Below are 72,089 nucleotides of genomic sequence, written 5' to 3'. Positions count from 1 at the left end.
CATATATATGAATATTTTCATTACCTCCATCAAATTGCTCAATCATTAAGTCGGATGTATATTTTAATGTCTTTCCCAGGTCAAGAGATTCCTTCTGTTGGACATGCTTTGAGAATCCACATATATTGAACAGAATGCCGAGAGCTCAACAATCTTTTCACAACTGTGCAAGGGATATTGCAAACACCGCCAATCTTCAGCGCTTCTATATATCAGACATGCTGACATGTAAGCATTGTAATGCTAAATTGTTTCCGTCTGAGACCGATGTTTTCTGCTGTATTCGCGGTAAAATTTGCCTTCCATTTGTGTAAGCACCCCCAGAGTTTATGTATCTGTATACCACGCAATCACTTGATGGTGTCCACTTTAGACAGAATATACGGTATTATAACCATGTTTTCTCCTTCACTTCCATGGGAGTCCACCTAGACGAAAATTTAGCAACTGGGAGACGTGGGATCTATACTTACCGTGCCCAAGGGGCCATCTACCACAGGATTGGCGGTCTTCTACCTCAATTAGGGCATCGACCACGGTTCCTCTGAGATGTATGTAATGACATCGAACATGAGATCGCCTACCGACGAGCTGAAAATGATTTACTGAATCCGAAGATTTTATCAATTATACAGAGTGTCCTTGACCGCCATAACCCTTATGTTCATACACTTCGTCGAATTGCTCAATCCTATAATCTACATGACATCCGCTTACATATAAAGGAACATCCCACTGACCGACATCACTACGCATTGCCAACGTCTTCTCAAGTAGCAGCTATTTTAGTTGGGGGTGAGGAGCCAACCGAAAGAAGTGAACGAGGTATTATTGTCGAGGCAACGACTGGTGAACTCCTCAATGTCCCTGACACTGCTGGCTTTTACGACCCGCTTCAATATCCATTATTGCATCCATATGGAAATTTTGGATGGGATCTTCATATATTCAGCGACGATGCACAACGAATCAGTTGTCGAGAATATTATTGTTACATGCTCCAGGTTATTTGATTCCAACAATACCATGATATGTCGTCCAATTTTTTATTTTTTGTTTTTTGTTTTATATATATATATATATATGTGTGTGTGTGTGTGTGTGTGTGTGTGTGTGCGCGTGTGTTTGGATTCTATATTTTTTACATATGCATTATTTATTTATTTTTTTAAGATCCGGATAATCAATTAACTTCGATATTACTTAGAGGTGGGTGACTTTTACAAGAATATGTTGTTGATATGTATGTGAAAATCTCAATTCAGCAAACTAAGATATTTTTCGTGACAAATCAAAGATACTATACGAAATGAAGTTATACCAAGGTCTACAGGATCTGTATGCATGCAGGAGAAACGAATGCAAAAACAGTTAAACATCTTTATTTTATTTCGTTTTATTATTTATTTATTTATTTTACTCAACTTCTTATTCATTCTATATATTATATCCTAGCTGTTAATCATTGTAATTGTTTTTATTTTCATTTTCTCATTTAGCAAACATCGGGCGAAAAACAATATTACCGTCATCTTACATTGGAAGTCCACGATATGCATGAAAGGTATCATGATGCTATGGCTCTGGTTCAGAAATTTGGGAAGCCTGACATATTCTTAACCATGACTTGCAATCCTAATTGGGAGGAGATTAAAAGAGGAGTTCGTGCTGGCCAACTAGCACAAGATAGACCTGATGTCACCACAAGAGTTTTTCATGAAAAATGTGAGGAGTTGAAAAAGATTTATTCAAAAAGGGGATTTTGGGAAAAGTTGCTGCATACGTACATGTTATTGAATTTCAGAAACGTGGTCTACCACACGCTCATATGCTCATAATATTCGACGACGCCGACAATCTTATAAATCCTGATGATTATGACAAAATTGTTCGTGCTGAAATTCCTGATCCCGTCACCGAACCAGTGTTATACGGCATAGTAATGAAGCACATGATCCATGGTCCTTGCGGATTATTAAATCCTGACTGTGTTTGTATGAAAAATGGGTGTGTGTAAAAAGAGGTTTCCAAAAGAGTTTGCACCAGTTACTCTACGGGGGACTGATACATATCCTATATACCAAAGACGTGATGATGGTCGAGTTGTTTATCTAGACAACGAAATACCTGTTGGCAATAGATGGGTTGTCCCATATAACCCCTGGCTGCTGATAAAGTATGACTGGTCACATCAATGTGGAGGTGTGTGCTACAGTCAAATCAGTAAAATATTCGTACAAATATGTGTACAAAGGATCTGATCGTGTGTCTTTGGAAGTCAACTCTCATTCCCCACATGACCATGATGAAATCCGTAAGTTTCTAGATGCACGGTGGGTGTGTCTGCAAGAATCTCTTTGGAGAATCTTCAGATTCCCTCTTAATAGATTGTACCCCGCTGTTTATGCTCTACAAGTCCACCTTGAGAATATGCACCATGTCCTCTTCTCTGAAGATCAAGATGTTCGAGAACTTCTAGCTGATGAAAAAAACTCCCGCACCATGTTAACTGAGTTTTTCCGAATTAATCGCATTGATGCAGATGCAAGGCAGTACCTCTACAGAGAATTTCCTGAGCATTATACATGGAACAAGTCGTTAAACCAATGGCGCCCAAGAAAAAGCCACCTAAAAGTCATTGGTAGATTGCGCACTGCACACCCGTCTGACACTGAGAAATATTATCTCAGGCTTCTTCTGAATCATGTGAGAGGACCTACCTCATTTGATGATCTGAAAACCGTTGGCTCTACACAATACCTGACTTTCAAGGAAGCCGCTGAACAACGAGGCCTACTTGAACATGATGAAGCGATACGGGAGTCCTTACTGGAAGCTACTGCTATACATATGCCTTCAGCTTTAAGAAAAATGTTTAGTTCCATATTGATATATTGCAATCCCGTGGGTGTTCGCCGGTTATGGGATGAGTTATATTCATTCATGATTGAGGACTATCCTTCTTCAAGCAACTGAAATCACCTACTCAATCATTTGCTTAAAGAGATTGATTCCTATTTGGCTGATAATGGAAAAAGGATCTCTGAATATGACTTGCCATCTTTTACAGATAACAACGATGACCATTCCAAATTAACGAGATTAATTGAGGAAGAAATGTCAGTGCACATACCGTCAGAGGACCTTTCATCTGTCGATAAGCTGAACACTTCTCAATTACATGCATTCCAGACCATTGTCAATTCAGTTGTGCGTAATGAGAGCTCGGTCTACTTCATTGATGGTCCTGGCGGAACAGGGAAGACATTTTTATATCGTTCAGTTTTAGCATACTTAAGAAATCATGGGTACATTGCCATTGCAACGTCAACTTCGGGTCTTGCAGCAACCATGTTACCTGGGGGTCGTACAGCTCACTCAAGGTTTAAGATCCCAGTACCGACGTTTGCAGAATCAACATGTAGGGTGCGTAAAGAATCTCCTCTTGCTAAACTGCTATGTCAAACAAGTCTCTTTATTTGGGATGAAGCAACAATGACACATCGTCATGCTTTTGAGGCTCTGGACAGAACACTAAAAGATATTAATGACTCTGATCTACCTTTTGGTGGAAATTTTTTGTACTAGGTGGAGACTTCCGGCAAGTACTCCCTGTCGTGCCTCATGGTACTATTGCACAAAAGATTGATGCATGCATAACAAATTCTAAACTCTGGTCAAGTGTTAAAGTGATTCATCTTACTGAAAATATGCGAGCTAGGACGGATCCATCCTTCTCAGAGTTGCTGTTACACATAGGTGATGGTACTGAACCTTGCATTGTCGATGATATTATTAAAGTTTCAGATGACATTCTCATTCCATGGGAGGACGAGCATTCACTGTCCAGTTTAATATCTGAGATCTTCCCTTCTTTGTGTGATTACGCTCATCAGTCGGATTACATCGCTCAAAGGGCACTACTTACACTAACCAATGAGTATGTTGATAAGCTTAATGAGGACGTCATTCATGTGTTCCCAGGAGAAGAACAAACGTACTACTCATTTGATTCTGTTGCCAATGACCCGAGGAATTTATATCAACAAGAATTTCTGAATTCTATATCTACAGGCAGTCTGCCACCACACAAGCTGACTCTAAAACTAGGAGCTCCAGTAATTCTCCTCCGAAATATCAATCCCGCTAATGGATTGTGCAATGGAACCAGACTACTCTGCCGTGCTTTCCTACCAAATGTAATCTATGCTGATATTCTAACTGTAACTCACCGTGGTAAACCAACCTTCATACATCGAATTCCTATGAAAGCATCAGACGATCTCAAGCTAGCGTTCGATTTCACTCGGAAACAGTTTCCAATTCATCTTGGATTTGCTTTAACAATACACAAATCACAGGGACAGACCATTCCTCATGTAGGAACTTATTTACCAGACCATGTTTTCGACCATGGGCAGCTCTATGTTGCTCTCTCCCAAGGCGTGTCTAAGAGCACAACTAAAATAATGGTTAAAAAAGGAAGCATAAGAGGCTACTCTGGAACTTTCACAAGGAATGTCGTCTACAAAGACGTCCTCCGATCGTGTAACATGCTAACAAACTCCAGATCATGATCTTCTATCACATTGCTCTCTTACTGGTAAGTACTTGGTATATACATTTAAAATTGTCCATTTAACAGTCTCAAGGTTTCATCCTACTAAACTTATATGTGCCTATTGTTTTTGCTGCAGGACACAATATAAATTGACGTGACTGAACTCTGTACAGACTGTATTCTTTTTCTGCTGTTTTGTTGTTGTGTTATGTATAGGTTTCATCCTACTAAACTTATATGTGCCTATTGTTTTTTGCTGCAGGACACAATATAAATTGACGTGACTGAACTCTGTACAGAGTGTATTCTTTTTCTGCTGTTTTGTTGTTGTGTTATGTATATAGTGTTATTGTTAGTGTGTTTTTTTTTTTATACAGGGACAACTGATGGATAGTATCCACGGATATTGCATTGTTCTGGCACCATCAGTATGCACTTCTGGATTTTGGGTCCTAACAGGCCATCAAATAATTAAATCATTTGGAAAATGTAATTGCAAATGAACTCTGTACAGACTGTATTCTTTTTCTGCTATTTTGTTGTTGTGTTATGTATATAGTGTGTTATTGTTAGTGTGTTTTTAATAGTATCCATGGATATTGCATTGTTATGGCACCATCAGTATGCACTTCTGGATTTTGGGTCCTAACAGGCCATCAAGTAATTAAATCATTTGGAAAATGTAATTGCAAATGAACATTTGGAAAATAATAGTCTAAGCCGGTAACTACTGAACGCAGCAGCACTCTGCATAGCACGCTCATCGAGCGTGCATGTTTGCTAGTATATATAATCTTCTAACTATTCTAAACATCATTACAAATAATCAAAACAATTAAAAATTTTCAAAATTGCCAAATGTAGTTAATAATTTCCAAAATTTGGCTAATTGTAGACTATTCATTTTCACCATTTTTTATACTATATTTGGCAAGTTTAGAAATTTTTTATTTTTTTCATTATTTGTGACAATATTTAGAATAGTTAGGAGACTATATCTACAAAATATTAGCTTAATCCAAAACTTATAAATACCCTAACGATTTTGAATTTGTTTACGTGTCAAGATAAAATGTCTATAGAACCCCTCCCTATATATATATACTAGCAAAAAGCACATGTTATACATGTGAGCAAAGACTTTGAAATGTGTGGACACAATTAGAGAGAGGGGAAAAAAAAGAAGAGCAAGAGTATGGTCTCTTTTTTTTTTTTTTTTGACAGACTATTTTTACCGCTCATCTTGACAGCTCACCACATCCATTAAATTTTAACCTATCTAACGTCTAGATCTTGGAAAATCAAGGGTAATTTTGTCATTTTACCTTCTTTGTTAAAATTCAACCCAAAACTACCGGACTCGATCTCCTCCTTCCCTCTTTCGTCACTCCATCTCTCCCAACATGACCCACCCAGACGAGAACTTGAAGAACTCTCTCGAAATCAACACTAAAACATCACTCTTCTCTCCTAACAAAAAAAAAGTTAAACGAGGCAAAGAAATTTTTGAAAATATAAACCCATTTCTGATTTCGAAGAAGAAGCTCAAGCTCTCGACAGTGGAAACCATTTTTTTTTTATTAAATGTCTTTAGCTCTTTGTTACTATGTGTACCACACCTTGATTTTCACATTTAATTGGTTGTTGATTAAATTGGGCGGTCATTAAATTTTAGGAAATTGGCCAATTGGGAATTGAGAAGTGAAGCTATCTATTTGTTGTTTAGTGTGTTTCTGTTATGCAATTCAAACTACAACTCTGTTACTTACAAATTGTTTTTTGACAATACGGCTAGGAAGCTTGAATTTAATAAGGATAAATTTGATAAATCCCAAAAACTCATACTAGCCATTACATGAACATTACTTTAAACCCCCAATTATCTACAAAATTGTTCTTGTGAGCTAATGGACTTAACCCCCAATTAATCAATAGGTCTCAACTTTGCGTGTTCGGACCTATTTGTCTTTCAAATTTCTCTTACAAGGTTATTACAAAAATCTTAGCGATAAGAAGACTGGCATTATTGCCGCAAGGGTTATCTCGAAGGAACAAGATAATATGGCTTTATCACTAATAGGAGTTCCCATCAAGCTATCGGATTAGCATAAAAATGATCAATGAACTCAAGATTAAAAGGCATGGAGGCGTATAGCTATGAAGCTTGATATCTCTCAAGCCTTTGATACACTGGATGAGAGCTTCTTATAATGGTGCTTGCTAGATTTGGCTTCTCACGACGCGTGGATATCATGGATTTAAGGGCAATCACTAACAATTGTATCTCAATCATGATCAAGGGAGGGCCACAAGGTTATTTCAAAGCAACTAGGGTCTCAAGAAAGGTGACCCCCTCTCACCACTTCTCTTTGCATTTGGCGGAAGACTGCCTTAGCAAGGGGATAAATTGGCTCATCGAAAATAACAAAGTAAAGAGAATGACAACTCATGAAAGCTATGTAAGCCCATCTCACCTAATGTTTGCCGATGACATATTTCTTTTTTGTAATGCTAACAAGAGGTACCTTAAGAATCTGCTAGATCTTTTAGACAAGCATCAACATTCCGCAGGGCAATACATCAATAAAGAAAAATGTAAGATCTTTCTCAGCCCAATGACAACTATAAGGAGGGAAGCAACTACGAAACTACTAGACATTCAAGAAGGATGCTTACCTGAGAAGTATCTTAGAGTTCCTATTCTCACAGGTAGAATCACAAAGGCGGCACTTGCTCCACTGGTTGATAAAATCAGATTGAAGGCATCAAGCTGGGCTGGGCAAATGCTATCTTTTCAAAGAAGGGTGATACTAGTCAAGCACGTACTAAATAGCATCCGAGTGCACAACATGGCTATATACAAATGGCCTGTGACCTCCTTAAAAGAATGTGAAAAGATAATAAGAAACTTCATTTGGTCAGGGAATCCCTCAGAAAGGAAGCTCATGACTTTGAGATGGGATAAAACATGCAAGCCTAAAGAGGAGGGTGGATTGGGTTTGAGAAAGCTTAAGGAAATCAATCTCTCGATGCTTCTTAAAATGGCTTGGAGCCTATTGAATGATGAAAATGATTGGGCATGCTATATGAGAGGGAAGTACACTAACATATTAGGTGAGTGGACTACTTATAAGCAGTCCACTATATGGTCAGGAATGAGGTGGGCGCTAGAAGAAGCCAAACCATACATCGATTGGATCATAGGGAATGGAGCCAGAATAAATTTGTGGAAGGACAACTGGACAGGAAACAATGCTCTTTCTGATGTCATAGACATGAATGCATCCTTTTGGAGGCAATGCAGGTCCAAGTTGAGTGCATGTATTGAGGACAATCAATGACAATTCTCTCCTGAGCTGAGTGAGATCCTTATCAGTGTTGGAGTGAATATAAGTCATTTGCAAGCACCCAACTCTAATCAGGCCAATTCCCGAGTCAGGTTGCCTGTAACAAGTGGTAAATTCAGTGTGAAATCTGCTTTCAAAGCTATTAGAAACAAGAAAATTAAGACTTGGAATACTTTTCTATAGGTACACCCTAGCATCAAAGGCATTGGCTGGAAGATTTTACAGGGGGTGATGCATACAGATGACAAGCTCAAAGGAAAAGGCTTTAAAATTGTGTCAAGGTGTTGCATGTGCCAAAATCATGAAGAAACTCAAAAGCACCTATTCTTTGGTTGCACGGTCGAACAAAAACAATGGTAGAAAATACAGGATTGGTTTCAAATTCGGGAGCCCGTCAGAACTATGAACGATATGTTGATTGCATGCAAGGCTAGAAGCCCTCTCATTAAGGACATCTGATCTGCTGCATCTATTGCATGCTTGGTTGCTATTTGGAAAACTTGTGGTACAGTACTTTTAGGTTCATACGTTTTCTAGTCTGATTTGTGGTACAATCCATGCTATCACGACTAATCGACTGACTACCGATTAATCGCATATCTCTTGTAAAACGATTATTTTTTTACTGATTTTTTAATTTTTCTAACTAACTCGATTTAATCACTAAATTGACTGATTAATACTGAAAATATCAATTCCTCACTAAAAAAATACTTAAATTAACAAAAACTAACAAATTAGACTTTTATACCAGATTAATAATAAAAAAACGTAATCAACATACTAAGCTAAGAATTTATTCATTTTCTCTTCTTTAACAAAAGTTAAATATACAAATTCTTGTATTATCTCTCTAATATATATTACTAGGTAATGCCCGTGTCTTCGGCACGAAATGTCTTTGAAAAATCTCAACTGAAAAAATCAATAGAAAAACACTCTGTTCTTTTCGTTTTTTCTTTTGTAGGTAAAACACTATGTTCTTGAGTATCAAATAGTTGTATTTGGCCAATATTGCAACGAACGATTACTCCATGTTGTGGGAGATTTGGAACCCATTTATTAAATCGAGTTGCACTTACTAAAATTGGGGTGGGTTCATTTGGATGGAATGATAAACTGAAAACTTCCATACCACACAAAATCACAAATGAGAGTGAACCTGTACAAAAAATTAAACTATACAAAGAAAAAAGAAAAAAAAAAGTAGGCTCACAAACCATCCGAGGTATTAGTTATTTGTTTGGTTCAATCAAAGCCTAGCCTCCTCCCCGAGACTTTACCCTCTACTTACTTGTTTGTCCGTTGGAGAAAAAAAAAAAAAAAAAAAAAAAAACATATATGGCCCTAACATCCAGTTGTCATTGTTGTGCATAAATGCCAAGATATGTGCATTGGGTATTCTTTCATGAAAATCACCACGAACTACGCAAAGTACACGTGCATAAAATAATCACACATGAGAAACTAATGATAAAACACTCGAAACCTCCAAATTATGTATAAAAGAAAATTTTTCTTTGTGTCATACTCATAGCTAAATTAAGAAGGTAACGTTGTTCCTTGCACTGCATATCACACTATGGTAACACAATGATAGACATAATACCAATGTCATGGAATACATGTGTAGTGTCTATATTTGACCCATCAATCTCATATATGATCATCTCTTTCTAATAACTTCAAATGGTTTAACAACGGTTTTTGATATACACCAAACTTGTTTTCAGTTGAAATCTAGCTACGAATTAAAATTTGTATAATTTGAATTCTAGCACAAATATGATAGTAGACATCTATGATAGCACAAATATTGAAACCACATAGTACATTCACTGTTGTCAACTTTGTTTAACCAAACCACTTCTTGGTCATACATAAAGATGGTCTTTTGACATAGCATAACAAAATAAAAAAGGATAATGTTACCACGGCAACAGGTTGCATCAAAAAGAACTCCACCTGAACCCAACCTCATAAATAATGACTCAGAAGCACTAACAAAGATAGGGAGAATCAAAACTTAAGTTAAATCCCAACCTATATACCATAAAAATTCATATCCATGCATTACAATGAACTTCACAACAATCTGCTGGTATAATCAATGACCTTATAATGTTCCCTTAAAGGCTGCTAACCAATCTACTCTTCCTAGTGGACAGAGCAGTGATATGGTCTCTGCATATCAGTGCATTGGAGTAATATATGTAAAACCTTTTTTTTTTTTGGAACCCTTGCTTTCAGCACACACACAAAAGAAAAACAAATACAAACTCCAGAGAATTATTGTGAGCTTTTAGTAGACAAATTAATCTAAAACAACTCAATTTCACGTACACGCTGACACTTAGGCCTCAATACCTTGAGTACTTGGATTTTCGAAAACATGGCCTCGGACACTTCGAGTATATCACTCTTTGAAAGGGAAATTCTATCAGATTGCGAACAACCTCATTATGTTACTAACTCAAATGTTTTGACACAATGGGTGTTGGATCTTATTAGGTTGTGCTTAATTCATTAACTTTAACCATGCCCATGCATATAAAGTAGATAGGTTTAAAACTGAACAATCTTAGATATTAAAATGTTATATGTTGCCATAACAAATCTAAGTACTACAAACAATATGATTATATGAAGCGCAATGGGAAAACAAATGTATATATTAGGGGAAAAAATACCTCGACTTCCTCAGCTCTTTGTGTGTGAAGCGACGACTCTCGTAACCTCTCTTGGTGCAATTCCACCGCAGTCTGTTTTTCCAAAGTAACTATACATTCAAAACCAAATCATTAAAAATGGTAAACACATCTATAAATGATAGTCCAATACAACCTACTCCATTAATTCACTAAAACAATAGAAAAAAATTTAAGAACGCTAAATGGCAACATTCAGAGAATAACAATAACCATATACAACCAAGGAAGTCGATTGAGTCCATGAAGGTAGTGTATGTTCTCTACTGCAATGGACCTCTATGCATGACAAACTGCAGAGATATACATTTAATCTCTCAGACATAGTCTACGCAAAATCATCAGCTCCCAAACATCTAAGTGCAGTATCAATCACTTTAATAGCAATGGTCATTAGTGGCCAGCATTCTAAGCAAACATCAGCTCCAGAACAACAATATCTTACATCATCATAATCTGACATATCCTGTGGAGGCATTTAGAAAAAGTTCAATGTATTTTACACGGAAATTCTGTCCACTTGTGCAAAAAGTCGGAGGAGAAGAGGAGCCATTGAAGTTTGACATTTGGATTGGGTCCTCACATCTGGACTGTACACAAATAGTATGTTGGTATTCTCCAAAAATTATTACCAGAAATTAAAAAGTAACAGAAGCAAAAAGTAAAAATCCACATCACCACTATATTCGCTCGCAAGCAAGCCTTGCAAATTGCAATTTCCACAGCACACAGGACATATATTCTCAATGTGCTCCTTCATTTTTTTAGGGTACCTATTATATTCCATACAGAAACCAGAATTTTCAAATAAGCTCATTATATAATTCTACACAAAATTATCATTTAGATAGTGTAAATTCCCATTTTGAAACTCTTGGTCTTCTAAGTCCTAACAAATTACATTTAGGGAGTTACAACTGTAAAGAGTAGTGTGAACACAATTTTTCACCAATTCATCAAAACAACACATTCTGCAGTTATGACCAAACATGTTTTGGGAGTTCAAAACAACCATCCTCCATCTCTCTGATGGAGATAGATACCTCAATCCTGCCTGCCAACCAATCAAAAATCAACGATGAAACAAAGAAATCTAATTAGTAATTAATAAATTATATCTCGGGCAAACCCCACCATTATTTATAGGATAGAGAATCGAGAGAGCCTGTACTTGACGTAGTTTTCCTTTTTTAGATCCCACGGATACTAATTCTTATACCACTCTAAATTCTAGGAGATTAAGTCTTGCTAATTACTGGAATCCTATATTACTAAAAATTTGCCCGAGAACAGAAACTACTATCTAAATGCATAAATACAAAGTATTCAAGGCTTTCTAAATAGAGAAATCTATACTAATTACCATGATTTATGTATTTCACTCCATGGATAATAATTATTAGTAAGTGGAAGAAGATTGGTGTAAAACCCAGAGAGGAGTAGAAGTAGCGGTGGGAAAAAAAACATAGACTCTTGTTATTTGGAATAAGAAGAAGACATATGATTTAATACCTATAAAATTAGATCGAACCCAAAGCTGGATAGATAAGAAATTTTCACATTTCTTCACTAAGGGGTGGGGGAGACCGGGAGAGATAGCGAATGGGTCTTCACAATTATGACTCCCAATTAAATTGAGAGGTGGAGGTGGAGGGAGAGAGAACCCAAGAGGTTTTCACATTAAGTCCCAATTAATTTTTTTATTTTCGAAAGGTCAATTTGGAGAGAGAGAGAGAACGATGGTTTTTTTTTTTTTTTTTTTTTGAGATGTAAAGTGGAGAATTGAGAGGGCTTAATTAGGTTTTTTTTTTTTTTTGTTTAATTTCATAATTAATACTCGGGCGATTTATTTCTCAAATTAATTCCCCCTCGCTAATTATTTTTTTTAATTTTACACATGTCTTCGGTTTTGACCCTCGATTTATACCCTCTCATATTGAATCCCAGCCGTTGGTCTTAAAACTTCCCTCCCTTGTTATATTAAATATGTTGAATTGATCGGAATCACAAACCTTAAAATAAATAAAACTGACAAAAACAAAAGGTTTTTTTTTTTTTTTTGCCAGTCGTACTGTTCATTATTATTGCCAGTCGTACTGTCGTGAACATAACTTTTAAAAGCAAGAAGGTTGTGAGTTCTTTTTGCACACAAACAAATAAAGGTTTGAAACTGCACTACATTACCTCAAAATGATAGGATGAACAAATATTAACAACATGAACAGGTAAAATGGTCTAATCACTATAAGGAATAAAGCCAGTGATCACAAAAAAAAAATCCAAAAGTAAATTTGATTACTTTGAAGAGCAATCAAACATGCGCCTAAAGGAAAGAGACTTACCTCGAGAGAATAAGCATCTTTGTTTTTCTTCTGCTTGACAGAATTACGAATATCCTTGGTGATTGAATCCACTTCATCCGCAGAGTAAGCTAAGAATGCAAACAATGTGATAAGTCAAAAATAAAAAACAATGGAAGTTTGATAATTCAATAAATAAGAAGAAGAAGACAAATTTATGTGTTAGAGTTTAAGTAGCCATATTCTAAGATATTCTAAGATGACGAAAATCATATATTTTCCAAGACCTAACAGTGAATAACATATCGGCCCTCAGTGGAACAATTGACAAAAAGAACTTTATATCAATAGCATTAGTAAACAATTGGCTGATTCCACTCCCAATGTAGCAGCCTCGTAAGATCATCTCAATCCGGGCAAGTGATAGTTCTGAAAAAGGATGTTCTCGCCCAATTGGGCACTCTGCCCGATCGCGATATCAGCAGGTTCAATTCGCGGACTTGGATGTGCTCACTGCGTCGTCTTTGCGATTCCCAAATCAGTGTAGATCTTTGTGCATCTCACTTCCGAAGATAGGTGGTGCGATGAGGGGCAATCGATATGATATATCATGCAAAAATCGGGTTAAAGGTGGTGAATGAACAAAGAGATGGAGGTGCCATATCTATTGTAAAGTGATCTAATCCAGTTACTAAATCTTATTCCTTCAAGTAGTGAGATGGAGAAGGAAAGGCTTTCGCTCCTAGGACAATGCCAAATGAATAGACCCAAGAAGAGAAAGTTCACTCATTTGATCGGTGGTAATTGGTTCTGGCCTAGTCCCTCTTGCTTGGAGGTGTTGTCAACCAATCTACCCTTGTTTATTATATGATGTATTCAAACGAATCAGTGGAGGGGTCCCGTCCGCTTTGTATGGAGAAGCAAGACTTTCATTTAAGCAACGTCAATAAATGCTCCACGAAAGCTTTGTCAGATCTATCGAAGGGAGAAAAGCCTCATCCATAACTCTTTTAAACCTTTTCTTCTGGCCAGATAATTCTCAAATCCTTAAAAATGTGAATATGGAATAATAATAATAATTTGCTAAATAATATGATTGAATTTGCAAACACACACAAACACACAAAAGAACAATAAAAATAAAAATAAACAGAATAAGATGATTAAGCAAGATGATTTCGAAGAGATATGGAGAAGGTACCTGGTTTGGTGCACGAAAATGAAGAGTTGAGAATCGAGAACACCCACAGATAAGAGGTGGAGGAAGAAATAACGAAGGAAAACCAAAATGTTTTCGCTGTTTTGAAAAACCTTTGGGTTTCTTTTCTTAAGTGAGAACCAAGGGACGAAGGGTTTTCACAATTAAGCTTTATTATTAATTCCTAATCCACGTGGAGGCATGGCAACCCTAGATTTATCCTCCCTCAAACTGAATCCCAACCGTTGGTCATAAAACTTCCCTCCCTTGTTATATTAGATTTCTTCTCTCTTCTCTTATTCTTTTAAAATTTTAACATAATTAACATCTTTGTAGTACTCAAAATTGAGTTGGTTGGATGCGATTATGAGAATTTGATATTTTGTGTTGCATTTCGATCAGTTAACTCTTTTGAAATGTTTGATATGATTATCCGATTATATATTTTGAAAATGCTAGATGTGCATCCGATTAAAATCCGATAAAATCACCGATTAATCACCCTTAATCGCTCAAAAAACCAAACCAATTTTAACTGCTCAGGGTACAAAGTTGTTTTTAATTGGCGAGTTACATAAGTTGTGTTTTTTGTTGATTTGTTTTACGTTTTTTAAGACTACCTTCTCTACACTGCACTATTAGATTGCCGACCTTTCAGAACCCCCTTTAATTTCGAGGCAATGTATTTTTAATCTCTCCATTTGAATTATATAGCACCACCTCCCTACATTAATTAGTTATAATATATTAACAAACCAAAAGGTTTTACAACTATCTCCCTAAAATTAAATTAACATAATCGAATTCGAAATTAGAAATTGCAAACACCCACTTTTCTTCTAATTGAATCGAAATTCGAAATTGCAAACGCCTATATTTCCTTCTCTAAAATAAATTTCTAAATCCACACCAACTTATATATCAGTAATGATACACAGACCCACTAATGCAAATCGTTGATTTACATAGAGATACATGTTCGTATGTATTGCAATGCAAATCAACGTTATCTAAATATTGAGTCGCAATAGTAGGTCTAAAAAGTAGGTCGGTCTAACACTACTCCTTTTATATATGGGAAGGTTTATAGGAACATATATTAGAAAAATACGTAAACAAACTCATGATTTTTAAGACATTTCTAAGTTATAGATTTGGCTATTTTTTAGTACATATGATCTTCCAACTATTTAAAACATTATCATAAAAAATTATTCAAATCTAAAACTTATAATTCCATCCAATGTCGTCAACAAATTAAAAAAGTTGGCTAATTGTAGACCATTCATTTTCACCATTTTTAATACTATATTTGACAAGTTTAGAAAATTTTAATTATTTTGATTATTTATGATAATGTTTAGAATAGTTAGGAGATCATATCTACAAAAAAATTAGCCTAATCTAAAACCTATAAATGTCCTAACGATTTTGAGTTTGTTTACATGTTTTTCGCATTAATTGCGGTTATATATATATATATATCTTAATATTAAAGCTCCCACAAAGGATATTTTTCTAGCTCTATTAAAATTCCACATCATCAACTCCTATTAAAACGAGAATTCTTCTCATATTGAAAAAAAAAATAAATAAATAAATAACACTTTTAATTAAAACGGGAATCTTTCTCCTATTATAATGAAAATTCCTCCTCTATAGAAAAAGAAAAATCTAACACTTCTAATTAAAACGAAAATTCTTCTCCTATTAAAAATAAGAATCACACTTCTAAATTAAAAACGGGATCCATCCCTTAATTAAAAAATGGGTTTTAAAAACTTAATTAAAATAATTTATTGAGAAATTAAAATGGGATTTTAAGACTTGATTAAAATAATTTGTTGAGAAATTAAAACGGGTTTTTAAGACTTGATTAAAATAATTTGTTAAGAAATTAAAATGGGTTAACGACGAAAACATGAATCACGATTTGTTAGAAAATTTATATATGTATAGTTATGATTGTTGAACAAGTTTTTAAAAGAGTCAGTACGTATGCATGGGTTAAAGCTCCCACGGAAGTATTTTTCAAGTTCTATTAAAATTCCACATCATCAAAACCGAAATTTCTCTCCTATTTAAAAAACGGAAATCTTTTTTTATAACGGGAATTCATCTTTTACTATAACGAGAATTATTCGCCTATTAAAATGAGAATTCTAACATTTCTAATTAAAGAAGGAATCATTCTCCTATTAAAATTGGAATTCCTCTCTATTGAAAATTAAGGGAAAAATCTAGGATATCTAATTAAAACGAGAATCGTTCTCCTATTAAAATAGAATCTCTCTCCCAATTGAAAAAATGGGTTTTTAAAACTTAATTTAAAACAATTTGCTAGAAAAATTAAAACGTGTTAGCGACTAAAACGATAGCCTCAATTTTCTAAAAAAAAATCTAAATGTTTTCAAAATAGCCGGTGCGTATGCACGAGCCTACAAACTAGTCTTAATATTAAAGCTCCCACATGGGGTCTTTTTCCGAGCTCTATTAAAATTCCACATCATCATCTCCTATTAAAACGAGAATTCCTCTCCTATTGAATTTTATTTTAGACACTTCTAATTAAAACATGAATCATTCTCCTATTAAAATGGAAATTCTTCATCTATTAGAAAAAAAAAATTCTAGCACTTCTGATTAAAATATGAATCATTCTCTTATTAAAACGGTATCTCTCCCCCAATTAAAAAATGGGTTTTTAAAACTTAATTAAAATAATTTGTTGAGAAATTAAAACGAGTTAGTTAGCGGCGAAAACATGAATCAATTTATTTATTAAAACTATATATATATATATATATATATATATATATATATATATATATATATATATATTGAGTAAGTTTTTAAAAGAGCCGGTGCGTATGCACGGGTCTACTTTATAGTCTATATCTTAATATTAAAGCTCCCACAAGGGGTATTTTTCGAGCTCTATTAAATTTCAACGTCATCTCCTATTAAAATAAGAATTTCTCTCCTATTTGAAAAATGAAAATTTCTCTTCTATTTTCTTCTCTTATTAAAACAAATTCTAACACTTTTAATTAAAGCAGAAATCTTTCTCCTATTAAAATGAGAATTTCTCTCCTATTGAAAATTAAGCGAAAATCTAGTGTATCTAATTAAAACGGAAATAATTCTCCTATTAAAACAGAATCTCTCTCCCAATTGAAAAAACAGGTTTTTAAAATTTAATTTAAAACAATTTGTTAGAAAATTAAAACGGGTTAGCAACTAAACGGTAGTCCCAATTTTCTAAAAAAAATATAATTTTGAGCTCTATTAAAATTCCACATCATCTCCTATTAAAACAAATTATAGCACTTCTAATTAAAGCGGGAATCATTCTCCTATTAAAATGGGAATTTCTCCCCTATTGAAAAGGGAAAATCTAGCATATCTAAATAAAACGGGAATTATTCTCCTATTAAAATATGATCTCTCTCCCAATTGAAAAAAACAGGTTTTTAAAAACTTAATTAAAACAATTTGTTAGAAAATTAAAACGCATTAGCGACTAAAATGGTAGTCCTAATTTTCTAAAAAAATTAAAATATTTTCAAAAGAGCCGATGCGTATGCACGGGCCTACAAGCTAGTCTTAATATTAAAGTTCCCATAAAGGTATTTTTCGAGCTCTATTAAAATTCCATGTCATCTCCTATTAAAACATAAATTTCTCTCATATTTGAAAAGTGATTTTTTTTTACAAAGGGAATTCTTCTCCTATTATAATGGGAATTATTCTCCTATTAAAACAAATTCTAGCACTTCTATTTAAAACGGGAATCCTTTTCCTATTAAAACAGAATTTCTCTCTCAATTGAAAAAACGGGTTTTTAAAACTTAATTAAAATTTAATTAAAAATAATTTGTTGACTAAGACAATGGTTCCATTTTTCTAAAAAAATCTAAATGTTTTCAAAAGTGTCAGTGCATATGCACGGGCCTACAAGCTAGTATCTTAATATTAAAGCTCCCATATGGGGTATTTTTCGAGCTTTATTAAAATTCAACATCATCATTTCCTATTAAAATTGGAATTCCTCTCTTATTGATTTTTTTTTAGGCACTTCTAATTAAAACATGAATCATTCTCCTATTAAAACGGAAATTTTTCATCTATTAGAAAAAAGAAATTCTAGTATTTCTGATTAAAACATGAATAATTCTCTTATTAAAACGGTATCTCTCTCAGTTAAAAAACGAGTTTTTAAAACTTAATTAAATTAATTTGTTGAGAAATTAAAACAAGTTAGCAATATATAAAACATGAATCATATATATTTGTTATATATATATAGTTACGATTGTTGAACAAGTTTTTTAAAAGAGCGGTCTCGATTATGCTTTCTTTAGTCTACTTTCTAGTCTTAATATTAAAGCTCCCACAAGGGGTATTTTTCGAGCTTTATTAAAATTCCACGTCATCTCCTATTAAAACGAGAATTTCTCTCATATTTGAAAAATAGGAATTTCTCTTATATTATAACGTGAATTCTTCTCCTATTAAAAGAAATTTTAGCACTTTTAATTAAAGCGGAAATCCTTCTCCTATTAAAATGAGAATTTCTCTCCTATTGAAAATTAAGCGAAAATCTAACGTATCTAATTAAAACGGAAATCGTTCTCCTATTAAAACAGAATCTCTCTCCCAATTGAAAAAAATGGGTTTTTAAAACTTAATTTAAAACAATTTGTTAAAAAATTAAAACGGGTTAGCGATTAAAACGGTAGTCCCAATTTTCTAAAAAAAATATAAATATTTACAAAAGAGTTAGAATTGTGCACGGGCTTACAAGCTAGTATATATATATATCTTAATATTAAAGCTCCCACAATGGGTATTTTTCTAGCTCTCTTAAAATTCCACATCATCAATTCCTATTAAAACGAGAATTCTTCCTATTGAAAGATAAATTTTAGTACTTCTAATTAAAACGGAAATCTTTCTCCTATTATAATGGAAATTTCTCTCCTATAGAAAAAGAAAAATCTAACACTTCTAATTAAAACTAGAATCATTCTCCTATTAGAAACGGAAATCACACTTTTAAATTAAAACGGGATCTCTCTCCCAATTAAAAAATGGGTTTTTAAAACTTAATTAAACCAATTTGTTAGGAAATTAAAACAGGTTAGCGACAAAAATAGGAATCACGATTTGTTAGAAAATTTATATATGTATAGTTATGATTGTTAAGTAAAATTTTAAAATAGCTGGTGCATATGCACGGGTATACTTTCTAGTATATATATATATACACGCCATTAATATGAAGTATAATAAACATTTTTAACTTGGCAAATGATTAGGAGAGATCGTTCTTTACTATTGTAACCATCCAAATAGACAGCTTAGCTCAAAGATTGGGTGGGTTGTACACGAAAAAACAAATCTGATGTGGCCAACCTAATAAGAGAGAAAACTTTTATGATCAAGCCAAAATAACAAACGAGTGCGGCATTTTTTGGCAAATGAACAATTTGATATTTATTTAGTAACTATCCAATTCAAAATCCTCTTCTTACAAATACCCACACAAATTTTAATCAACATTCTTTTATTCTTACAAAAGATTGCACTGATTAGATTGATGCAATATTAGTTTGAATCTCAAATTTAATCTCAAATTTGGTATAACAAGAGTATTATACATTGAGTCTAAACCGATGATAAGAAACTGAGATTTGTCAATCTGACAACAACGGTTTACAATTGGCCATCACATAATATGAAGAGAAGACAGGAAAGTTCATAGTTACCAGAAAAAAAAGACGTGTTCCGGAGAAAAGAGGGAGAATCTTTAGGTGTTTTTTATGGTTTTTTGTGTGCCTCTTTACTTCTTTAACTCCCTTTAATTGTAAAAATATCACGCTTGAAGCTCGAGATAAGAGCAATCCTACTTTGGACGGTAATTACTTTGGACTCTTTTAAACGTTGCCACCAGCTTGAATGCTTAGTTTGTTATTTGTGGGCTCCACTAGTTTGAATTGTGCTCAGATTTTACGGCATAACCCATAATGTTATGGCTGGTCCCATTCATTTTTGCTATTTACTTTGGATAGAACTAAAACGCAGATCCAAAGTTTGAATTAAAAAAAATCCAAGTCCCATTCATTTGCTATTTACTGATTGGTTGATAAAAATAAAATAACAACTCAAACTCTCTTTCTATCTCCTCTCTCTTGTTTTTTCTCTCTAAACCAGGCAATCACAATCGACTTCGGATGGTTTTTTTGTGCTGGACCATGTGGTGTAGTCGCCCCCATTTACTTTCGGCCATTGGGCATTTGGGCCCATGGCAGTCAGCTGACAACTGAGTCAACCTAATTTAAGCCTATGGTTTAAAATGATAAAAGATAATAATGACAAACTGTCCCCCTTATAAAAATCTAATACGGTATGGATATAGGTTTTAATTGTGGTCTGTGACGAAATCTATTCTACCTTATCTCTACTACTTATAAGTGGTGTGGACGAGTGAGCCGATGGAGCTATCTATCGATTTTGTGGTTTTGCCCTTAATGATTTCATAACACGTGGTCATTTCAGTTGGTTTTGTTTACTGTTTTTTATTTATACTGATAACGAATTTTACAAATAATTAGGACAAGCGTGTAACAAGCTGCGCCGCAAATTCTTTCATGAATAACAAATCATTTCCTTATAAATACAAACTCATTAGAACCAGCTCTCATAACATTACCGTCCATAACTTTCTTAAATCTCTTAAGGAGCTCAACAGACTGTTGTTTCAAGAAATCAAAAGTGTCGAAACTAAACAGAATGAAACAATGCTGGTTAGCCCTGCAAGCTTCCTCATGTTTCTCCATCTTTCTTGTCGCTGCTCTTTTAGCTGCTTCTCCCACTTCAAAGTCACCATTCCCCAACCCTACTAACGGAGAGACTCCAGTCACATCAACACATGCATATTTTGCCTCATACCAACTGTAAATCAAGACATCCGTATGCCGAAGTGTCGATCTGCCCTTATTTGGATTAGTGAGAAAGTTAACAGGAGCTTCTTTCTTCACTTATATTCTAGCCCTCCAAAATGCATTACACAAAATGTCTCTAACATGATCATTCGGTATTTAAAACCCAAAAAATATTTGCAATGTGCTGCATGGTCCCCATAAGCATCTAATATACTATTTTTGCATGCAGGGCAAAGACCACCATCAGGGTACAGAAGAATCATAATACGGTATCGGAGAATCGCACAATACTCCACCTGTGGCATACGCTATCTAAGTCCCTCAATCAGAATAGCAAGCAGAAAATCTTTTGCATGTTCCGACTGCAAGCATCCCATGACTGCTTTTTGACGAGCAGATAACTCAAACACCCTCTCAAGACTAACTTTTTGAGGGGACAGTAACATTCACAACCAAAGAATCAAGGTCAAAATCAGGAAGACAGAGACGCAATGCACTGGTAGCATCATCAAGGATCTCACCTATAGGCACTGAACCACAATCCCTAAGAATGTGGTTTTGAAGCTCTAAAGTTTGAAAATAGGAGGCCACAAAAGCAAAAGCAGATTTATCAAATGCACAATAGATACCTAACCCGCCAAGGCGTAATGGAAGTGTCGTTAAACGCCACTACAAATCTCCGAAGCCAGGACCATTAGAAACTATAATACCCTGCAGAACTATGCGAAGGTGCTGATCAAAAGTCTTAGCTGCATCCCTAAAAAATGATGGTGGACAAGTGTGAATTGCAAAGACTAACTTGGAGAGCCCAACACAAACTCGTAAGAGTGCTAAACTCACACTGTGGATCCTCCAATGCAGCTAAACGGTCAATCGAAGTCATAACCTTTTCAACACACTTGCGAGCAAGACTCATGACAAAAGAAGAATCAGTGCTGACTTCCTTTTCAAGCAACCTGACCCACATCTGAGAACGAGATAAATCTGAAGGAAAGAGACCGGGAGTGGAACGACATGGATCTAGTGATGGCCAAAATATCTCAGTCTTAGCCACATTAAGAACCAACCCATAAGAGGGTCCTTCTTCCTGAATCATACGCAGAGCTGTTGCCACATATTCTATATCCTCAATCAGAGTCCCGTCATCTAAGTACCAAGCCTGGAGCAATAACTGACAACTGGATTGGATTTGTAGGATCAGAGGGTGCAACACAAGTGCAAAGAGAAAGGGACCTAAAGGATCACCTTGCTGAACCCCAGAAGCAGACCATATGTAATCATCCCCCAAGTATAATCTCACAGGCTGACAATATAAATACTCGACTCAAGGAGCAATGGCGGGGTAACAAATGCGAACCTCTCTTAACATAGTAGTTCGATTAACCATGTTAAAGGCATTCTGAAAATCTATTAGCAACATAGAAAGAGATGCACTATCACCGTTAGCATATACCATACGATTGACGAAGATGCAAAATCGCCTCTCTGCTCCACCGGGGACACCCGACCCCATATTGAAAATCATGCAAGTACCCCCACCGCGTCTTTGGAAATTCCTTTCATTACAATCTTGGAACACAAGACGTCGCCAAACCATACCCACAGCTATCGGACGAATGCTATTATCCGGCTTAAGGAGTGGGGTAATAAGTGGAGTACTCGCTATGAATTCCGCTTAACGGGTGGGACATCGTCCCTGTAACAAAAAATTCACTACATGAGTCAAGGCATCTAACAAGTCGACGATATAGGCGTAGCTGCAGCACCACTCATGACATCTAACAAGTGCTGAGCCCAGGGACCATCACGACCACAAGAAGTGCCTTTCGAAAACGACTTAATGCATGACAATAATGTGTCTCTTTCTACCAATAAAGGGGGCTCATCAAGAGGAACAATTGGTCTCACGGTGGTTTAATCGATCGGTGTTTCTCCTTTAATGCATGTACAGTCTCCGCAGTATTGGATACAACCCCTGATGATGACAACACTTTTACCGCTGCAGCAAAATGTCCATCATCAATTTTCTGTAAGCATCGACGCACATTCTAAGTGGGGATAAATTTCCTGGTTGACTGGATTGAAGAAGGCTCTATTATAGATTCTAAAAGACGAAACATCCCACCAGGCTCATTCAATGTCGTCAAAGCATGGATAATCTATTTCTGCTGAAGGTTTTTTCTAGTACCAGAATGATGTTCCTGACGATTCTGTGATTGAAAAACTTGCAGAGTGCAGCACGGTAGAAGAAGGAGACGAACCCAAGGCATAACTGAACCAGGGTCAGCCGTAATACCCTAGAGAGCAGATTTCTGTGCACCAGAAAAAGCCAAACGACAAGCACGTGGTATACTTTTCACAGTACGAAAAAGTATACAAAATGCACTATAAAATAACGTCTCATCAAGATGTGAAGCAACACCAAGCGGATTAGGGGTATCACCGTTACTCCTGTGTGTCATGAGTGTAAGATCCATAGTGTTGGGCTTATATTAGGAGGCGGCTGTGGTATGCCCACAATGACACATGTGAGTTCTCCACTCTCCATCAAAGCAGGTGGTTCTATGGTATCATCTAGATGACGACACGGTATACCAAGAGCATGGATGCAAAGACAAATGCCACATATCCATTTGTCTAATGACTTTAAAGAGTTCTCCAGTGACAAATACAGTTCACGGTCATCCTTAATTTCATCTCATACCCTTTCGATACTCAACTGGCAATCCAAGTGTTGTTGTTGTTTTTTTTTCCCTTCAGATAGACCATAAAACTGATAAAAAAAAGAGAGAGAGACGTTAGAACCACGTGAGAGAGAGCGACGTGGGAACCACGTGCCTAAGACTAGTAATGCGAATACGACGTAGGCAAGTGAGTCATTTGGGCATGGCAAATTCGTTTGCTACCCTTTTGATAGTTTTGTCTCCAATTTCTATCTCAAATTACAAGATAGTTGGCTAAATACAATTGTAATAGTTATTATGTTTTAGGGGTAAAAAGGTAATATACATTATATATAAAACTTGCTTTATTATTGACGTGGAAGATATTTGATGGTTTAATTGGAGCATTTGACTCTTTTAATTTTTATAAGTTTATGTTACGTATGTATTTGCCAACGAACTTTTGATTTACAAGCCAACTCGGTTTAATTGGAGCAGGGCAATTTGCCTATTTGCCAACTCCAGGGCAATTGATTTGGCTAACTGGGCGGTTCTTCATGGACCCACGAGCTTTTGTTTGTACGTTTGTATCGAGCAGAACACATTATACATGCACTGTCATCATCAACATGGCCCACTATTTTTCTGTTTAAGACTTTAAGTAAATAATTACCATTATGCCATTGGCTGTTTTTAGGACTTTGAAAATTACATAATTACTGTTATACCATCCACTTTTTCCAAACATGCAGAACTAACTACTTTTAAAAATAATTTAACAAACAATGAAAATATAATTCTACCCTTACAAAAGACTAAAAAATAATAAAAAAATTACAAAAGTGTAAAATGACAAAATTGGGACGAACACCATATATATATAATATTCTAACTATTCTAAACATCATTACAAATAATCAAAACAATTAAAAATTTTCAAAATTGCCAAATGTAGTTAATAATTTTCAAAATTTGGTTAATTGTGGACCATTCATTTTCACCATTTTTTATACTATATTTGGCAAGTTTAGAAATTTTTTATTTTTTTCATTATTTGTGACAATATTTAGAATAGTTAGGAGACTATATCTACAAAATATTAGTTTAATCCAAAACTTATAAATGCCCTAACGATTTTGAATTTGTTTACGTGTCAAGATAAAATGTCTATAGAACCCCTCCATATATATATATATACTAGCAAAAAGCACATGTTATACATGTGAGCAAAGACTTTGAAATGTGTGGACACAATTAGAGAGAGGGGAAAAAAAAGAAGAGCAAGAGTATGGTCTCTTTTTTTTTTTTTTTGACAGACTATTTTTACCGCTCATCTTGACAGCTCACCACATCCATTAAATTTTAACCTATCTAACGTCTAGATCTTGGAAAATCAAGGGTAATTTTGTCATTTTACCTTCTTTTGTTAAAATTCAACCCAAAAACTACCGGACTCGATCTCCTCCTTCCCTCTTTCGTCACTCCATCTCTCCCAACATGACCCACCCAGACAAGAACTTGAAGAACTCTCTCGAAATCAACACTAAAACATCACTCTTCTCTCCTAACAAAAAAAAAGTTAAACGAGGCAAAGAAATTTTTGAAAATATAAACCCATTTCTGATTTCGAAGAAGAAGCTCAAGCTCTCGACAGTGGAAACCATTTTTTTTTTATTAAATGTCTTTAGCTCTTTGTTACTATGTGTACCACACCTTGATTTTCACATTTAATTGGTTGTTGATTAAATTGGGCGGTCATTAAATTTTAGGAAATTGGCCAATTGGGAATTGAGAAGTGAAGCTATCTATTTGTTGTTTATTGTGTTTCTGTTATGCAATTCAAACTACAACTCTGTTACTTACAAATTGTTTTTTGACAATACGGCTAGGAAGCTTGAATTTAATAAGGATAAATTTGATAAATCCCAAAAACTCATACTAGCCATTACATGAACATTACTTTAAACCCCCAATTATCTACAAAATTGTTCTTGTGAGCTAATGGACTTAACCCCCAATTAATCAATAGGTCTCAACTTTGCAGGTTCAGACCTATTTGTCTTTCAAATTTCTCTTACAAGGTTATTACAAAAATCTTAGCAGTAAGACTGGCACCTATTGCTGCAAGGGTTATCTCGAAGGAACAAGATAATATGGCTTTATCACTAATAGGAGTTCCCATCAAGCTATCGGATTAGCATAAAAAATGATCAATGAACTCAAGATTAAAAGGCATGGAGGCAGTATAGCTATGAAGCTTGATATCTCTCAAGCCTTTGATACACTGGATGAGAGCTTCTTATGGTCAGTGCTTGCTAGATTTGGCTTCTCACAGACATGGATATCATGGATTTAAGGGGCAATCACTAACAATTGTATCTCAATCATGATCAAGGGAGGGCCACAAGGTTATTTCAAAGCAACTAGGGGTCTCAGTAAAGGTGACCCCCTCTCACCACTTCTCTTTGCATTTGCGGAAGACTGTCTTAGCAAGGGGATAAATTGGCTCATCAGAAATAACAAAGTAAAGAGAATGACAACTCATGAAAGCTATGTAAGCCCATCTCACCTAATTTTTGCCGATGACATATTTCTTTTTTGTAATGCTAACAAGAGGTACCTTAAGAATCTGCTAGATCTTTTAGACAAGCATCAACATTCCGCAGGGCAATACATCAATAAAGAAAAATGTAAGATCTTTCTCAGCCCAATGACAACTATAAGGAGGGAAGCAACTACGAAACTACTAGACATTCAAGCAGAAGGATGCTTACCTGAGAAGTATCTTAGAGTTCCTATTCTCACAGGTAGAATCACAAAGGCGGCACTTGCTCCACTGGTTGATAAAATCAGATTGAAGGCATCAAGCTAGGGGCTGGCAAATGCTATCTTTTCAAAGAAGGGTGATACTAGTCAAGCACGTACTAAATAGCATCCGAGTGCACAACATGGCTATATACAAATGGCCTATGACCTCCTTAAAAGAATGTGAAAAGATAATAAGAAACTTCATTTGGTCAGGGAATCCCTCAGAAAGGAAGCTCATGACTTTGAGATGGGATAAAACATGCAAGTCCTAAAGAGGAGGGTGGATTGGGTTTGAGAAAGCTTAAGGAAATCAATCTCTCGATGCTTCTTAAAATGGCTTGGAGCCTATTGAATGATGAAAATGATTGGGCATGCTATATGAGAGGGAAGTACACTAACATATTAGGTGAGTGGACTACTTATAAGCGATCCACTATATGGTCGAAATGAGGTGGGCTAAGAAGCCAAACCACACATCGATTGGATCATAGGGAATGGAGCCAGAATAAATTTGTGGAAGGACAACTGGACAGGAAACAATGCTCTTTCTAATGTCATAAACATGAATGCATCCTTTTGGAGGCAATGCAGGTCCAAGTTGAGTGCATGTATTGAGGACAATCAATGACAATTCTCTCCTGAGCTGAGTGAGATCCTTATCAGTGTTGGAGTGAATACAAGTCATTTGCAAGCACCCAACTCTAATCAGGCCAATTCCCGAGTCAGGTTGCCTGTAACAAGTGGTAAATTCAGTGTGAAATCTGCCTTCAAAGCTATTAGAAACAAGAAAATTAAGACTTGGAATACTTTTCTATAGGTACACCCTAGCATCAAAGGCATTGGCTGGAAGATTTTACAGGGGGTGATGCATACAGATGACAAGCTCAAAGGAAAAGGCTTTAAAATTGTGTCAAGGTGTTGCATGTGCCAAAATCATGAAGAAACTCAAAAGCACCTATTCTTTGGTTGCACGGTCGAACAAAAACAATGGTAGAAAATACAGGATTGGTTTCAAATTCGGGAGCCCGTCAGAACTATGAACGATATGTTGATTGCATGCAAGGCTAGAAGCCCTCTCATTAAGGACATCTGATCTGCTGCATCTATTGCATGCTTGGTTGCTATTTGGAAAACAAGAAACAAAATTTTGTATGAAGATGGCAGAATCAATGAAGCCCATATACAGATTCAGGTAAAGAAATCAATTAAGAGAGCTCATGAGCTAGCTTTTCACTCTATGGATAACACAACTCAGAACCTAGCAACTCTGCATGCTCTATGTCTATCTAACAAGCTCAGGAGAGCACCAAGGTGCTTGGAATGTTACTGTATTGCTCCATCTCTTAATGTGCTCAAACTCAACACCGATAGCTATGCAAGAGGAAACCCAGGCCCTACTGGCTAGGGGGTAGTCCTAAGGACACACACATGTGAAGTTATTGGAACATACATTAGAGGGCTTGGCAGCACTACAAGCTATGTTGCTGAGTCGAAAGCTATAGTGCATGGAATTGAAAAGGCCATAAACATGGGTGCAAGTTGCATATGGGTTGAGTCAGATTCCACCGCTACAGTTAAAGCCTTCCAAAGAGATAACATTCATTTAAAGTCAACATTCGGTCTCTTCAATCAAATAAATTTATGTTTTTATCAAAGCAAAAGGAAAGTTCGATCACAATGGAACCGAGTGAAGCATAAAGCTAACATCATTCTCACAAGCACTTGGAGGGAAGTAAACTTTGCTTCCAACCAGTGTGCTAAGAGAGGAGTAATGTTGCTTGAAGGAGTGAATCAATGGTGGTCGAACAGGCCTACTTTTGTGCATAGGGTGGAAAGCCCTCATTCGACATATTTTCGATTTCTGTTTTAACTCTTGTAATGTTGGAGAGCCTACTTAAGGTTCTCACTAACATATAATGTAACATTATTTCATTTTTACTATCAATACAACCAATTACCATTAGCAAAAAAAATTAAGCCTACATGGACGTAACCTTGTTCATCCAATGATCTTTGTTATTTGTTATAGAAATTCTTACACTTTTACAAGTGAAACAAGTCTCTTTACTGTATGCGTGATATGGTCTTCTCATCTTCAAGATTTGAAAAAAGACAAACTTTTTAATGATGGTAAAAAAGGTTTTCTTTGCTCGTCCGTGCTTTTTTCTTCTCAATGGTGGGGTGAACCAGTTCATGGAAGAAGAGAGAGAGGGAGAGAATTGTTCCCACAACATGGTCTTCTTGAAGTTCCTAGTAGGATTTCTATTAGATTCTTCCCTTGTTCTTTCTTCTTAACCATGTTTGCTTCTAGTTATATGTTTGGTTTGGTCAAACTCTCGCCTGGTTGGGTTTTGTTAGGAGGAATGAAGAAGAGGGGTCGTGGGTTTTTATTTTCCTAATCAAATTTGATAATAGAAAGTCAAATGATTAAGTTACCCCCCTCTCTAGTTCATTTGTTAAATTAGATCAAGATCTGGGCGTTGGATTATCTACAATCTAATGGATGCGGCGGGCTGTCAAGATAATATGTCAATTTAAGCTGTCAAGGTAGCCTATATATATATATAGCCCGACTCTCTGAAGGACGTCCTTAAATGGACTTGGCAAAAAAAACAAAATTATATATGAGAATGGGTATAACAAATGACATATATATATGTAACAAAATTATATATAAGATGGTTTAAAACCAAAATCATTATGACATAGTATTTTTAAGAATATTCTATCATACATAATTTTGTTTTTTTAGCCAAGTCCGTTTAAGGACGTCCTTTAGAGAGCTGGACTGTATATATATAGGCTGGCTACCTTGACAGCTTAAATGGACATATTATCTTGACAGCCCACTATATCCAGTAGATTGTATCATATATATATACAGCCCGACTCTTAAAAGGACCTTAAATAAGGACCAAATCTAAAACACCCACAACTTCACCTACAAAATGATTTAAAACCTAATCTTTTGTGTTATGATCTACTAACCATAAAGAACATCTCTACAAAAATTCAACTCGTTTGATATCCTCTAACTTAGATAAAAATTGTTGTTCACTTTTGAAAAAATATCTAATAGTCCTGAGATGTCAAACGAGTTGAATTTTTGTAGATATGTTCTTTATAGTTAGTAGATCATATATACAAAAGATTAGGTTTTAAATCATTTTGTAGGTGAAGTTATGGGTGTTTTAGATTTAGTACTTATTTAAGGTCATAAGGATAAAAAGCGTGCGGACACTATTACGGCTTTGCCCTACCACTGTTTTTTTTTAAACTTTAACAACCACATAATTACCGTTATGTCATCACTTTTGGTTTTTTTAAGACTTTAAAAATCATGTAATTATTGTTTTTCCATCTACTTTTTCCAAACATGTAGGACCCATTAATTTTTAAAATAATTTAATAGACGTCAAAAGTACCATTTTACCCTTACTAAAGACAAAAAATTAAAAAAACATGAAATGACAAAACTGTCTTGGGACATACACCAAAATACTGTTCATCAGACCCCCTCATTTTTATATATAGTGCTCCATGAGTGTGGATTGGATTCAATTTTTTTTTCCCATAATTTCAAATTTATTTTACTTTTTAACCTTTTTAGAAAAATTCAATTTTGAATTTGTTAATCGTACGAAAAAAATTAAAAGGTAAACATTTTCAACTCGAATATTAAGTTACCATTTAAAATTAACACTATATCGATTTCCAATCCCAAAACTATTTTTGTTAAAGTTCGTATTTAGAATATATTGAAATTTATTCCAAAATTTTGATTTGAAAATGTTCAACTTGAATATTAAGTTGCCATGTTAAAATAAACATCTATATTGATTTCCAATAATCACAATTTTTAAAAAAAAAAATGCAAATATTCATAAATTTCGATTTTAGAATATATTGAAATCTAATCGAAAATTTCAATTTGAAAATGTTGAAATTTCGTTTTATAAAAGAAAAATAGTAGATAGGAATGAAGTAAATATAAATTTAAAATAGTAGATAGGAATCATGTTTTATTTTAAAAAAAAAAAAAAAAAAAACTTTTGATGTCCTATGGACAGGGTTTTTAGTTTATGTCCACAAATTCATTCTCTTTAGGAAGGTGTTGAGAAAAATGGAGATTTTGTAAGATATATCTATTATAATAAAACAAAATGGATAGACAAAGAGTGGTGAAGATTTTGTGGGGATCTATGTTGGATGGAGACACGTGTACGGTCTAGAGCATTTTGAAACCTCTTTGAAGATAATTCTCAATGAAACTTAAAAGGTTTATTTAGTGAAGTAAATGCTCTATAAATGAATTAAGAGTTATCATGAACCAATAGATATCTTTCAAATACACTTTCGCCCTCTAATTAATTCTCTTTGGTTTAAGACCTTAATGAGCTTTCAAGGTTGTTATTAAAAAGAATCTAATCCTTATAAACCAAACCAACCGTTCTCCCCCTTCTAAAAAAAAAAAAAAAACGTCTCCACCTCTTTAGAATAAACGGCTACATTCATCTCCTTCACTTAATTTTTGTGTAACTCCTCCATTAAAAAAATACATTGAAAGTAGTGGGCCTCTTCACCTCCTCCCTGGTTTTATGTTTTCTCCACCTCTATAAATTGTTACTATTTTTTTGTTTGTTTTACTTCTCAAATGAAAGGAAGGTTGTGTCATCACATCAATCTGGTTTTTAATGTCGTCCCTGATCAATTTACTTTTACTTGCTATATCTTTCTCATTATTTCTACTTCATTTTGTTTGGGGTTCTCTTCATTTTCTCAGTATTAATTATAATCCTTTGTCTATTGTTTTTAGTCGAAGTGCAAATTTTTGTGTATTTTCTTAATTGCCTTGATAGCAAATTTAGTTTGTGTGCTTTACTAACGTCTGTTATTGGTGTTTGTTCAAAAGTTTTGAGAAAATGCTCTTCAATCGTCGGTGATAGCAATCATGCATCTATTCTCCCTCTCAAATCTAGCAACGTCTCAGGTAATCTAGCAACGCCATTTTGTCCATGTTTTTTTATGTCCGTTCAGTGCTACCAGTGAACTTTCTAATACCATAATAACCTCTTATTATATTATTAAAGCCTTGGTAAAAAATATATATATAAAAAAACGAGCCCAATTAAAAATATTTTCTCTTCCAAGCAGACATAGAAACAACTTCAAACACTCCCATATTCCTTCCTTCTTTGTCTCTCTCTTTTAAAGACTTTAAAACATTATTGTTGCAATACAAAATTACCCCAATGAGCGTTTTTTTTAATGAAAACTAAGCAATGGGTCGTTTATATATTATGATTTGGTTGTGAATTGGTGGAAATGGATTCTTTGAAGATGCGGATACGGGCAGGCAAAGTATCGGCGCCCAGTTAGAAGGAGGTTTTCTAATTGGATCTGGGGTTTATTTATATTGTTTTCAATTGCTGCTTTACTTCTCTTTGTTGTTCATCATAATCATCAAGAGAAGATTGAACATCCCATTACAGTAAGTTTTTATTTTTTGGGTTAGTTAGACTTACCCCCAATTGCAAGATCCAACGGAGATGATTTTTTTTATTTTTTTTCAGATGAAATGGGGGGGTAATCACTAATATTTTTGAAAATGGGGTAACACTAATTGGTAACTAGTAATGGGGGGGTAAGTCTATCTAACCCTTATTTTTTTTAAATCCATTTTGTTGTTTGTTTTTATCTTAGTTAAAATTTATATTACTTATCACTATATATTGGAATTTGGTCAACTAAATTATTTAATTTTAGCTCATGGAAGTTTGAATCTATTTTCTATGATGATTCAGAAATCTGAGTTTCTATTTAGGTTTGTTAAAGTTCAATAGCGATGACATGAGATGAATCGTGGGGGACTAAAACTCTTATTATATTCAATACGGTCTGCCTAATGAGTAACGAAAGACAAATTTACAAATTTATTCTATCGCTAGAAATTCTCTGAGAGTCAGAGGGACAAAGGGTGAGGGATAATTAGTTTATAAGGGAATCCAGTTAGACCGTTATGGTGGGCTTATGGGTTCCATTGGTTCTTAAGCAAGGAGTGTGTTCATTTTGAGTTGTTCTATATGAACAAACAACTTTGAACAAGCTATTGTGAACAAATTGACGTGGCAGTGCAACATTCATGTTGTAGTGTCAATTTATCTCTGCAACATGGATGTTGCACTAACAAATATCACTGTAACATGGATGTTGCACTATCAAATCACACTATTTACCTTTGCAACATGGGTGTTGCACTATCAAATCTCACTGCAACATGTCGAATCCCATCAAAGCACCTCTTCCAACATGGGTGTTGCATTATCAAATCTAACTCTGCAACATATGTTGCACTATCAAATTAAATCCCACTATTTACTTCTCCACCATGGGTGTTGCACTATCATGTTGCCCTATCATATCCATATTCACATACATACATACATACTTAATTGCAAGGCCAATACCATTGTACAAGTCTTTATATCTTCGTCAATTTCTTGAAATTTTTTACAGTCATTGTTTATTAGGCAAATCTTGATTCCAATTTAAGTATTTAATTAAATTTGGTACTTGCAATAGTCTTTCATTTTTTAATTTTAATTTTAATTTTTATTAATGATACAATTATACAATTCCAATTCATGATCACGTTTGGTAAGTTTAATTTTCATTTTCATTTCATATTTTAATTTCAAATTCAACTATTTCAGTTTGAATGAAACGGTGCAAGCCTTATTTCTGGTTGCAAAATGGTTTTAGATTGCATCGTTTAACTTGGATAACTAATAAAACTAATGCAGATTGTTGTGTGTTTTCTGCTTACGTACATTTCGTAAATACCATTATAGGAATCAAAGGTTTTCATAGATTTTTTGTTTTCGTGGTGTTCTCGACTATTAGTACTACAATATTATTGAGAACTTATGATGTAGTATGTGTGCTCAATCTTACTTTTATAAACCACGGGTCACCAAGGTGTTAAATACACTAGGTGTGCGAGTATATTAGAAGAAATGACAACTAAGTTTAGCTTTTTTGCTGCTTCTAATTCAATGGAGGTTGTACTAACACTAACCGACATGGATAGCTTTTTGAGTTTATATGTGATGCGGGATGCTTCAGTGAAAAACAAGAAAGATTGGTGTTCTAGACACCCAACCCACCCCCTATCTCGAGTTGATATGCATTCAATTGATTTTTCTTTATTCTGACATAGTTGCATGTCGTTTTGTATATTTCTAGACTCCAATGGTAAGTGACGCTTACAAAGACAGTTGTGAAGGATTGTGCAGACTTGGTGTGTCAAGACCTCATTAGACTTCCTAATTGACTTTTGAAATTAACAACTAGAAATGAAAAAGGTAAGTATGTTGGAAAGTGTTCCCAGGTCACGCACTTTCACATATTATCTGTTACTGATGCTTAATTTTTAACTTTTCTTGGGTGAAAATGTTCCATTTATCAAAGAGAGGGTGTAACAGCCAAGACCTGTGCTCCAGTTGTATGTGAGCCAATGGACATCATCCCAGATCTGCAGTGGTGCTGAAGAAATATACCAACTTCACATAATATTTTAGTTATGCCTTTATGTAAAAGAAGAGTTATTTTAGTGGGGATAATTAACCCGTTAATAATGGTGGAATGACTTTGTAATGTTATTAATTTTGGGGTTGAATTTTCAGGGTTTCGGTTAAAGCTTCAGTAATTTGTTTTGCATGATAACTGACTTGAGAAGTAAACTCATGTGCTCGATGTCGTAGTCTATTTTTGTTGAAGCACTTGCTTGGTGAAGAGGGTTTGTTATCTCAGTTACCAAAGAAAGTTAAGGCACGATGAATTTTCATAATTATTTTTATCCAGTCAATTTAGGAATGTTTTGTATTTTGCATGTTTGCAACATTCTTATGGCATGTAGTCTTTTACTTTGAGTAATTAAACACATTTGAAAAACATGCAAAGAAAAGAACTGGTTCCGCTAATTCAATATTTCAATGAGGTTCAGGCTACGAAGAGAAAACTGTAATTACTAGATTTTATCTCATGAAAAGTAACTCTATGGGTGTGTTTGGCAACTAGGATTATAATATATTTTCGAAAATTAAGAATCGCCCTATTTGGTAACTTTTTCTACACTAGAATAGAAATCTCAAATCCCCAAAGTTAAGGAATTGTAAGTTTCTATAAGGGGGCAGAAACTTGAGATTTACATATATTTAGAGCATCTCTTGGTGGTGGTGGTATCACCTGCAAGTTTGAGGGTGAAATTTGAATAAAGTATCCTCAAATTTTGACCAACTCTAGGTGGTCGCAAATATCAGACGCAAATATGTATGTAGAGTCTACCACGTGTGCCATTAGTAATGTTGCATGCCATTACCACTATCGCCCCAAGTTAAAAAAAAATTAAAAAAGAAAACCCACGCGACATTCCCACTGTCGCACCAAATTAAAAAAAAAACACTTAACATTGGCAATAGCGCGAGACATTAGTAATGGCGTGGTGTGTTGATCAAAGTAAAAAAAAAAAAGTTTGGGCGACATTAGGAGTGCCACTGTCGCGCCGCATCCGCATATGAAATCCCAAATTTGCTTCCACGGATGCGGCTAGACAGGTGATACAATCGGATTTTGCTTCCACCTAGAGTTGGTTTTCTACGAAATTCCGAGATTTGGAAGCAAATTTGAAGAAATTTGGAGGTGATACTACCACCTAAAGATGCTCTTAGGAATTTTAACTACTTGAAATTGTAAGTATTGGAATTATATTTTCAAATCCAATTCCATAGGAAACGATAGCCTTGAAAACAACTAAACAAACTTTCTTTTATATTCCTAATAAGGTTTTGCCTTAATCAAGTAGTTTATTCATATCTATCATTTGGTTATGTGAGTGTGTCATTTTACTTGATAATATGGCTCACAATGTGCTCAGACTACTCAATGTAATTTTATTTTGAAGATTAGAAGGTTGTCTTGAAAATCAATATTTATTATGTGCCCATCACTCGAGAAAGCGGTGATTGTTTAACATTTTTCCACGATTGATGTACTAGACAATGCTTTGTATGGTTGTCTATCAAGTTATGAACAAGCTCATCAAAAAGTGTTGAAGGCATAGTAGAGGCATAGTTAGTGATTTTAGCTGAATTCTCGGAATGTACTCGGAAATTCGGAATTCCGGTTCAAGGGGAAAAATATGGAATTTCGGAATGTACTCAGAATATGGTGGAATTAGGGGTGGAATTCCGGTTTATGGATTTGTTGGACTTCAAAATATTCCGAAATCGTGAACTATGGGTAGAGGACAACGTCCATGTCAATTTTTTTTTTCCTTAATAGACTTTCAATTGTTTTTGTTCATTTCCTTCCCAAAAATTTATGTATAGACTCTATAATAATGATTAGGTACAATTTACATACCCCAACTATCATTCATGTCAGACTAATCAAATTATTTTGCACATATCAAATGTTCAGTTCATTACAATTTAGCTTTCAGCTTTGTAACCAGAAATAAAATAGTATATGCATTTAGAAAAAAGTGAAATTGCATAACCGTACCAAATCAACGTTTTATTGTAAGATAGATGGCGAAGGCTCTAACTATCAAAAGGCACAATTTTTTTTGGTATGAGACACCACCACATACAGACATCCACATAATAAACAACCACTAGGTTCAAAATAAAATGTCTACAAATTCCCATATAGGCCACACATTTGAAAATATTTGGGTGTACTAAGATTAATGACACAAACAACATAATAAGCATCTCATAACAAATCGTGCCATAGGCACGGGTGATACCTAGTCTATTATAATAAAAAAAAAAAATGGGAGGACAAAGGGTGGTAGGGATCGTCTTGGGATATGAGTTAGATGTGCGTGGGGATTTGCATTGATATCTTCTCAACCTTTAATGCAAAATTAAATCAATAATCTATAATGCAAAAATTAATCAATAAAACGTTTCCATTTAGGTTAATGCAAATTTAATCATCTTTAGACATTTCTATTTGGGTTAGTGCAAAATTAAATTAATTATCTTTACTGCAAAAATTAATCAATAAAACGTTTCCATTTGGATTAATGCAAATTTAATCATCTTTAAACGTTTCCATTTGGGTTAGTACAAAATTAAATCAATAATCTATAATGCAAAAATTAATCAATAAAATGTTTTCATTTGGGTTAATGCAAATTTAATCATCTTTAAACGTTTCAATTTGGGTTAGTGTAAAATTAAATCAATTATCTTTACTGCACAAATTAATCAATAAAACATTTCCATTTGGGTTAATGCAAATTTAATCATCTTTAAACGTTTCCATTTGGGTTACTGCAAAATTAAATCAATAATCTATAATGCAAAAATTAATCAATAAAACGTTTCCATTTGGGTTAATGCAAATTTAATCATCTTTAAACGTTTCTATTTGGGTTAGTGCAAAATTAATCAATAAAATATTTCCATTTGGGTTAATGCAAATTTAATCATCTTTAAACGTTTTTATTTGGGTTAGTGCAAAATTAAATCAATTATCTTTAATGCAAAAATGAATCAATAAAACATTTCCATTTGGGTTAAGGCAATATTAATCATTTTTAATGCAAAAATGAATTAAGGTAAATTGGCATCAAAGGTTACTCTCTTCCATTAGTTAGGCTTCAAAAGTGGAGTTAAATAAATAAATGTCATTTAGTTCAATAGTGATTAAGCATTTAAGCTAATAACGGTTGTTTTAATTTATAATAATTGGTTTGTATTAATGAGTTAGGCTTAAGACGTGGGCGTCTAATGGTAATGTCCGTACGTTTTCTCATCTAGCTTCTTCTTCAAAAATCAGTTGTAGTGCAAATTATCTATCTCCATCAATAAATTTCCTAGTAACTCCTTGACTCAACTTTAATAAATCTCATGAGATTCTTCTCACATTATTCCTCATATGGTGGTGTTTATTTCCCATCAATTGGTGTATTACCAACTTGCTCCTATTCATCACCAGAGCATTGCAAAATGTTTATTTACTTCCTTTCAATCGTTGTTTCACCTTTTCTTCTTATTAACCTCCTCCTTTCTCCCTGGTTTCAATTTCCGATTTATTAGCAAAGTTTCAGCTACAAGCACAACATGGTTTTCTTAGAACAATCTTACCAAGTATTGAACACATTTTACTTCATTTATCTCCATTTCTTTTCTTGTGAATGTATGGATGATAGTAACATTGGGGACTGGGAATTTTTAATGGTATTACAGAGTTAAACATGGTAAAACTTAGAACATGAGATAACTAGACTGATTGATAATATATTGTTTCATAAAAAAATGGTAATTTTATTGAGAATTTAACTATTATATTTGGACTCATATATGATCGTTTTTTGTCTCGACAGTTCCTACATTTTTTTTTTCTTTTTTCCCGGTTGCACCTACCATCTCTGCATCAAATCAGGGTATGCTCCTTGCAACTCTACAGTTCCAATTTTGTTTATGAGATACTTGAATGTGATCTACTATGTATTTGAGAATTGTTATAGTTACTCTATTTTGATGTATTGCTATTTATTATGCTATAATTTATGCTTAACTAAACATTGACATATTTCAGTTTGATGTCTCTATCATACCTAAGTGACGGCATGAATTGATTGCTCTTTGGTTGTATTTAATTTGTGAAAGATAGGGCTGATCTTAGAAGGCATCTGCTCATGTACTCCTTAGGTGCCACCTTCTGACAGGTCAGATGAAAGCTGTAATTGATGTTAGGCATGAATAATTGTTTACAGTGGCTGAATTTCTATGTATATGGATTTCATTTTGAAGGGAACTTGCTTTTATGTAGACTACTTCTTACAAATAATGTTAAAATGTGTCTTTATTCTTTATAAGTTACAACACTTTTATTTATTTATTTATTTTCCCCGGTAGCATCACCCCAATTACTTAGACACAACAATGTCATGTTGAATGGCAAACAAGATAATAATAATATATAGTAGCAACCTATATAGAACAACCTATATAGTAGCCAATTGTGGCAACAAATGATTGTCCAACCTATATAGTAGCAAGAAACAAAATAGGTGAAATAGCATAGGTTTAGAAGAGTTGTTGGTCATGCCATTTGGAAAACTTCTTTTGGGCTAAAGGTATAAAAATTGTAGTAATCAACACACCGTGCCGAAGGAAGTATGTCAACACCAAGGAAGTATGCCATCCAACATGGTAGTTCCAATTCAAAATAAAATGTCAACAAATTCCCACATGACCACACATATGAAAATACTAGGGTGTGCCTCCTTTCATTCATTGCACATTTTTTTTTTTTTTTTTGAAATTTTGAACGAATTTGAATATAGGCATTTTCATTTCCCTTAGATTGTTAGTTTCAAGCATAATATGACATTACCTTTGTTGGTTTATTTTAGGACAAAGTTATTTGCCAAATTCTAATGGCCTTTCACAATCTGAAACGGAAATAAGGTACGAGTCCTTATTAAAATGGTGTTGGGGTTGTATATCATTTTCAAACGAAGCGTTGTATATTGTCGTTAACAGATTGATTTTTGTTTTTATTTATTTATTTATTTTTATTTTTTAAATTTTGATGACCTAATTCAAATGCGTTCCAGGGTAATTAAACTTTTTGTAAAACTCTCTCTCTCTCTCTCTCCTCTTCATATTTACTGCTTGAAGCCTTGAAACACCTCTACTGGAGTTTTTTCAATTTGCATCGCCAGACTATAAACCACACTTCTCCGGACTCTCTCACAAGTTTGGTGAGATTCAATTCCATTTGTTCTCTCTAGCTGCATATCAATGAAGTAAGAATCTTACTTCTTTGACTTTTTGCATAATAGTCGTAATGGGTTCGAAATTTTCATTCATTTATAGGGGTGGCAATAGCTTTTTAATGGTTTACCATATTGGCATTTTGTGTTTAAATTGTTTCTTGAACTGATCTTTCACTATAATATGTATGGTTGCATAGGCCTAATTGCCGAGTTTTTTAGATTTGCTGGCATGTGCTCAATATCGTACTGAATACTAAGTTACTAACTAAACAAACAACTGAAGTAAGGCATGTGCCTAGCGTGCCTTGCGCCTCACCTAAAAGTGCACAAAAGCATGAAAAGTGCATGCCTCATGTTAGTATTCACTCGACTGAGGCGAGGCACAAAGATGTGCCTTAGGCGTGCGCCTCTGTGCGCCTTGATTGCACTGATATCGTCAATGAGGTTTACTTCATGTAAGTATCTGTTACATGTTAATAAACGATTTGTTTATCATTTTGTTATTGAATTTAGATAATTTTTAGTTGGGAGTAAGCTGATACCATTTTTTGAATAGTATAACAATTTTCTTTGTGTTTAGCATTTCTCCATTGGAAACTATCTTTCAAGTGTGTATTTTTTCATACTATATATTTGTGGTAGTGGGGGTTTTGAAATCCTGATGGCATCTCCACATATATGTATTGGGAGTTATAACGTCCCTTTCTTATTGAAAGCAATTTAAGATCTGATGAACACATTTTATCTTTGGTTGTGGGCTATGCATGTCCAACCTTCTCAAATCCTTCAAACATATGTTTCACATGTGATTTGAAAGCTAAGGATTAATTTTGATTATTAATCTTGAATAACATGTACAACCTTCAGAGCCTTCAATCACTCTCATTAATCCTTAGTTATTGGTTGTTTTGTTCATGCAATTTTAGAATCTCCAATAACTTTGTAGTTATTTAAATAGGAACGAAGCCGCAAATTGGTTCACCTTTCACGGGGATTCTTATAAACTGTTTATTCCGTTAATATTTCTACTCTGTTTTTATTGTTAAACTTTTCTATACCCATACTCTACCGAGTGACTTTATATATATAATAACCTCAAATACACATTTGAAGGACTTTTGTGGATTGACACATTTTCTCCCACCGTTCAATGCATGTTCTTTTTTACCTAATAATGTAAGTGTGCCATAGTATAATGGAAAAGAACATGCATGGTTATCAGCAAAAGACATCTCATGGGAAGTGCTTCAGCGGTCACGCAAGGAGGTGCTACGAACTAACATGCCACACCTTAAATTATTTTTTTTCCAGTCGATGGTGAATTCTACAACATTATTTGTGGAAAACTGGTAGTTTAATTCTTCGTGAACTACATAGGAATTTTATTTGCTTTCTTTTTTGACTAATTGTTCTTGCATGGTGTTTGCTCAAGATATTTGTCACAATTCTCTTCAATCGTCCACGACTTCAATTAGGCAGTTCATCTCCTTCACAGGTCCTACACCAACCTTGATCAGGTAGTTTTACTTGACCGACCACATCTCCTAGGGTAGTTTTAATATTAAGTTTGAGAAGTTGTCTTATATAATGGTTCCATTAGTTTTGATCAAGCCTTTTTTTGCTTATGCTATTGATGTCAGTCAATATATATGTATAGAGCTTACTAGCAATTATAAATATAGTATGTTTCTTGTGCTTATGTTTCGAATTTTCCCTAGCTAACTTGATTATATTTACTTTTTTCTTTCTCAATCAAATTAAAGAAGAAAAGCTCCATAGAAATTAGTTGGAGTGCAGGTTGTTCTACTCTGTCTACTCCTTCTCAGGTAATCACATACAGGTAGCTGTTTGTGAGGTTAGGTGCTATAATCGCTAAACTGATCTTTCATTTTGTGTATGAAGTTGAAAACGTTACTGGTGTGCCTACTACATCCCTACCATACAATTTTTTATTAGCCATCAAAATGATCCGAAGTTTCATTTCTTTTGTAGGCAACAAGTGATAAGGTGGCTACTTGTAAGATTCATATAGGAAGAATAGATTCCATGCGAGATGGAGCCACTAAAAGTTTTGTGAAAGCATGGATGGAGCTTCTCAAGGTCTCGAAATCTCTAGCAATGGGTAACCTAAAGACGTTAAAAAACATGTTTATGACCACTATTGGTAAGCATACTATTTTGACGTAGTACTTGATGTTTGAGTAAGATGGCGATGAATTTGACATGGTTGTTATTCTTTTTAAGGTACATTTGAAAATAAAATGGCTACCTGATGTTGGTGAGAGATGTGAAGCAAAACTTGATGGATACAGATCAGTATTTGGGATTTTTTACTTTTAATTTTTATGTTTTTTCAGTTTTTTATTGCTTGTGTAAATTGTATATTGCAATCTCCTTAAGTTTTATGTTAAGAGATTAGCTAAGGTAGAACCAATTGGAAGAACTACAACTAAGATTCTCTACGTGTCCAGATTTGGTGATTTATTGACACATTTTTTACATGCTTGAACTGTTTGAGTGGCACATTTCTGATCACTTGAGTTCTCCGCCTTCAAACAAATTCTCACTTCAAAATATTGCATTATTGTAACCATTTTAGGTTATTTTGATCTACAAACTTGAAAAACTTAGAAATTGTATTTGTAATTTGTTTTACTCTTAGTGTTTAGGAATGTCAAGGGATTGACTGAAATTCAAGTGTTTGAACTGTAGGACTACCAAGCGCAAATCAGGCATCGAATTCAGGCTTGAAGAGGTGAGCTTTATTACACGTATACTTAAGTACCTACTTCTTATCCACCTCAATGACTTTTCATAATTTTGTTAGTTTCACAACAAGATATTCCAATAAAATAGTAAACTTCATGATTTGCTATATATGGTTTCATTAGTGGTTGCCAACTATTGCAGATCATTAATCGTACATATATAAATCAAACCTCTGTTGGAACACAAGTTATAGCCTTTAATTATAATCACTTTTGAGTTGCGTACGAGCCACTTGGCTAATAGACCCCCTTTTCGTCTGGGCTAGCTCCAACTTTCAAGTGTTATTTTGGAATGTCAGGACATTAACTATTTTTAAGTGAGGTTGTATGCAACTCACAAAGCGTGTTTCCTGTTAGCATCCACAACAAGATTTAGAAGAGTGACGTGTACACTATGGATCGTTTGAATGAATTAGATAATGAATTAAATGCTTTGTTTTTTTTTTTTTTTTTTTTTTTTTTCTATTTTTTGGAAATTGTAAGTAGAATTAGAAACTTTCAAGTATTAAACTGTCATAGACCATAGTGTCATGTTTGAACATAATGTGTATAAAGCATTGGGCTTGGTTAGTTATGGTTTGCACCACAGATTAGTAGGCCATTTGAATGGAAATGGATACATCAATTAATTGTATTGACTACATACTATATTACGTGAGATGGTAGTGTTATTGTTCACATTTTAATTATTGCCGTGTTAAAACAAAGTAATTCGGTGGAATTAGATTTTGGATTAGCACCTGTTATTTGATATATTTTTTTCAATGGTGCTATTCTACTCTTTACCGGCATAAGCTTCGTCTTTTTTCTATGTCAATATGTTATCCTTCTTGAAAGATAATATGTTTAAGGTGTGTTACTTAAATGTCATTTGTTTGAGGGTCCAGGTACATATCTTTGAACTAATAACATACTCAAAGCAATATGGTTTAGAATTGTGATTAGTAGCTCTGTAGTTTCATGCTCTAAAATTTGTTTCTAATAATGCACTTTAGTTTGGTTACTTTTCCTTTTGATATAAGGGATCATAATTGCTTACTTTAGCAATGTGTAAGCATTAGCAGTTCTTATCCAATGTGCAAGTGCAAGCACAAGCAGCATGAGCCTTGAATGTGTGCCTTCAGACACCACAACGGGTTTGGACTAGACCATGTTTAGCACAGATTCAATGTATCATATGAAGTGAGGTATTCATCTTCTTTTCTTTTACAAGATGGACCATGTCTTGCTTTCTTTATTTTATTGTCCTCTTATTTATTTATTTCAGAAAAAATTATTGATATAGTATGTTTCCGTTTGTCATCATGGTTGGAGGGGTTTTTAACCTTTGAGTTTGTTGTTCAAGTAGGAGATTGTAAAAAAAGTTGATTTGGAGTTGGGTATGGTTGGATTATGAATTTGGCAATTCTTTATAGCTAGATTCGATATTGATTATTATGCAATATGTCTGTTTAAAAAATGGTTGCATTTTTTTAGTTGTTTTGCATTTACACACTTACTTTGATCCACATGTGACCCCCTCCCCCTCCCCAACCTTAAGTGACATTTTATCTTGATTTTTAAGCGTGCTCTAAATTAATTTGTTCATACTCTAAAATAAACTTTTAAGAAAGCTTTGGCCAATTGTAGTTGTCATCCTGTAGTTGGTTGCATTGATTTGTCATCCTCACTAAAAAATTGAATTCCTTAGCTTATTAGAAACTTGGCTATTGGGATTGGGCAAACTGCAGACCCCAATCACAATGTATTTGTGTAAGTGTCTAAGTTGGATATGATGCTTGATTGTATATGGTAATACAATGTCGTTGTTGACGCAAACGTTGTCGATTTTCAAGCATTCGGCTAATGCAACCTTTAATGTAGGTGCCCACGGAAGATTGACTGGGGGTGCAAGGGTTGGAAAAAAATACGTATTAGCTACATACTACCTATTGTATTTCCAATGACGCTAATTTTGATGAAACATGAAATGAGAATATATGGTGAAGCGTTGGTTTAGACATGGTATGTGAAGTAAAGGAATTATGTTATGGAAAATATCAAATAATGAACGAAATGACCTTTTAATTAGACTAAGGAACTGTTGATATGCCAGCCCATTCCTAGACTAAAATGGTTGTGGTGCTTTAAATGCTGAAGGACCACATATGCTCTTTTGTAAGTATGAAGTTCTGATTACTATTACCAATTCTGACTTGAGCTCGAAATTTGGGAAACTTTACTAATCCACAATGTTATTTCTTTCGCGCAGGTTGCAAAGGGAACATATATATATATCTACAATAGCATTCCCAGTATATTGGGTATGCAATATTTCACGAAGAGCGTCCTTTTCAAAATAGAAATGCGGTGTGCTGCAATATGGCATTAGTTCGTCTTTGCTTATAGGTTTTTATTGCTTCTTAAAGAAAGGAAAAGTGGTGATCGATCAAGAGATGAAAGATGTTTAAATTGGTTCAATGCCAATTATTGGGGATGTAAAAGGATACGTAATAGCAATAGTGAATAGTGCATGTCGCGTGAACAAACATGTTAGGGAACCAACTTGGTTCAAGGGTGTTTATTTTGGCAAGTCTTATGTCCAAAGTTGTAGGATGGGAACACAGCTTTTTGCACAACAAAGGAACATGGACTTCTCAAAGAGAAACACCAAGCAAAAATATATAAAGCACCAAGTATTTTCTTTACCTATCTTCGATCCAAACAATTGATGTCAAGAGTTCAAGACTGATTAGTTTCATCACGTTAATAGTGTTGGCAAGGTGGAATATGAAATATATGTGCATATGTAGAAGTGGGGTACTATTTGTTTGGACACAATTAAATAAGTCGTGCTATTAGAATATCAAAGAAACAAAATATAATTCTCGTCATTGTATGTGTATACACGTCATTTTTCTTGAGAATCTACTTCACAGTGATCTCTGTTTGTCTCCATACTCCTTTTTCTTATTTATGAAATCTTATTTCGCTGAATTGCCTTAAAATGAAATACTTATGTTTCACATGGGCTTTACTTTTTGTTTGTTTCTTTTTGTTGAAACTGATGTACTTTCATATTTTAGTGACAGATTCAACAAGAATTGTTGCATAAAAGACTACAACGTTCGTGCCAAAATAATATTGTATAGTCTGTCTTAGGAGTTACATCCTACCCAAACATCATTCATGCCCAGAAAGGCCTAGATCATTGTTGACCAACTGACCATATTAATTTGCTAGAAATGAAAATGTTGAGAAATTCCATAAGAAAGCTGTTTTTTTTTTTTTTTTTTTTTTTTTTTAAAATCTTGTGGCTAAATAGGTATTTTGGGGGAAGAAATTGTGTAGTCAACTTGGAAAAGCCGATCGTGTCAAAGCGTCTTCGTGTCGAAGACATGGGTAATTTCTAGTAATAAATAATAAATATAGTAGAACGGCGGGTGTCATCAAACAGTTGTATACAAATTTTTTATAGAAAATGTTTTCTTCTCTTAAACCAAACAAATAGAAACTAGTTTATTTCTTGCGAAATAAATTCTACCCATATACTTCCAGAATTATGCTTTCCAACAAGAAGATAAGAATCTGTGAACCAAACACAAGTGTTACACGTACACTGAGTATCACACCATGTGTGTACGACTCTTCCATTGAACAAGAATTGCCAGCAGCCAGCCAATTCAAGCTAGCTATAAAGGCAAACTTCTAGTTCTCAAATCCTCATTGTTTCTGCAATTCCTCATTGTCGATCTCTGGTTACTCGACCAAGCTATCTATCCAATTCAACTAGTTTCGCACCAGCAGCACATAACCGGACCTCTTCTCTTTATATAAACACTCGTACCTTCTCTTATCTCTCACTAGTTTGAACTTTGAAGTGTTTGAACCACTTTTTCAAGAAGAGAACAGCTAATTATGAATTCACCGCCTGTTAATATTCCTAGTTCGACCCCTTCTGCAAGCCCAACAAGAACACCTCCTAAGGTTAAAAATGATGATCTTGAGATGAATGGCTTCAGCTCTCAAGTAGAACATAATATACCCTCTCAAATCCCAACAATGTTCTATCAATTAACCAGTTTCTCTGCAACTCCTCCTTGTCACCATACTCAAGCTCAACCTGAATATATTCCGGCCGTGCCATCTTTTCAGATTGGTAATGAGATTAACAGTCCTACAGTTGAGCCTGTTAACCTCTTGAATGCAAGAGAAGCAATATATTATGTTAAACATGTCGCAGGTGGTCTCGGTTCGCAACGTGATGGTGTGTTCTTGACATGGGAAGATCTATGGGTGACTGTTTCAGCTGGTAAAGATGGAAGTCGTCCAATACTTCAAGGGATCACCGGTTATGCGCAGCCGGGTGAGGTCTTGGCTATAATGGGTCCTTCTGGTTGCGGCAAGTCTACACTTCTTGATGCCTTGGCAGGTAGTAGCATTCACATTTCCCGCACTTAATTGATTTGAAACATGTTACAATAATAACTGCATAGTGACAGAAAAGGCGTATTACATCACGGGAAAAGTGATGTCAATACTGTATCACATCACTTTCTAAAAAGTGATGTTATTGGTGAGTGGTGACTTAAAAGTTGTAAGTGTTTTTAACATCACTTTTTAATTGATATCTGGAAGTGATGTCTTAACATTTTAGATCACTTTTGAAAAGATGTTATTAGGATAAAGATACAATGTCACTTCTTAAAGTGATGACCTAAAATGATGTTATAAGAATACAAAATCATTTTTTTAGTGATGTAATATTTAGTAATTTGACATCACTTTTAAAAAATGACATTAGAAAAACCAATTGACATCACTTATGCTTGATTCACAAATGCACAAATTTAAATTGAAAAACAAAAATATAATTGGATCATATACAGATGGATTCGAACCATTAACCTCTCAAATATTTGAGCGCTCGTGCCATTTTGAGCTTATGGATATATAATATCGCAAACCAACATTGACTAGCTACCTGAGAAAACACAACAGTAGCCTAATAAACTATACAAATAAGTAGAACTTTTTTTTTTGCAACTTAAAAATTATAAGTTACTAACTACGATAGTACCAACCATGCCATTGTACCATATATTCATGACTATGTTTAACTACTGACTACAATCAATTTCAAACGTACTAATAAGTTGAGGACAACAAGATATAAAAATAGCGTATACTTGAGTCCTTGTGGATCATCAACACAAATTTCTACAAAATTATGTAGACACACCAACCATTTTGTTGAGAAATTTTTTGGTCTCAAAAGGCATTTAAGAAATAATAATAAATGGGAAAATTTTGGAAAGTTCACCACATTTATGAAACTATTGCACCATCCATATGCTTTTAATTTAAGTTTACATATATATAGAAGCTGAGTAAACACACTAGTTTACATTCTAAAGCTCCATTGCATATTCTAAAATTCTAATACCAGACTACTCAGAGGTTTGCTAGCACCCCCAACCACTTTAATACTAAGACAACTTTGATGGTAAAAGGCCGGCTAACTATTTAACAAGGGCCAACTAACTACATGATATTCTAAAAATGGGTACAACCAATGTAACTCTGGTAAAAGCCAAAACGAATAATTATTTAAGACTTACCAAAAGCACTTCGTCCTTGACTAGAATCCCAACGAACCCAATAACTGTGTACATGGTTTTAGCAAAGCAAAACAAATTGAAGACTTGCCGACCACTTCTCGACATGAAATTCCAAATAAACCTAAGTAAGTACAGTAAGTTATGTACATAATACGTATAAACTTGAAGAAGAGAGTTGCTCACTAAGTCCTTAAAGAAGTAACTCCGACTTTTTAATTACCTTTGTCATGGTTGAGCTTCAAATGGCAGACACTATCATGGATATTAAAAGCCAAAATAGTCCACCTCTCATTTTATAAGAGTGTCCTATATCTTTTGTGGAAATTGCAAGTAGAGAATCGTAACAATATGTGTTGTAACCATGACCCTAGATACTATTGTAATCGTTAGTAATAGCTACCTGACATATCTAGAATTATTGATCATTGTATTTCTCATCCTTGGAGTTGCACTATCACAGAAGAAATTAAAAAAACAACAAAAAATAACTAAAAAAAAATAAGTGGAATTCATTTAAGCTAAAATGTGTAAGGACTTGATTTTTTTGCATGTTTACGATGTCCTTGAGTTCCCTTTTCTCTCCTCCTTCAATTAGCTTCAACAAGTCCTCCAATCGATGTCAATTCGTCCTTCCCGATTGATCTCCCATGTTTATTAGTTATGGTTCTCCAATCCAAATAGAAGAGTTCCATTTAGTTTACAAAAAAGAAGAAGAAACTGATTCGGTGGGATTGGAATTTAAATTCGACGATGGTTGTCGAAGTGGGTATTTTTTTTCGGCGTTGGATTGGGGTGCACTGGTGTAGGGCGAGAAAGACGGAGAGAATTAGTTAGGTTTTGTTTGTAACACGAGAAGGGATAAGGAAACTAAATGGGTGATATGTTGGCCCAAGGACTAAGAAGTAGTAGATGATGTTCAACGTTTCGTTCCAGACATGGCATAACAAAAGCTAGTCAGGTCTTTCATTTCACATGTACGTTTGGCCAAATAGTCCCTCTCAGACTACACATCAGTTAACCCAAGCCAACACCTATGCTTTTCATACTTTGGCCCATGGCTATGGCTAGGATAATATTATCCTTTGAAAAATCTACCATGACCCCACTTAAAATTCCTTTATTACCCATCACTATCTAAACTCAAAAAAAAAAAAAAATGAAAATACACCCGACCCACGCCAATGTATATGAGTATATTACCTTGAGCTAGAATGATGACACTCACTCTATGTCACTCCACTTCCAAATTACGCCAAATTTCATTCTTTCCAACACTTTTATTCATTATATTTATATTTATTTTCTGTAAAAATTATCATCAAAACACTAATTAAATCAATGAAATAATATGACTAAATAATGTAATTCTAACTTTAACTACTATAGCTGTTGTCTAAGGCATAGAGTTAGCAGCGTGTCCATCTAATAGCAACCGTGGGACATCACTTTTAAAGTGAATTGTTTTCCAAAACTAGACATCACTTTTAAAGTGATTTAATATTTATATTTTTCACATAACTTATAAAGTGATCCAACAAGCGATGTAAAAGATTAAACCACATGACAAAATTTACATCACATCCAAATTAAATTAAGTGACGATGTAGAAATTTTCTAAATCATCACTTTAGAGAAAAGTGACGTCAAAACAAGATTAACACAAACTACTAACATTACTTATAGAAAAAGCAACGTCAAATTTTACATACAACATCATATTTGTAGAAGTGATGTTAAAAAAGTGTTGTCATATCATAAAATTGTTGTAGTGAAGTGTGCAACCCTTTAGTCCATTTGGTTCTTAGCATGCTTTGTTTTGCAAAAAATATGCCAATTTGTGACTAATTAAGGAATACTTACTGATTGCAGGAAGATTAGATTCTAACACAAGGCAATCGGGTCATATTCTTGTAAATGGCCACAAACAAAGACTAGCTTATGGAACTTCGGTGAGAAAAATATAATCTTTATTTTATTTCTATGTCTTAACTACTTGTGTTCAGAAATGTTAGAAGTTAATAAGCCAAATTCTTTTCAGTAATGATGCGGGTTCATTTGTGTGTGGTTAAATACCATATGTTTTTTTAGATTTAATAAGTGTTGCATTAATGTATGTAGGAGTTAAACATTAATGGGGATGTTCCAAGAGCAACATATAAATAGGGTGTGTAATAACATTTTCAAATCATCAAATGAATTAATCAATTCTTTCTTTCACCATTAGTAATCATTATTTGTTAGTTTGTATTTAAGAGAACAAGTTTCTTCTCTTGATCATTTGGATTATCTAGTTACCCTTGTTGGTAACATAGTGGTATCGGAGCCTTGTTAAGATCCATGGCTAATTCCAACAACAATATGTTACAACCCCAACTCCCAAAGTTTAGTGGGAAAAACTATAGTCAGTGAATCATATAAATGAAGGTCTTGTATGTGTCTCAAGATTTGTGAGAACTTGTCGAGTCTGGTTTTGTAGAGCCAGAGATTCGAGCAAATTTCACTACATAACAACTCACTGAGTTGAAAGAAAGGCGAAAGAAAGACAAAAAGGTGTTGTTCTTTATGTACCAAGCTGTTGATGAATCTATCTTCGAAAGAATCCCAACTGCTACATCGTCAAAGCAAACATGAGATATATATCTTTCATACATCCTACAAAGGTGAGGAGAAAGTGAAAATGGCGAGACTACAAACTCTGTGTGGCGAGTTTGATATGTTGCGGATGAAGGAGAGTTTGAATCAGTTGACGATTGCTTCAACCGTATAATCTTTCTTGTTAATTAACTCAGATTAATGGAGAAAATATTAAAGATCAAAGGGTTTCTGAAAAAATACTTAGAAGTATGACTTGTATGTATATATGAATATATTGTTGTGGCGATAGAAGAATCTAAAGACTTGTCTACCTTGTCTTTGGATGGTCTTATTGTCTCTCTTCAATCTCATGAGGTACAATTGAAGCAGTTTGACTCTTCTCCAGTTGAGCAAGCATTTCAATCACAAACTTTTTTTAAAGGGAGTTCTAGAGGAGGATATACTCGTGGAAAAGGAAGGAGTTCTCAGAGTCATGAAAGAGGAGAACGAGAATCTTATTCTCAAGGTAGTACAAGTAATTCTCATGGTAGTACAAACAACTACAGTACAGTTCTATGAGAGGACGAGGTAATAGAGGAAGAGGAAAATAACAAGTTTATTTTCTTGATCATTTGTTGTCTAGTTACCCTTGTTGGTAACATAGTGGTATCAGAAAGAAAAGGACAAGACTATTATCTAGCTGACGTCCAATGCTACAATTACTATCGGTGTGGACATACCAAGGCGTATTGCAAAGAGGATATGGAGAATGAAGGAAAAATTGAGTCTGGTTTCATGCATGAAAATGCATCGAGTAGAGAAGGTGATGATATGGGTTTTGTTGCTCGCAAACCAAGTGGAGATGTTCGAGTTGACATATGTATCTTGACAGTGGTTGCAGTAACCACATGACTGGAAACAAAGATGTGTTTGTCAATCTTGACAACACAATCCAGTCCGAAGTCAGAATTGGTGATGATCGAAGGCTTTTAGCGAAAGGGTGTGGGAATATTCTCTTTTTATCCAAGAAAGGAGAACAAAAGAAAATCTCAAATGTTCTCGATCTATGTCCCAGAGTTGAATCACAATCTGCTAAGTGTTGGCCAGCTCGCTCAGAAGGGCCATGAATTCTTTTCAAGGGTGATCGGTGTGAAATTAGAGACGAACAATTCTCTTATTACAAGGCTGCAGGTGTCTCAGAACAATATGTTCAACTTGAACATTCAATATGATTCTTTGGTATGCTTGAGTGCGCTCATCAAGAACCCTTCGTGGTTGTGGCACCTTTGATTTGGACAGTTGAGTTTCAGCACTTTGTCATTGACGAACACAAAGCATATGGTTTGAGGTAAGCCCATGATTGATCGACAGTCGCAAGTATGTGAAGGATGTGTACTTGGAAAGCATCATAAAGGCTCTTTTCCTAAAGGGAAAACATGGCGAGCGTCTCACTTACTGGAGCCAGTACACACTGACTTGTGTGGACCCATGAATACAACATCCTTGGGAGGTAACCGCTACTTTCTTAGTTTCATTGATGACTACAGTAGAAAGGCCCAGGTATACTTCCAAGCATTTGGAGTACTTCAAGACGTTTAAGGCCTTGGTTGAACTTTGCTTTGTACTTAGATACCAATCCAATTACATTTGAGAAGGCTAGAAAAGATGAAAGGTGGATTAAGGCTATGGAACAAGAGATTGAGTCCATTGAGAAAAACAAGACTTAGAAGTTAGTTGAACTTCTAAAAGGCAAGAAGACCATTGGCATGAAGTGGGTCTATAAGACCAAGTGGAATGCAGATGGCAGTGTTGAAAAGCATAAAGCTTGATTGGTAGCCAAGGGCTACAAACAAAAGCAAGGAAATGTTGTGCGACAACAAAGTTGTTATTTCCCTCTCCAAGAATCCAATGCTTCATGCAAGAAGTAAGCACATAAGGATCAAATTTCACTTCATTCACGAGTTGGTCAAGGAAGGCGAAGTTTAAGTTGTATACTGCAAGTCTCAAGATCAAATGGTGGATATATTCACAAAGCCGCTGAAGAAGGATATATTTGTGAAGATGAAGACTTTGATGGGACTGAAAGAAGTCTAGCTTAAGAGGGGTTGTTAGAAGTTAATGAACCAGATTCTTTTCAGTAATGATGCGGGTTCACTTGTGTGTGGTTAAAGACCACATGTTTTTTCAGATTTAATAAGAGTTGCATTAATATAGGAGTTAAACATTAATAGATGGGGATGTTGCAAAAGCAACATATAAATAGGGTGTGTAATCACATTTTTAAATCATCAAATGAATTAATCAATTATTTCTTTCACCAGTAGTAATCATTATTTGTTAGTTTGTATTTAAAAGAACAAGTTTCTTCTCTTGATCATTTGTTGTCTAATTACTCTTGTTGGTAATAAGAAAAACATATGGCCTAATTGTAACTTTGTAGTACAACCAAGTTTGATAGTTTTATGAAGGTGGTTACTTATGGTTAATAGCACCATTCAACATAAAGCCTATAAATGAAAAAAACAAGGTTGATGATCGAAAAAGGTAGTTCTACTTAGACTCCCTTAAGAGCAACTCCAATGGAGAGCTGCTAAATTAGGCTGCTAAAAGGTGCCACGTAGGCCTTTTAGCTTGCCCAGCCAAATTTGGCACCCCAAAATAAAATAAACAATCCAATCGTGTTTTCTGTTTTGAAGTGCTAAATAATACGGACGGCATAGTTTCTGCCGTCCGTCTATTATATTGTAACTTAAGTTGAATTTTTTTTGGACGGACGACACAGTTTTTGCCATCCGTCGAAATTTAACACACGGACGGCAGAAATTATGTCGTCCATCTCCCAAACTTATTATAGTAGCTGCTAGTGAAGGTCTTAACTTTGGTTGGGTTTTTAACTCCTTCCAAATTTAAGACCCTTTTAGCAGCCCTATTGAAATGATATTTTTGTGGTTGGGGTGCTATATTTGCCTTTAGCAGCCCATATAGCCCCCATTGGACTTGCTCTAATAACTCACTAGAAACCATGGCTATAAATTAATATATATATATATATATATATATATATATATATATATATATATATATATATATATATATATATATATATATATATTTCTCGATAATCATGTTTATAATCCTTAGTTTTTTAGATAATAGATATAGAGCATGTCTTCAGTGCGCAGGTCGTATGGTGCGCAGGTAATTATGGGCCTTTGGATCAGTATTTTACCATTAAATATACACGCACCCTTGATATGAGTGGCCGAGATGTAATGGCGCACCATACATCTCGCGCACCATAGATTTAGCCATAGATATAACCCTTAGTCACCACGCTATAAAACTATATTTTTGGGCTCACACAAAATAAATTGTTGCACCAATTCTTTATTTTTTCCCCTCCTGTGGCCCAGCTGTTTTGTTCAGATCTCCTGATCCCACCATGGTCAAACTTTTTTTTTTCTATAAATAGGCCCCACCAACACTAGTTGGTGTTTTTTTTTCTACAAGGAAAATTATAATGTAACACAACCTGTTACACTTGCAACATAACACAATCCACTAAAAAGATGCCACCTGGAATTTAACCTAATTAAGCAACTGGAAAAATGGGTAAATCATTAAAATGAACATCTTCTTTCTCGTCTACCACCGAGCCCATTTTTGCTGCAATTTTGCTATGCCTAGTTTGCTTCTGGCCCTATGAGAAAGCGCCACGTGCCCATAACTAAAACAGACTCCGCCCAGTTTTCCCAAAACAAAAACCCAACCAAATACAATACCAAACTAACCCCCAAAAACCATCTAATTACCAAACATACCACAAAATGATTTTAGATCAACTGTAGCTTTGTCTTCCCAAAAACACTTCCATTCCCACCCCAGTTCATTTCTTTTAGTGATTCTTCATCTTCATCCCCTCAACTTATACAATTGGGTTTTAAGAAATTAAACTTTTTTTTTTATCAAATGTTATATTCAACTCAAACTTTTTCGATTAAAATTCTAGAAATTGAAGAAACAAAGCCGACGAAAAAAAAAAAAAAAAAAAAACAGAAAAAGTGGTGGTGGTGGACTGGTTGGTAAATGGATAATAAGGGCAAAATGGGGAGTTTATTATTACATAACAGTACCAGTTTTCTGATTTAATTTTGGGTTGTTGGGCGTACACGTGTTATGTTTTGGTTGGGCTGGAAGCAAACTAAGCATTCCATACATTGCAGCAAAAATGAATCCGTCTACCACCAACGCCACTGCCATCTTAAATTAGCAATTCCGGCGAGTCAATTAACTCATTACATATTTGTCTATTGGGTTTGTGATTGAATGAGTTAAAGTGTTCGATTGAAATATAGTTGGTTTTATGGCTTCAGAGAAATTTGGAAGGTTACCCATTACATCAATTGGGTTTGTGATTCAATGAGTTAAAGACTTCAATCATAGATGGTTATCTGAGTAATCTACACGCACAATGATTGTTTATGAATTTTGTTCATGTTATCTGATTTCATGATAGAAGGCAAAGTTATAAGAATAGGAGAGGGAGTGAATTAGAAAGGAATAGAGGAGTGCAAATATGGCGTCGTTGGTAGTCTAGTAATGGTGGGTTGACATAGAAGACGATGACACTGTCCAAGTGTACAACCCCCATAGCTTTTTCCTCTTCTCCACCTTCTCACTTCTGTGTTTGCATATGTTTTTTCCTGGCGTAATCACACTGGTTTGTGTTATACGGTAACCCATGCTATGCTAGAACGACTCATTATCTTTTGGGAAATTAAAATGTAACATAAGGTGTTACACTCACTATATAACACATCCCAATAAAAACTGGTAATGGGGGTACACCTGCAAAAAGGAATTGTCTTTCTTACTCTACTACCATGGTCCATGTTATACGCGGAACATTAGAATGACTCTTATCTTTTTATTTCACACTTAAACCTACTCCGACCTCGTACATAACAGTAGCATGCTTCCAACGTGTAAGCTGCAGTTAAAAAAAAGGGAAAATGAATAAAATTTACTGCACACATCTTCTAGCCACACCTATTGGACGATAATTTAGACGTGGCGTGAGTCCAAAACTAGGGAATGATCCCAAATGAGTAACTGAGTAAGCTACAAGTTAATCAAAGCGTACTTTTCTGATTTTAGCAATGCCAAATGCGGCTTTGATATATTGCATTATGTGCGTGGCCTGAACACACGTAAACGCATAGACACTATGACTGCCTTTTCAACAATTCAGAACAGTTATGTTCAACAAGTTTCTAAACCACTTATAGAACGCCAATCTATGTATATGGTACTGACCGATGTGAATCTATCGTAGGTTTTAATTTTCATTTATTTATGTCATCAGGCTTATGTGACCCAAGACGATACTCTAATTACAACATTGACAGTAAGAGAAGCAGTATACTACTCAGCTCTACTACAACTACCTGATTCCATGTCAAGATCAGAGAAGAGAGAGAGAGCAGATACTGCAATAAAAGAGATGGGATTACAAGATGCAATGAATACAAGAATAGGAGGATGGGAAAATAAAGGACTAAGTGGTGGACAAAAGAGAAGAGTTAGTATATGTATCGAGATCTTAACGCGTCCGAAACTTCTGTTTCTAGATGAGCCGACGAGTGGACTGGATAGTGCTGCTTCATATCACATCATGAAAAGAATTGTAGGTCTTGCTAAACAAGATGGAAGAACTGTAGTAGCATCCATCCACCAACCTAGTAGTGAAGTTTTTGAACTTTTTCACAATCTTTGTCTACTGTCATATGGTAAAACAGTGTACTTTGGTCCAGCTTCTGCGGCAGAGGAGGTAATTCTTTTTAGGCCAAATTAGATATTGCGTTAGTTTCATGTTTACAAGAGATGTTTGCACTAATACAACTTTTGGTCAATTTGTGCAGTTTTTCTCATTGAATGGTTTCCCATGCCCAACTATGAGGAATCCATCAGATCATTACCTTAGAACCATCAATAAAGATTTTGATCCAGTAAGCCTTCATTAATTCAAGACTTTGCACAATCTTTTGTCTATTGATGAGATAAATATGCATGTAACTGAAACTTAATTTTGTCGATATATCTCTAGGACATTGAACAGGGATATGGCAAGTCGATAACCACTGAGGAAGCAATCTACTCACTTGTTAACTCGTACAAATCATCTAAAATTGGCCAGCAACTTGGTGAACAAATAGCTGAGATACATAAGAAGGTAATTGAGCTACTTTTTTAATTAATCTTACTGCTCGTATGTAAGGCACATACACTATTGCAATTGCCAGTATGAATCTGACACCAAATGTATAGAAGTTACGAACTTAATAAGTTTTCTCATTGTAGGGAGGGGGAGTATTGGAGAAAGGCAGCCAAGCTAGCTTCATTACTCAGTCTATGGTTCTTACAAGAAGGTCCTTTGTGAATATGTATCGTGATATAGGCTACTATTGGTTGCGCCTTGCAATCTACATCGCTCTGTGTTTTTGTGTGGGAACCATCTTCTATGATATGGGCTATTCTTATGGCTCAATTCAGGTATAATATTTTCTGTGACACGAACAAGATTAGATGGAATAGTAGATAGTATAAAGTGCTGCCGTATCTTACGACCATCAATGATTTCTACATTTCCAGGCTAGAGGATCAATGCTTATGTTTGTAGCCGCATTCTTGACTTTCATGTCAATCGGGGGATTCCCTTCTTTCGTAGAGGACATGAAGGTATTGGACTTGTGACATTTCATCATATGTATAATTATCTGTCTTTTCTAGTTGAGAATTCCTTGGGAAAGAATATGTTATGCCTATTTATGCATAGAATTTTTAGCTCTCCACCTGAGAAAAAAGAAATTTAAAACTAGTTACAGTTGAAACTTTAAAAATTGTGATATAAACTAGCATCTGTAACACACCTGCAAGGATGGTATGATTACTTCAGCATACTCGAGAGTTCTTATGTGTAATTTTTTAATTTTTTTCTCTGTTGAATCAGATCTTCAGACGTGAAAGATTAAATGGACACTACGGGGTTGCTGCTTTTGCCTTTGGCAACACTTTTTCTTCTATTCCCTTCTTGCTCCTAATTTCTCTAGCTCCTGGAGCCATAGCTAATTTCCTTGGCGGCCTTCAGAGGGGAATTGATCATTTTGTGTACTTTGCTCTAGTACTGTTCGCATGTACGATGTTAGTTGAGAGCTTAATGATGATCGTTGCGAGTATCGTACCAAACTTCCTCATGGGTATTATTACAGGAGCAGGAATCCAAGGCGTTATGATATTGAGTGGTGGTTTCTTTCGATTGCCAAATGACCTCCCCAATCCATTCTGGAAATACCCAATGTACTACATAGCATTCCATAAATATGCAAATCAGGGACTCTTAAAGAATGAGTTTGAAGGACAAACTTTTCTTAACAATCAAATAGGAGGGGTTCCTACCATCAGTGGTGAAGAAATTTTGAGGAATGTATTGCAAATGCAGATGGGCTATTCTAAATGGGTCGATCTATTTGTTTTGTTAGGGATGGTGGTTCTATACAGGCTCATGTTTTTCAGCATTATAAAGAGTACAGAAAAGGTAAAGCCCATGATTAGAGGTCTTCGGTCGAATCTAAATAAGCAAGGGAACATAATTATGGCGAATCCCTCTTCCACGCCATAGAGGAAGTGCTGTGTAGCTTCTCTAGCTATTATGTAGTTAGCTGAAAGGCTTCAACCATGGTTAGTCCTTAGAGCATTTTAGGTGGTGGTAGTTAATGACACACATGATAAAAATAGGGCAGCTGGACATGATGGTAACAGGAAATAACAAATCTTAGTTTGTTAGGATTAGAGTAGTTTGTTAATTAATATTCTGTTTTACTTCTGTAACTAACAATATGCCTTGTCAGCAATGTTAGTTAGTTGTAACTATCATAGTATAAATATAGACATGTAATCAAGAATAATTGATTCATTGAATTCATTTTCCTCATTTCTAGTTTTCATCAGTTTCAGTTTCTCTTATGGTATCAGAACTAAATGCTCTAAAACGAAAAATAGTTCGATCCTCAAACCCTAATTTTTATTAATCTTCCGCTGTTTTTCGAATTAACATCAATTACTACCAATTTTCTTTATAATTCGATTCAATCCTATATCTTCAATCAATCAGATTCAATTCCATAATCAAATTCTCAAAAGTTAATCCATTACAAGAAAAAAAGTTTTATATCACTATTAAAAACAGTGACAAAAAGTCTTTTATCACTGTTTTTTTTCTCCCACAACCGTGACGGAGTGGGGGTCATTTATTTTTTTCAAAACCGTCACAAATATTTGTTCCAGACTAGCCTCTCTCTACCATAAAAAATAGTAACAACTGCTCAAAAACCATCACAACAAATCATATCATTTGTGACGGTTTTAAATAAACGATTATGCATTCATCCTTTTTAACGGTCATAAAACCATAAAAAAATGGTAACAACTACTCAAAAACCATCACAACAAATCATATAATTTGTGATGATTTTAAATAAACTGTTATGCATTCATCCTTTGTAACGGTCATAAAAAGTACCATTAGTCATGACGGTTTGGGTAACACCGTGATATGTATACATTTTTTTTATTATTAAAAAAAAAAAAAAAAACGTGGATATATATAAAAACCCCAAAAATTGGGAACCTGCAATAAACTGCACACCTGAATAAACTACATATCTGAATATGATCCATTAAATTTCAAGTAATACTCATACATATTGCTAATTTCATTGAAACATTACAATCTCATTGGATAACCAATATATATTTGTACTTAATCGTAAAACGTAATGAAGTAAATAACACATTTCTAATCTAATTCATATAAATATAATCAGCTTAATCCTAATCCAAATCCAAATGAAAAAATAGCCTAATCTCGTCAAAGTCGATCACCCACATATATGTCTTCAGCCTTATGGTTCATCTTCGTCTTGAGGATAGTTCATAATACATTCTTGGATGAACTAAACAAAATCCATTTGAACTTCATTTATCTCCTTGTCGGTGAAGGCCTTTTTATGGCTTAGATTTTTTAGCTGGAATATAAGAAACAACAAGGTTAATATTTTGCAAAATAGAGAGAGAAAAAAAAAGTTAAAAACACAGTTGCTAAAGATATCAAGCATAAATTAAGTTAAAATGTGAGAGACATTTTATTTACTTTCAATGGCAAAGGAGAAGGATTGCTCATTATGTACGTCTCGCATGAAGCGCATTGCATGAATACCATATTGTTTACCATCTGGTTGCCTAGGGCCCTATAAAAATATAAAATTAAGTTAGGGATGATATACATCAAGTACATAGATAAATAGCAATTGTAATCGTTTACCTTGATGTGGTGCCAACATGGTGTTTAAGAACTTCTATTCACTTGGATCCCTCTTAAAGCTATCAATGCACTTCAAGTTAAAAATTTAAACAATTAATGTCAATATAAGAAATAAAAAAGTCTACATATATAATAAAAAAAAGTATACGAATAAATGCGCATGGAAATAGTTACGTACGTGTTGATAATGATTTCCATGTCACCGGTACCGGTGCATTTACCATGTAACGAATCCAACCAATAAACATCCATACTAGACAATAAGTCGATGACAATCACAATCAAGAGTGGTTCAAACTATTGCACCAATAGCTAACGCAACTATCTTGGTTCCTTTTATGAGTCTTTATTGAGAAAAATCGTTTAGCTTTTCATATTGGATTTCATTACTAGTATGAAGCATAGATGGTGGTATACAGACACCGAACTGACGAACTAGGTGGTGAAATCCAAGATGTCCATGATCACTTAGCTGTTGAGGTGTGAAGTTCCCCTCCTTCCGATACGTTAAAATATTGAAATAAGAGTTAGTTAAGAAACTAGAACAAATGAAAAAAAAAAATGAAGTACACAAAAGATGTAGGTGTGTTTATCAAACCATGAGTAGTGAATGAAATTCTCCAAATCTTGGTTGGTTGAGCATCAATGGACATGCAGGATTGCATTATTCCTATTTCATGGATATATAAGTGTTGTATAAAATGTCCAAACATTATGTCAATAAAAAAAATAATAATAATACATACAGAAACACTAGATAAGAAGAGAACAACATTGCATACCATATTCTAAATTTTTTGTTGTATGTTATATATGTTGGAGTCATATATCGAGCCATTGAAATTTGGCACACTCTAGAACACAAACGAAAAATTATGTATAAGAAATCACAAAGCATCAATTGGTTATTAGCTTAGGATCGGAAAACATAATATAACATCTACTCACATGATGCTTCAAGAAAGAAGTTACTACAAACTATGTACACTTACATACCTTTTTCCGTATAGTTTTCTGAAATGCTTCAGTGAAACTTGGTTGAGTAGAGTTTTTCATGTTAAAGCTTCGCAGCTTCTACGGTTGTATTGTGTTGCAAATATTGTTAAACCCTTGGAGTATATTTGGTTGCTCAAAAATAGGTTATGTACTGTAATCCAATGTTGTGTTGCATAACCCTGCAACCAAACAAGTCAATTCAAATATTTAAGTAGCAACCGGCCACAATGAAGAAGTTAAACAAATTAACTATCTCTTGATTTACCTTTGAGGTTATGATCGATCTATTGTGTTGTCAGTTGTTGATCATATGCAGGGGAATTGCTTGCATTAAGCATATTTCTCCCTTCCTCAAAATTTAGCGGGTGATAATCCTAAAAAAAGTAAAGTAACAATAGTTCTTATTAGCTTTGGAAAAAAAAAAAAAAAAAATCATCTGTAAAGTAAGAGAACTATATTGGGGGTTCTGTTTTGTGGGAAGTAGACGTTTGATAAAATGCTTAGCTTGGGTTTTTTCAGTTAGTATAATCTAGTTACATCAGAAGCTTACTAGGTGAGTGAGTCTGTTGCACAGTTAACCTTGATGCGCATATGCCTAAGATTTTGTAAAACCTAATCTGATGTGCATAACTCTTTTAGTTATGGATTACTCTTGGAGTGTTTATAGGATGCCTTACTAAGTTACAAATCTATATATTGTTCCCAATTTTGAGACTGGCGACTTTTTTGTTGACTACGACTTTTTTGTTGACTACGTATTATTGAATTTGGATGATTAGTTCATTCAACACACTAAATCCAAATCATGTGTGAGGGACTCTGGATTATCTAACACCAGAAATGGTACAATAATAGAGAATATGACCCTTGCTTTTCTTTAATGAATTCCTTATTGGACTTTACCATTTTAGATTATATTTCCAACGTAACGAAGTGGCCTGGCGGCAAGCGATTTGATTGTTTTCCTTGCACTAATAGGTAGTTTTCCATTATAGTTAGCATGGTTTTATTTGGGTACAGTAACCCAAACCATTACTTATTTCAGCCTTGAAGAAGCATTTCTATTTATTCCACACAAGAAAAATGATAATCTAGAAAATCTTATAATCTATTCTAGCAGGTTACTTTATATTCTTACTTTTAGGTAGTTAGGTACATGTCTTCAATGTGACATTGTGGTTTTGATGCTCTCGGGTGTGGCAAGTTTTTGAAGTTTTTTCTCAAGTTTTCCAGTCGTGTTTTTGTTTTCAGGTGTGTTCTATTAAGGATTATGCTCTAGGCTTGTGCACGTGAGGACTTGAGGACAAATATTTTAAGTTTCACGGTGATTTCTGTGAGATGACCCGACTATGTTACATTAATAATTTTAGTTTACTTATTATCTCAGTATATAATTTTGATTCAAATAATCAAGGTAATTTCAGGTTGAATTGAAACTTTGGTGTAACTGTTGTTGTCATTAAATTTATTGACTTAATGAATCTTTGCAACTATCTGTGTATCATCAAGGTGTTTGCTTAGGATAATTGTTGATTCTTAAAGTTGTTATGTTATCAAATATGTAGATCAGACACTTCGATACCTAATGAAGCTTCGCTTTCTTAAAATTTTAATAGGAAATTTCAAGCAAACCCCATCTTTAGATTGGATGGATACTGAATTTCTTTTCGTGAAACTTCTCGACCTTTTCAATACTTGTGATTTTGATGAGATACACCTTAAGACCCGGAACTAAGTTTCTGTTCCATAGAACCAAGTTCTCTCTTCCTGACATTGCCTAGCAGGAACTTTTGTTCTTATGCAACTTTGAGTTTATTGTTTTATAAAGTTAATAAGAAGATAAACAAGGTTAGAATAGAAAAGAAGATTTGTATTTTTGGTTTGTTGGAAACAAAGGTCAAGGAACAGAAGTTTGATGCTATTAGAAACATATGTTGTCCTCGATGGAGTAGTGTCAGTAATTATTCCTCTAGTGATGCTGGTAGAATATGGGTATGCTGGGATCCATTCTTAGTGAATGTCCAGAAGCTATCTGAGTCAGCTCAATATATTCATTGTAAGGTCAGATTCAAGCCTTGCAACGAAGAGTATTTTCTCACAGTGGTGTATGCAAGTAATAGATTCAGCGAGAGATTGGGTCTATGGAAAGATATTATGAATGTAAGTGCTTCAGTGAAGGGTCCATGGTGTGCGGCAGGAGACTTCAACAATATTTTATGTGCTAATGAGAGAATAGGAGGAGATTCCATGCACCGAGAGAAGCTCAGGACTTCATCCTATGCCTTCAAAATGCGGACTTTAAATTCCATTGGATTTTTCTTTACATGGTGGAATAAATCAGTTGGTATAGGAAGTATTATGTCTAGGATCGATGTTTGGTGAATAAAGCATGGATTACTTCATTTCCGCACACATTTGCTTTGAAATTACCTACCTTATGGGGTTTCGATCACTCACCAATGCTCTTGAGTTGGAGTGATTATACAAGAAAAGCTCCTCCCTTTCGGTTCAGAACCTCGGTGTATCAACTAGAATTCAAAGACATCTTGGCGGAAGTGTGGACTATGGCTATATACAATAATCCAATGTATGTGCCGATCCAAAACTGGCTGCTAAAAAAGAAGCTTAAACCATGGGCGAGCAAATTTCTCTCATCTTCATGAAAGGGTAGAAACAAAATAAGCGGGAGCTACAAGATGTGCGATATTACTACAGAGGGGACTCGGAAATATTTTCTGGGAGAAAGGGAAAGGGTTTGCTTGAGCAGATACAACACTCTAGCAAGAGCAGAGGCGGGATATGCAGCAGAGAAAAAGTGAAGGAATGTGGATGAAAGATGGGGACAAGTGCACGCGTAGTATTTCTTCAACTGCATAAAGGAGAAAAACAAGAAAAAAAGGAATATGGGCATTATCAAATGACCAAGGAGTCCTATCAAAGGTTGAAGTTGCAAAGACAATAGTTGAGTACTATACCCAACTATTGGGTACAAGTTCGCCAAATTGAAGGAGGAATCTTTTTTATGAGTTTGAAGGTAAGAAATATTATTCTGAACCATTGGCTAGGCAACTAGAAGACCTAAATCCGCAGATGAAGAAGTCAAAAGTGCATTGTTTGAAATGGAGGATAATAAAGTGCGGGACCTGATGGCTTTAATCCATTCTTCTTCAAGGCTTGCCGAGATGTGGGTAAGGATTTCACAAGTCGCAAAGAAAGAATGTTTTCAGCATTATCATCTCCCAAGAGCAGTAAACGCTACCTTTCTCGCGCCTTATACCTAAAGCAACTACTCCTACTAAGGTAGAGGATTTCAGACCGATAGCTCGTGCAACACCATATATAAATCGTCCACTAAGATCATCACCAATTGGACTCAAGATATGTATTAATGATTTAGTGCATTTGAACCAATCGGCATTCATCCCCTCGATAGATACATTCAAGACAATATTCTCTTATCACATGAGCTTCGAGGGGGTATGAAAAACAAAACATGGAACGCCAAGGTGCTTTCGGTGAAGATTGATATCCGAAAGTGACATGATCAAATTTGGGATCACGATAGAGTTTATGATGAGGAGATTTCAGTTCCCTGTGAAGCTAAGGAAGTGGATCAAATTATGTATATGTTCTCCCACCTACTCAGTTCTTGTGAATGGTGCTCCAGAAGGTTTTTTTCAAGGTAAACGAGGATTGAGACAGGGCGACCCTATTTCTCCATATTTGTTTGTACTGGTTATGGAGGTGTTGGAAAGCATAGTAAAGGAGAAGATTGATGCAAAACAGATCAAATTTCATTCCAAGTGTAAGAAAACCAACCTATCACACCTCGCTTTCGCAGATGATGTGCTGTTCTTTTGTAGAGGGGAAGAGGAGTCTATCAGAGGACTTAAGGATTGTTTACATCTATTTGGTCAAGCAACTGGGTTACATATCAACAATCATAAAACTGCTCTCATGACAGGATCCATTAGTGGTTATGAGGCTCAGAATCTGGCGTCGATTTTGGGAGTAGAGTTGGTTAGACCTCCAGTAAAGTATTTGGGCTTACCCTCTTTGCCGGCAGACTTGGGATTAAAGAGTGCCAACCATTGGTGGACGCCACAGCTAAACTTAAGGACTTGGAAAGCTAGAATGTTGTCGCATGCGGTAGACTTCAATCTTATCTGTTCTCACCGCAATGCCTATTTATTGGTATAGAACATTTATAATACCAAAACCGTGATAGAAACGGATAGAGAAGGTTTGTGCACGTTTCTTATGGAATGGTGTAGAACTTAAGAAATGTCATCATCAGGCCAGCATATCTACCATTTGCAAGACAAAGGAGGAAGGGGGTTTGGGTATTATGAATATGTCACTTTGGAATAGAGGGGCATACTGTGGTCTTGTGTATAGAATAGTAGCTAAGGAAGAAAGTGTTTGGGTTGAATGGGTCTGGAATAATTTGTTGCATAATAAGTTTTTCTGGACAATGGAAGTCCCAAATGACTGTGCTTGGTCATGGAGGAGTATCTTGAAGAGCAGGGATGAGGTAAAGAAGTTTGTCATATACAGCATCGCAACTGGTGATTCTATTCTGCTATGGCACGATATTTGGTGCCAGTCGAGTCCTCTCATTCACAACCCGCATGCAGTTGCTGAGATTCAATTGCCGCTGGATGCAAAGGTTAGCCAGTTGATCAGGGAGAGAAAATGGAGCAACACAGTAGAGGACTTGAATAACACTGCACTCAGAGAAGACATCTTGAATACTCCCATTAACTCTCATCTGATGGTGGATAGAGTTATATGGAAGCCAAATCCTAATGGGAAGTTCTCGGCCAGCAGCGCATATAAAGTTCTGTCTCCAGTGCGTCCTCGAGTAAGATGGCAGAGAATGGTATGGGGTAAGTTAGTATTGCCAAGGCACTCGTTCACATGTTGGCAAATTGTTTTCTAATAGCCTACCGACTCGGGATAGGCTTGTGCAAAAGAAGATCATCACCACTCGTCTTGTTTGCTTTGTGCAACCAAAGTCGAGAATATTCAAACCATTTATTCTTTGAATCACTACTCCAAGGAAATTATGAGAGGTATCAAATCTGTCTTGGGCATTGAGTCCGATACAAGGTCCTCCAATAGGGAGTGGTCATCACTTCCGTATGTAGAAAGGGGATAAGACAGCGATGTTTATTCAAAGACTCATATGTGCAATATGGAAGGAGAGAAACGCAAGAAGGTTCAAAATATTGCAAAAACTGCGGCAGGTGGTGTTGAGTAGAACACTTGAGAGTGTATCTACAAACTCAGATCAGTGAACTTCGAGAAACACCGGAGAACAGAAGTTTGTGCCAGTCGATCGGTATCCAGGTACAGTTCAAAACAAAAGCACAGGACATGGAGGCGTGATGCGAGATGGGCAGGGAACAGTGGTTGAAGCTTACTCAGGGTCTGGGGGGATGAAATCGGTAATATTTCAAGAACTCAAGGCCATTGAGTTAGGGCCCGATCGAGATGTCGGTAAAGTATACAAGATATTGAAGTGGAATCAGACTCACTATGGGCAACACAGATACTTACGAATGTGGTGGATAGCCCTTGGTACTGTTTAGACATAGTCCTGCATATCAAAGAATTAGCTAATTCTTTTGCATTTTGTTCTTTTGCTCATGTTTATAGAGAGTGTAACAAACCAGCGGATTGGCTTGCTGGGTTAACCATCTCTAATTGTAATAGTTGTACTTTTCAAGGTCCCCCGTTAAGCCGAGAACTATATAGATTAGTAGAGGATGATGCAATAGGAACATTGTATGAGCGTCTTTGAGATTAATGCAGGTGGGGGTCTGCCTAACCCTAGCTTATTTTATTAAAAAAAAAAAGTTAATAAGCACGGAAGGGTCGTTAAACCCATCTTAAACGATGTCCAGTTGACCAGTTATTATTTTAAATTTGTAATGCATATGGAACTGGGCGGCGTTGTCAGTGGGTAAGAACAATAGCTGGAAACATGATGCTTCTATCATTCCATGTTAGAGCGGGCAACTTAAACAAGTTCTTTTGTTTACTTAAGCTTACTGTAAACCTCATCGGTCACATCTAGATCTAAATTAGCCAACTGCAATTTTGGGCTATCGTATATTCCAAAGTTCTGAAATGTTGTCACATACCTCAGGGCAGCACTTGCAGCTACCACTCTGCCACTCTGCCCAGAGAGAGAGAGAAGAATCTCTCAAGTGACTTTGTTTTGAGTTATGCTTAAAAAGTTTGTAAAATAACTAGTGGTGGTGCTGCCTAGCACTTTGTGAGGTTGGAAGTAAAGTTTTTCCATGCCCAGCACTCCACCAGCCCCACTTGATCATCTGCAGACCATAACAGGCCATAACAGACCACTCCAGGGTCCCTCAATGGGCCACTGCATTCCATATCCACTCACCTTAGGCCACAGTTGGAGATCTGGCCTTGGCTTCTCTGTTGAGGACGATTGGGACTGATCTGTACATACTTGCATTTTTGTTTCGTGCCTATTTTGTTTTTCCCTTTCATTAGGTGGCCTAGAGCATTTTAACGATAGAGTATATAAGACACCCTTATGTTTCCTTTCTGTTAACTTGCATTTCTTTTTATTGAAATTCGTTTGGAGTTTATCGAAAGTACATCGAGAAATTTATCTCGACATAGGTATGTGCAATATCTTTTACATTTATATATCTTTTACGTTTGATAGAGTATTTGGGGTTGGGTTGTATATGAAGCCTATGTGCTTGGTGTAGCATGATTAGATATTATTTCAAGGAAGTCTGTCTATTTCATTTAGTAGTTATTGACTTCTTGTGCTAACGCATTGGTTTGTGTCTTTTTTAAATATTGTGTAGAAGTGGTTATATGATTATATTTTTAGTTTACTTATTAAACAAACTAACACAATTTTCTTTATATTGTTGTTTTAGGTTGTAAGTGAGCTTCGATGGAGGATAAAGAGATAACATGGTAGCTCAATTAAGTTTGTTTAAGATGGATTGGTTGATTAGTAATTTGTTGGATGAGTTATGTAAATTGCATTCTTGTTGGACTATGAGACTTGATTTTGAATCAAGTTTTGAGATATTTAATTTTTTTCTTGGTGAATAAATCATGTAATATTAACAAATTCTTGGAATGATTTATGTTGTTAATAAAAGTATGATTCTAGTTTTCGTAGTGGAGTTGAGTTGTCAACTCAGGGAGTGTGAATGCATTTGGTTTACATGAATTTCAAATTTACAAGAATTTTCAGATTTACAGGAATTTCAGATTCACTAGGGGGTGCAAAAAAAAAAAAAAAAAGAAGTTATGACGGCTTTCAAAGAACTATTGTGTTATATACCAATTATTGACAGTTTTTAGTGTTATTTTCTTGACTTTTTTTTGTCAGGGTGATGCTTACATAGAAACAGTCATAAAACAGGTTTATTTCTTGACGCATTTTCTAGTAAATTTATGACGGTTAAGTAAAATGTGTTATGCATATGTATTTAGTTATGACGTTTATAAATGAAATTTTGTTATATAAGTTCAAACTTTTATGTCAGCTTATCCAGAACCGTCATAACAATTATGACGTTTTTTTGTTAACTTTTATGATGGGCTCTATAATGACAGTTGTTTTTTTAATGAAAAAATGTCATTAGACCTTATTTTTCCTTGCTAGGTAAAACTTTTCATATTTTTTCCCCCCTTGTTTAGTCTCTGAACAATTTTTTTCGAGATTAGTTTGTTTCCTTTTAAATGGTCCTCGCCCCCTGCACCGAACAGCCAAAGGATCGGAGTAAGAATATTTTGACTTCCTATTGTTTGTATTGTATCGTCTCCATATGCAGGTGGAACGATGTTCTTCTTTGAAATAGGCTTAGTGCCCCCACAAGCACCATTATCATGACTAAACTTCTCTTTTAAAGTATGTACATGCACCATCAATTCCTTATACTTGTCTTCACAATCTACTACCATATCTACAACCTCTTCAAAAGCATTACACAGTTCATCAAAACGACGTGATTTAGGTTTGGCAAACCGGTTGTCATAACTAATCTTAATTTTGGTGTGTCTACATTTGACATTTTTATTCCACCTTCATAAGATGTACTTATTTGGTACTTGGTAAATATTATTGTGTAGTAACACGTACCATAATAGAACGCCTACATAGTATCCCCATACACTAAAACAACCAACAATTGCAATCAACTTCTTTGAGATCCTCTTTAAACCTAACCTTAAATGTGGCTCTATTATGCCCAACTCCAAATGGTACCTCTTTGTTTACTTTGTATTCTTCATCTTCCTTACACATAGATAAATCACAACAAAGTTTCCCTCTCAACTCTTCTTGGAACTCCAGAAATTTTGCCGTCATGTAAGCACTTTAATTTGAAATTGATTCTCCATATCATAAAGACTTATACAAGGGAGCCTCGATTTAAAAGAATTAAAGTCTGCTTGATTTAATTTTCTTTTTCGGCCTTACTTCGCAAATCATTTTCATAATCTCTAACAAACTGGGCGAGAGTAGTTTTTGAATTGACATAGCCATCATAGAAGGCATTCATGCTCTCGCTTCGTTGTGTGGTTGACATTCTTGCCCAAAAGTTGTCTTTCACTAATGCAGGCACCCAATGATCTCTTTTCTTGTACAACCCTCCTAACTATATATTCATTGCTTCCGAGATCGTATTTTAAAACAAATTCGCGATCGCACCAGTTTTCTTCAAATTCTTCTTTTGTTAAAGAATCATAGACTGTAATTTGCATACATAATTTGATTGATTCATACTCTTTATATCCTTTCAATTTTCCAGGCAATTTTTTCATGATGTTCCACAGGCACCATTGTTGTCGTGCAGTATGGAAAACAGCAGCTATGGCATTTTGCATTGCTCTATCTTATCTTGATATGTAATTATTGCACTCGGAGGACATCCATGCATACATGCTATCCAAGATTTAAATAGTCATTCATATGTCTTAGTATCTTCACTTGAGATAAGACTGCAACCTAACAACACTAATTGACCATGGTGGTTCACCACCACACACAAAAGGAGCGAATGGCATGTCATACTTGTTTGTTAAGTACATTGCATCAAATGTAATAACATCGCCAAACTCTTTGCAAGCTACCCTACACCTATCATCTGCCCAAAACACATTCCTCAATCGACCTTCATTGTCTAAATCCATCATGTGAAAAAAGTCAAAATTCTCAGTTTGCATTTTTTAAAAGTAATTGTGCATAGCATTAGCATATCCTTCTCCAAGTTGCAAACGACGAAACTTTTCAACATGATTATTACAGTCTTTCTATAAATATGACAAGTTCTCATGACCCCCTGCCTCAAAAACAAATGAATTGATAATCTTATTCAGACGGATGCTGGATTCATCATTGTTTTCGAGCCTTCTCCTTACTTTTGGTGTAAGTTTCCTATTGCATCTATATAGAAAACCTGGATTTGCTCGGACTTAAACCATGGTTATGCCCAAGTATCGCAGAGGTTATTATCCACTTTCCATCAAGGCGTAGTAGAGCTCCTGTAATTCTAGTTTTGCAATCTGATTTGATATTGGACGCATATTAACTAGACTTTTTCATGTGCACCGAGCTTTTCCTTCACATGAACAAACTATAGTCAAATACTTCACCTCCCCGTTATCATCTTTGGTACTGCTTCTTTTACAAATACCAAATCCTAACTCTTTTCTGTATCTTGCATAAAATTCAAGAAGGTCATTAACAGAGCTAAACGACATTCCTACTGCAGGCTTCTCAACTGTGAGTTCTACATCACCTCTTGATTTGAAAAATTGTCTAGTACTTCTTCCATTGGTATTCTAACGGGGACAAAAAATGAACACTGTACAGCCGGGGTAAATAAAAAATGAAAAACAGTTTCAAAAAAGGTGCCACAAACTAATGGTGAAAACAAATTTTGCGTGTTTTCAACTCTAATGATTTAAATAGATCATTTAAATCGAATGGAGATGAAAGTTAAGGGGAAAAAATGAACATGAACATAGCACACTCATCCATAAGAGGAATAAAAGGGGAATAAGAAATTATAAACTGACCTAAATTTTTCGTTTGAAGTGATATGTAATGGTAAGATTAAATGGTGCTGGGCTGGAAAAGAGTACTCCTGGAGAAAATCTTACTACCGTTAATCAATTTTTGCAGGAGCCATGGAGGGAAAATATAATTGGGAATAAAAAGTTGTGGAGGGGAAAGTTATTTACTTTTGTTTTGTTAGTGGAAATCCTAGTCAGCAGGAATTTAGTCAAATTAGGTAACCACATCAGTTGGTGGCAAAACTGTTGGTGCGTATAGTATTACTCTTGTTGGGCTCATTCATCTTTTTGGTCATTCTTTCTGGCAGTCGTCATTTATCTTGAGGTGTAAATGCTTCTGGATGGGTTGGGCAACAAAGAATGTTTCATAATTGGATTACGAGAGGGGTTCTAAGGACATATATTAAAAAAACACGTAAACAAACTCAAAATCATTAGGGCATTTATAAATTTTAGATTAGTTGAATTTTTTGTACATATGATCTTCTAACTATTCTAAGCATTGTCACAAAGAAACTATTCTAAACATTAAGGGTCATTTAGGTTTCAGTCTTATTTTTTATGGGGTATTTAGTCTTTTGTCCTCAAATTATCGATTATTAGGTTTATATCATACTTCCATCTTTTGACTGTGAGTCGTCTCATTTGACTGTGGTCAAACTGTTTAATCTTCTTTGATTTTCTTGAATGACCAAAATACCCTTAGAGCATGCTTGTCACGTGACTTGAAATTAGGTAAAAGTTGGACCAAACCCTAATTACCCAATTACAAGAGGGGGTAAATCCTAAAAATGATATTCTTGAAAATAAAAAATCGACTTGAAATTGGACCGATGAAATCACTACGTGTCGAATTGTTAGTGATGAAATTATCTACCATTTGACAAGTGGTGATTCCAAGGGCACATGCTTTTCGTTTTTGTTGTAGATGTTCCTTGATCCGGCTTTCAATTGATGGCATGTCGCTACTTCTTGATATGGACTCCATTTGTCTGGGAATGGCTAGATTTCATGTTTTTCTTCACTTAAACTTCCCTACTTAAAAAAGATAGATTTATTAAAATAGGATCAACTACAACATCAAAGCACTCTTGCTTGCATAACAGTCTCCATCGTATTTTCTGGCGATGTGCCACAATTTATCACTTGGATTACCATAAAGCCTTGGCTAGCTAATGGGGAGACCAGTCCCAAAGTGAGGGAGATCCTCACTCACAACTACAATCACGTACTGAATACAAGTCTAAGGCCAAGATACAATCTGAGGGAAATGGTGTTGTTGTAGCTGGAACTAAGGACAAAAAATCATAAGCAGTAGCAAATGTGTAGTGGTTGACTTGAAATCAAGCAAGTTGAAA

General features: G+C 35.0%; 1 protein-coding gene and 2 long non-coding RNA genes across 4 annotated transcripts; 2 read left to right on the top strand and 1 right to left on the bottom strand.

The window, feature by feature from the left end:
- The first annotated feature begins 31,015 nt into the window (after window positions 1–31,015).
- LOC147501901 (uncharacterized) lies at window positions 31,016–34,494 on the top strand. The gene is made up of 3 exons (XR_015219898.1): window positions 31,016–32,023; window positions 33,778–33,896; window positions 34,003–34,494. It is a non-coding gene; the product is annotated as an uncharacterized LOC147501901 (long non-coding RNA).
- Window positions 34,495–45,512: 11,018 nt separating this feature from the next.
- On the top strand, window positions 45,513–58,274 carry LOC147501899 (ABC transporter G family member 1-like). The gene is made up of 8 exons (XM_086606912.1): window positions 45,513–46,510; window positions 49,569–49,648; window positions 55,639–56,103; window positions 56,195–56,281; window positions 56,380–56,505; window positions 56,634–56,825; window positions 56,925–57,011; window positions 57,283–58,274. Exons 1-8 carry the CDS (start codon window positions 45,997–45,999, stop codon window positions 57,949–57,951), a joined length of 2,220 nt encoding a protein of 739 aa, XP_086463038.1. The 5' UTR covers window positions 45,513–45,996; the 3' UTR covers window positions 57,952–58,274.
- Window positions 46,427–49,525, bottom strand: LOC147501900 (uncharacterized). 2 transcript variants are annotated; one of them, XR_015221508.1, is made up of 3 exons: window positions 47,700–49,525; window positions 46,980–47,062; window positions 46,427–46,566 (listed from the first exon to the last, which is right to left on the bottom strand). It is a non-coding gene; the product is annotated as an uncharacterized LOC147501900 (long non-coding RNA). The 2 variants fall into 2 exon arrangements; XR_015221507.1 differs by having other exon boundaries at window positions 46,429–46,566; window positions 46,987–47,062; window positions 47,700–49,524.
- Window positions 58,275–72,089: the final 13,815 nt, after the last annotated feature.

Source organism: Coptis chinensis, chromosome 4, assembly GCF_015680905.1.
Source record: "Coptis chinensis isolate HL-2020 chromosome 4, ASM1568090v1, whole genome shotgun sequence".
Lineage (NCBI taxonomy): Eukaryota > Viridiplantae > Streptophyta > Magnoliopsida > Ranunculales > Ranunculaceae > Coptis > Coptis chinensis.
The sequence above is the reverse complement of the archived record's forward strand: the minus strand, read 5'-3'. Positions and strand labels throughout refer to the sequence as shown.

What these genes read in the sequence shown, in the direction of transcription:
- LOC147501899 (XM_086606912.1), top strand. Translation starts at nt 45,997, where the DNA reads ATGAATTCACCGCCTGTTAATATTCCTAGTTCGACCCCTTCTGCAAGC. An exon ending in GACTAGCTTATGGAACTTCG is followed by an intron (nt 49,649 to 55,638) that starts GTGAGAAAAATA and finishes TTATGTCATCAG; the next exon opens with GCTTATGTGACCCAAGACGA. An exon ending in TAGCTGAGATACATAAGAAG is followed by an intron (nt 56,506 to 56,633) that starts GTAATTGAGCTA and finishes TTCTCATTGTAG; the next exon opens with GGAGGGGGAGTATTGGAGAA.